Source organism: Acomys minous (assembly GCF_964271855.1).
Source record: "Acomys minous genome assembly, chromosome: 16".
NCBI lineage: Eukaryota > Metazoa > Chordata > Mammalia > Rodentia > Muridae > Acomys > Acomys minous.
In genome coordinates this window covers 17974339-18036327 of record NC_140498.1, presented here as the reverse complement: position 1 = coordinate 18036327, position 61989 = coordinate 17974339, and the positions used below count along the sequence as shown (strand labels likewise).

The window sequence follows — 61989 nt, the reverse complement described above, 5'->3', positions numbered from 1 at the left end:
TTATAATTATTTGCAACTTAAACTCTCCCATAACTTCCAGGTTCGATGGAGATGCCTTTAATGCCAGCACTAGGAAGTCAAAAGATCTCTGTGAGTTCAAGGGCAGCCTGGTATACACAGTAAGCCCCTGTATCAAGCCAGAACCAAAACCAAATCTCCCATAACGGGGGAAAAAAAACAAAAAACAAAAAAAAAACCAAGCCAGTTCTGTGGAGCAAATGGCTGTCTAGACAGGGCTTCTGCTTTGAGCCAGTTTCTTGCCTGGATACTGTTAGGTCTCAAACCAGGGACAAATGGCCAAGTGAGGTGCCTCCTGGACTCGCTTTGTAGACCAGGCTGACCTCAAACTCACAAAGATCCACCCGCCTCTGCTGGGATTAAAGGCGTGTGCCACCATCGGCTGGCTTTTTCTTTTCTTTTCTTTTCTTTCTTTTTTTCTTTTTCTTTTAGCCGTTACTCTCCTGGTCTGTTGGTCTCCTTGCTCTCCTTCCGACTCTCCTCACATGGGCTGGCTCAGGGGCATGTTCACTCTGGACTCTCCCAGATGCTTCTGTCTTTGCCTCTAGCTATGCTCTCCCTTTTATCTAAACCTTCTCTTCCATTATACCTAGGAACAATCATGTCCTCTCTCTCTCTCTTCCTCCTCCTTTCTTCTTCTTCTTCTTCTTCTTCTTCTTCTTCTCTCTCTCTCTCTCTCTCTCTCTCTCTCTCTCTCTCTCTCGCGCGCGCGCGCGCGCACACACACACACACACACACACTTATAAATAAACTTCTGTTTTTCAAATAGCTCAGTTTTAAACAGGAGCATGACCATTGCCCAGCATGTCTGAGGCTTGAGGTTCAATCTACAGCACTGCCCCAAAACAAAAGCCCTCACCTATCTACCGGAGCGCTCTACACTCAGTTTAATGGTTGACGAATGTACAGATGCATACGTGTCCATGTGCATAAACAAAGTTTATGTATCACAACTTTTTATTCAGAGTCTCAAACTGCTGATGCAGGCAGATAGCAGAGATAAACAGAACCCAAGCTCTGATATTCCTCATGAAAACAAGGATTCAACAACCGGGCGTAGTGGCGCACGCCTTTAATCCCAGCACTCGGGAGGCAGAGGCAGGAGGATCGCTGTGAGTTCGAGGCCAGCCTGGTCTACAAAGTGAATCCAGGACAGGCAAGGCTACACAGAGAAACCCTGTCTCAAAAAACCAACAAAACAAAACAAAACAAAAAAAGGGATTCATCGGAATCTGGTGAGCTACTGTCCACTGTTATTTTTAATAGTTGGGATATTGCCAGCGCCAGAAGCTCCTAGCAATCTGAGCCGGTCAGGTGTCCCCAGGGCCTCAACGTGAACCAGCTTCGCAGCGCTGAGGTATGGCAGCGCCCGCGCAGGCGTTGCCTCAGTCTGGCGTCCGTGGAGATGGACGCGAAAAGCCCCTGCGCACGCGTACTTCAGGAAGCCGAGATTGGGCGGGGCGAGCTCAGAGTGCGCCTGCGCATTGCTCTCCGTCGCTGAGCGAGCCGCAGTCTGTGGAGCACTGAGGTGTCTCGGTCTCCTGCGGCCAGCTTCACCCACAACCCCGGCGTTGTTGGGCTGCAACCCGAGCCGGGACGTTGGCGGAGTACGGGACTCAGCCACCATGCCGGTGAGGGCGGCCGCTCGACCTCTGGGGAGCCGCTCATCGTGGCGGCCCTGCTCGGGGGCGCGGCCGTTGCCATAGAAGCGCGCGGCGGGCGGGCGGGGCCGCGAGGCCTGGGAGGGGAAAGGGTGGCCGGGCGGCGGGGCTGGGGTCCAGCGCGTTTCAGGAACCTCCCGGGACCCGCCCTGTTCCTCCCCCCCCCCACCCCTCAGCACGTTGCACCCCACAGGGCCCCTGCCTGACGGAAAAGCGCCGCGCGGGCAGCGGGGGCTTGGTGGCTGCGCGCGGCCGCGAGGGTCGTGCGGGTGCCCGCGACCCCGGAGTCCGCGCGCTGGCCTCCCACTCCCCGGGATGTAAGCTGTCATTCCTCTCGGGCGCTTTAGCTTATGGTGCAGAATGCACTCCGTAGGTGTCTTTGTGTGAGTACGCGGTGGCGATTTGGTTACCTCTTAGGATTTCACGGATTGTTACCGTGCCATAATAAGGGGGTGGCTGTAAGTCTCATTGGAGAAGACTTGAGCCATGGAAGGTTATTTATTGGCTATGAGGCCTCTGACGAGTGTTTAAATGGTCTGGATCCTTAGTTCCCACACAATTAAACTTTTCTTATTGGGGTTTTTATCAAGGCGGAATAAAATAATGCACAGGACACTCGAAGGACAGACAGGGCTTGACATTTAGCACAAAATGCTCAGTGTTTGTTTCTATTTATTGATTTCTGGTTATTTACTCGATAGATATTGGGCACTAGACATATATATGCTAACTGTGAAGAGGTGGAAAGGTTGGTTGAATAAAGCTTGTTAGGTTTGTTTTGTTTGTTTGTTTGTTTGTTTGTTGAGACAGGGTTTCTCTGTATTCAGCCCTGGCACCCTGGGTGTCCTGGACTCACTTTTAGACCAGGCTGGCCTCGAACTCACAGAGATCTGCCTGTCTCTGCCTCCCTGAGTGCTGGGATTACAGGCTTGCTTCACCACACCTGGCCTTTAATTTAATTTTTTTTTTTCCCGAGACAGGGTCTCTGTGTGTTAGCCTTGGCTGTCCTGGACTCACTTTGTAGACCAGGCTGACCTCGAACTCACAGAGATCCACCTGCCTCTGCCTCCCCTGAGTGCTGGGATTAAAGGCTTGCGCCACCACGCCCGCCTAATTTAATTTTTATTTTATCCCTATGAGTGTTTGCATGCATGTTTGTGTACCACGTGCCAGGGGAAGGAAGAAGAGAGCATGGGATTTCTTGGAGCTGGAGTTACAAGCGGTTGTGAGCTGCCTGTCATGTGGGTGCTGGAAACCCTGCACCTCTGCAAGAGTAGTAAGTGCTCTTGACGGTTGAGGCGTCTCTCAGCCTCACTTGCTAAGTTTTTGACTTTGGAGCAAGAGAAGCTTGTCTTTTGAGGCAGAGGTGAAAACCATGCATGTTAACAGAAAAAAGACAACCTTAGTAAATAAAGCAAGTAAGTGGCATATGATAGAAGTAGGCTCTGGTAAATTGAAAAAATGACACCATAAAGGAATGCTGGCTTACAGATATCACATCTGCCTTTGTTTTCTAAAGACTTAAGTTGCTATATTTGTAAAATTTCTCAATTTTAGCAGCTGATTAAAATACTCAAAAAATGCTATGAGCCAGCTGTCCAGCACTTTGAAAGGTTGAGGGAGTGGGAGGATCAAGAGTTCTAGGCTGCACATCTGCTGCATCTGCGTAGGGGTCCAGGTTCAGCCCATGCATGCTCTTTGGTTGGTGGTTCAGTCTCTGTGAGCCCCCATGGGCTCAGGTTAGTCTAGTCTGTAGTGTCAGGGTGGCTTGGTACTCCTTGGGGGCCTCCCCATCTCTGAGAAGAGGAAGGGGGGATGGAAGGAGGGGGCATGAGGGTGGAACAGGGAGGAGAGGAGGGAGGGGGCTGGGGTCAGGTGGTAAAGCGATTAAATAAATAAATAAATGAGAGAAAAAAAGTTCCAGACTAGCTAGGCAGTGGTGGCACTTTTAATCCCAGCACTGAGGAGGCAGAGGCAAGCAGATGTCTATGAGAAACCCTGTCTTGAAAAGCGAGCTGGGGAGAGGGAGAGAGAGAAAGGAAGGGAGGGAAGGGGGAGGGAGGGAGAGGGGAGGGAGGGAAGGAGGGAGTGAGATATCTAGGTTATATTCGGCTTTGTAATGAGTTCCAGGCTGCCCTGTGCTTCGTGAGACCCAGTATCAGAAAAATACAAAAATAATTTGAACCAAATAAAAACTTATGGGCTGAAATCAGCCCTTGGGCAACTTATTTGGAATTCAGGTGAAGATAGAAGGACAGACATCAGTCCAGGAGCAAACAAGAGTAAAGTTGTATCCTTTAAAAACAGTGTGCTCACTCCGAGTCTATTAAAAAAAAAATCATTTGGCCTAGTCAGAGAAGTGTTCCCATAGGAAGTGACTGCTGAGCTGAAAACTGAAGAATAAATAGATGCTATCCAAGTGAAGAAGGACATGAGGAATATTCTAGGCAGAAAGACTCCAGGAAAGCCAGCAGTGAAGAAGTTGGTGTTAGAAAACAAAACTGTGCTGAGAGGAGCCACAGTGTTTGAAGCCTAGAGGCCTTTCTATACCACCGTAGCATTTAAAAAAAATTTTTTTTTGGCTTGTCATATGTAGGAAATTTTTACATTGGATGATAATGTGATTAGATTTGTGTTTATACCATCATGTAAGAGGATAGACTAAGTCAGGAGCATAGTTAGGAGACTAAAGCAGGGCCCAGGTGATGTGACTTAGCCTCGGGTGATGAAGGCCCCGCTGGAGAGAAGCATATTGATAGTAATAGGATTGTTTGGACCTAGTTTCTTAGCCATGTAAAAATTTGAAGATCAAAGTTTTATACAAACGTTCATTAAATATTTTTCTCTGTCATTGGCCTTCTCTGTCCTTAACTTACTGTTGTCTTATGTAGATAAGGTAAGTCATGTATGGAGATATCACGTGATAAAAATTTTACAAATGCATTCTAGAAGATGAAACTACATGTCATGGGAGAGCAAAGGACCTCATAGATTGCTGGTTTGTTCTGAGACAGGCTCTCGTTATATTATATAGACTGGCCTCTGCCGGTGTGCACGGCAGCGTCTCACTTGACCTCTTACATTCTTGATAAAGCTTGTCAACTGTTTTCACTTGTTTTGTTTTTTTTCAGGCAGGAAATTCAGAGGATGTTGGGGATTGTTGAGCAAATGCCATATATAGTAGTTCATTTTCTGCATTGAAAGCATTTACTACAGATGTAAATTAGAGTTCTCTCCCTTCTTTTGTGCTGCAAAAGAAACATTTTCTCTTTGCATCCTAATAAACCCTTCCTGAATATATAGAGATCTTTAATTGCGTTTAACAAAGACTTGTGAAGTCCTAGCACATTCAGGGTGCTGAGGTGGAAAAGAAGTCTTTTCCAATTATAAGGTTATGGCAAAATAAATATTCTTTTTATTCTTTGTAAACATTGTCTCCACCAGATCAATAAGTCTGAGAAGCCGGAAAGCTGCGATAATGTGAAGGTTGTTGTTAGGTGCCGGCCCCTCAATGAAAGAGAGAAATCAATGTGCTACAGACAGGCCGTCAGCGTGGATGAGATGAGGGGCACTATCACCGTCCATAAGACCGATTCTTCCAACGAACCTCCAAAGACATTTACTTTTGATACTGTTTTTGGACCAGAAAGTAAACAACTTGATGTATATAACTTAACTGCAAGACCTATTATTGATTCTGTTCTGGAAGGCTACAATGGTGAGTCATTATGCAGCTTTCTTTAAAAGAACAAAAACCAAAAAAATCCCTTTATCATTGTATAAGTAATGGCCAGTGAAATAGGTAGTTTACGCAGTGTAGCTGCTGCCTGATGAAGTATGGTAAACGTACACAGTGGTGAGACCACCCAAGTCCTGCTGTGGAACCTAGTGCCGTCCTCAAGCGTTCCTTTCCACTGTTTTTGCATCCTGCATCCATTGACCTGCCATCACGTCACAATAGTTTTGTCTTTTTGAAATTTCATTTAAAAGACATCATAAAATGTTATTGTTTTGTCTTTAAAGATTTATTTTTGAGCCCAGGACATCCAAGGCTACACAGAGAAACCCTGTATCAGGAAAAAAAAAAGATTTATTTTTATTTTACATGTATGAGTTTTTTGCCTTCATGTAGGTGTGTGCTTGCTCCACATGCATTCATTGCTCATGGAGGTCAGCAGAGTGCAGGCAGTCCTGGGACTGGAGTTACAGATGGTTGTGAGCCACTGTGTGGGTGCTAGGAATCCAACCTGGGTCCTCTGGAAAAGCAGCCAGTGCTCTTAGCTGCTGAGCCATCTCTCTAGCCCATAAAATGTTATCATTGTAAAAGCCATTTTCTTTTTCTTTGTGTAATGTTTTTGAACTTTACCTGTCTTTGCATATTATCAGTACTTTGTGACTTTCCAAGAAAAAAAAGAGATTTATTTATTCTTATTTTATGTACGCAAGTGTCTGCCTGTCTGTATGTGCACCATGTGCATTCCTGGTGCCCTCAGAGGCCATGGGATTTGTGAGTCACCATGTGGTTCTAGGAACCTTACCTAGGTCCTCTGGAAGAGCTGCAGGGCTTTAGCCACCAGGCCACCTCTCCCAGCCCCTGCCTATTTTATGGTTTGGGTAAGGTTTTTTTGTTTGTTTTTATTTTTTTCAAGATGGTTTCTTTCTGTATCTCTGGCTGTCCTCTATAGCCCAGGCTGGCCTTGAACTCAGAGGTCTTCCTATCTTCCTGCCTCTGCCTCCCCAGTGCTAGAATTAAAGGTTTGTGCTACCCACCATACCTGGCTTATTTTGTGATTTATTTATTTTTTTAAAGATTTATTTATTTATTATTGTGTATATAGTGCTCTGCCTGCACGTACACCTGCCGGCCAGAAGAGGGCATCAGATCACATTATAGATGGTTGTGAGCCACCATGTGGTTGCTGGGAATTGAACTCAGGACCTTTGGAGGAGCAGTCAGTGCCCTTAAGCTCTGAGCCATCTCTCCAGCCCCTGTTTGTTTATTTATTGCTTTTTCGAGACAGGGTCTCTATGTGTTAGCCTTGGCTGTCCTGGACTCGCTTTGTAGACCATGCTGGCCTTGAACTCACAGCGATCCACCTGCCTCTGCCTCCCTAGTGCTGGGATCAAAGGTGTGCACCACCATGCCTGGCCCTTATTTTGTAATTTTATTTTATTTTTTAAATTATGTTTCCTTATTGAGACAGGGTCTCGTGTAGCCCAGGTTGACCTTTAACTTGTTAGTAGTTGAGGCTAGCCTTGAATTCCTTTCTGATTCTTCAGCTTCCACCTCTCTGAATTGCATTCCATTGTAAGTATATAACACACTGTTTATTTACCTAGAAGGAAGTCTCGACGTTTTGCTAAGATAAATAATACTGCTGCATGTCTTTGTAAAGATGTAAAGTTTGTCTTGGATAGTTACCTAGAAATTAGATTGTCAGATGGTAAGCACATATTCAGATATAGATATGTGTATATAGATATCCAGTTACTCCAGCATTGTTTAATGGTAGTGGCCTATGCCTTTGATCCCAGCACTTGGTGGCAGAGGCAGGCAGATCTCTTGAGCTAGAGGCCAGCCTGGTCTACAAAGCAAGTTCCAGGACAGCCAAGTCTGCCCAGAAAAATCCTGTCTCAAAAAGAAAGAAGGAAAGAAAAAAACAAAAGAAAAAGGAATTGGCATACTTGTGTGTACTTATTTTTTGAGTGCGTGTTCTATCCACGTCCAGTCGGCCTTAATAGCTGCAGCTTTGCAGTGCTGTTGAAGTTAGGCAGCAACTATGAAATAGCAGCCATTCTCCTACTTGGCTGTTTTATTTATTTATTTATTTAGTCTCTTTGTTTCCACGGTTGTTTTTGCCCTTTGTATTTTCATATAGATTTTATGACCATCTTAGCATTTCCCATAAAATGCCTTTTAGGATATTGATCACAATTGTGTTGAATTGGTCTATTGACACTATTGAGTCTTCTGTTTCATTAACATGGTTGTTTATGTCTTGTTTAATTAAACTTTAACTTTTAGTAGTTTCCACATTATTCTTACGAACTTACAAAATTGCACTAACTTTATGTATGTGAGAAGATTCATGCAATGGCATTTGTATAGCAATCCGAATACAACCTGGGAAAGGCATTTCTTGCCTTCCGCCATAGAGATTCCAGGCATTAAACTCGGGTGTCAGGTGGCAAGTGTCTTACCTACTCAGCCATCTCTCTTGCCCACACCTCAGCATTCTGTTGTGAATAGAATTGTTTGCATACTTTTATATTGGAATTGGAATTAAGTATTGGAATTGGAATTAAGTATTGTAATATGCAGAAATGCATTTGATTTTTAAGTAGTTTTTCTTTTTTCTTTTTTCTTTTTTGGTTTTTTGAGACAGGGTTTCTCTGTGTAGCCTTGGCTGTCTTGGACCTGCTTTGTAGACCAGGCTGGCCTTGAACTCACAGTGATCCATCAGTCTCTGCCTCCCGAGTGCTGGGATTATAGGTGTGTGCCACCATGCCCGGCCCCCTAAGTAGTTTTTCTTATTAAGATAAAATTGAAGTGACATAAATCCACTCATCATTTTACAGTTTAGGATTCATGTCTTCAGTGCATCCAAGTGACAGTGTACAAACCATCACCACCACCTTTGCAAGACTGTTTCCAGCAACCCAAGAGGGAATCTGGATCTCAGTTTCAGCCACTTCAGTCCTCTTAGCACCACTGCTCTGTTGGAGTTTTCCTTTCTGACACTTCTTAGAAAGAGGCTCACATATCATACAGTCTTTTAGATAAAAGTTCTTTCATTTAGCACTGTTTTTTTCCACTTACCCCCACCACTTTGTTTTTTCTTTTGTTTTTTGAGACAGAGTTTCTCTGTGTAGTCTTGGCTGTCCTGGTCTCACTTTGTAGACCAGGCTGGCCTTGAACTCATGAACTCATAAAGATCTGCCTGCCCCTGCCTCCCGAGTGCTGGGATTACAGGAGTGCACCACCACGCCCAGCTTTCTGTGTTCATTCTTATTGTAGAATGTATCAGTATTCACGACTAAGTAATTTCCTTGAATAGATGCATTTTGTTTGTACATTCATAGGTTGAATATTTGGGCTATTTCTACTTTCTAGCTAGCTGCTAGGAATAATGTTTTGCATATTCTTGTACAAGCTTTTAGCTTTTCTGAATATACACACCTAGGAGTAGAGTTGCTGAGTCATGGGGTAACTTTCTTTGACTTTTTGAAGAACTGTCAAATGATATTTCACAGTGACGTCACCATTTTACATTCCTACCAGCAAAGTGAGCATTCCAGTTTCTCTATGTCCTTGTCAGCGTCTGTTATTGTCATTTTGGTAGCATCATCCTAATGGCACAGAGTGCTGCCTCATGGCTTGCAGTTGAATACCTGTATTCTGCAACCTTGCTGAACTTAGCAATTCTTGTTGATTGTAGTGTTTGCTCTGGGGCAGGGGATAAAAATCAAATTCATACCCTTATGCTTAAAAAAAAAGATTCTCTAGGATTTTCTACATATATAATTATATTATCTGTCTATAAAGACAGTTTTTCCTTTCCTTTCCAGTCTTTTGCCTTTAATGTACTTTTGTTGCCTGGTTCCCTGGCCAGAATCTCCAATGAGTGTGGAGCGTAATTGGAGACAGTGGGCATTGTTATCTTGCTTCTGGTCTTGGGGTAAATGTACTTATTCCTTGACTGGTTAGCCTAGTGGTAGCTGTAGATTTTCCACAAATGTTTTTTGGAAGACTGAGGAAGTGCTTTTCTAGTTCAGTTTGCTGACAGGTGTTTGTTTTGCTTTGTCTGTCCTTTCTTTCTTGCAGTGATACATATTGCTTTTTTTTTTTCAAATGTGGTTTTTTCTTTTTGTTACTAGTTTTTTTTAAAAAATGAAACCAGCTTTCTCACTTAGTCATAGATAGTTGTTCTTTTCAAATATAGCTACATTTGATTTACCAAGTTTTTGTTTAAATTTTGTGCACAGTTTTTTGGAAATGTCTCTTTCTAGTTTGTGAATCAGAATACTGCTAGTTTTATTTTTTGGTTTTTTGAGACAGGGTTTCTCTGTGTAAGCTTGCCTGTCCTGGAACTTGCTTTGTAGACCAGGATGTCCTAGAACTCACAGAGATCCGCTTGCCTCTGCTTCCTGAGTGCTGGGAGTAAAGCCATGTACCATCACTGCCTGGCATAAGACTTACCTTTTAAGCTATGCACGTGTGTGGGGATATGTGCTGGTGGAGCCCAGCAGGTATTGGAGCCCCTGGAGCTGGAGTTATCATTATGGTTGTAAGCTGCACAGTATGAATGCTGGGAATGGAACTTGGGTCCTTTGCAAATACGTACTCTCTCTCTCTTTTTTGTTTTTTTCAAGACAGGGTCTCTCTGTGTACCCTTGACTGCCTTGGACTCACTTTGTAGACCAGGCTGGCTTTGAACTCACAGCGATGCTCCTGCCTCTCCCTCCCGAGTGCTGGGACTAAAGGCGTGCGCCACCACGCCCAGCAAATACGTCCTCTTAACCATTGGGCTATCCCTCTAGCCTCTAGCTCTAGCTTTATATACTGTTACAGGCTCTTCCCTTTTTAAACTTGTAGAAGAACCTGTGTAGAGTTAGTGGTATTCTTTTAGATGCTGGAGAGCACTCACAGTGCTGCAGCTGAGTGTTGCCCTCTCTCTAGGGAGGCTGGCAAGCTCTTCAGATGCAGCTGTGCCTGAGCATCCATGGCCACTCAGGTTCTCTTATTCTTGTGAGTTAGTTTTTACTGTTGTTTTGTTTTCTGAGATGGAGTTTCTCTCTGTGTGGTCCTGGCTGTCCTGGAACTCGGTAGACCATCCTGGTCTCAAACTCAGAGATCCACCTGTCCCTGCTGCTGCTGGGATTAAATGGGGGGAGGCAGTTATTTTAATCAACAAGTTGTTTCTCTGCTCTCATGGCTCCAGGTGTTAGGATGCTGCAGGCTAACCTTTCTCTTCCCCACAGGGTGGTTTGTGTCTTCTTTTTCCTAACCAGGTTGACAAGAGGATTATACGTTGGGTGTTCTTCACTTTCCCTCCGTTGTTTGGTGTTTTCTATCCTACTGTTCTGTTCTGACCTTAAATTACTTCTTTTCTCTGACTTTGGCTTTTAATTTGCTCTTTCGCTGTTTTATTTTCTGTTTGTCTGAAACAGAGACTCTCTACATTGCCCAGGCTGTCTTAGAACTTGCTGGGTAGACCAGCCTGGCCTGGAATTCAGAGATTCTTCTTCTTCTGCCTCCCAAGTGTTGGGATTATAGGCATGTACCGCTATCCCCAGCCTCTGTTTTCTAAAGGTGGGAACTGAGTTCACTGTTAGGAAACTTTGCATCCTTCTAATATAGAAGTTTGGTGATATACCCATTCCCCACTTACTCTTTAGTGCATCTAAAAGACTCTGATATATAAACCATATTTTCACTTACACCCATTTCAGAATGCTTTCTGTTCTACTCTGGGTGTGTATATGCACATGTTTATGTGTTTGCACCTTCATGTGTGTGCTAGTGTGCATGCATGTGTATTATGCACACATGTGTGAAGGCCAGAGGTCAACCTTGAATGTTGTTCCTCAGGGGGATCTCCCTTGAGACTGAAGGCTAGCTAGTGAGTCCGGGGATCCTCCTGCAGACAACTCCCCAGGGCTTGAATCCAAGTGTATGTTACACCTTTAGCTTTTTATGCTGTGATTGGACTTGGGTCTTTGTGCCTGTGTGGCAAGCACTTTACCAATGGAACCATCCATCCCCAGCCCCTTGATTGCTTCTTTGATATTTTATTTATATGTTAGTTGAGACATTTTAAGGTTTTTCCAGAGGTTTTTCTTTTTATTATAGCCCAATTTTATTTTAGCTAGTGAACATACTTCATGTGGTTTGAATCTTACTAGGTTTATTGAGACTTGTTTTCTTTCTTGGAATGTAATTTATTATTGAATGCTCTGTATATATTTGAAAATGATGTGTATTCTGCTATTGAGGCAGGGATGTTCTTTTACATCTTCTAGTCAGTTGGTTTACTAGTATTGTTTAGCTCTTCTGTCTGTTTGGTCTATCAATTATTGAGAAATCTCTGAGTATATTTTGAGACAGGGTTTCATTGTGTAGACCTGGCCAGCCTAGAACTCACTGTGTAGACTAGTCTGGCCTCAAAATCCCAGCGACCCATCTGCTTCTCCCTCTTGAGTGTTAGGATTAAAGGTGTGCACCATGAACCCCAGCCAGTGTAAGAATTTTGCATTTAGGGTTTAGGATACTTTTATTTACTTATGTATTTATGTGTGTATGTATGTATGTATGTATGTATTTATGTATGTATGTATTACATACATACATAAAGCAACAGTGTTCTGCTTGCTTGTACCCCTGCAGGCCAGAAGAGGGCATCAGATCACATTATAGATGGTTGTGAGCCACCATATGGTTGCTGGGAATTGAACTCAGGACCTCTGGAAGAACAGTCAGTGCTCTTAACCACTGAGCCATCTCTCCAGCCCAGTTTAGGATACTTTTGTTGTGGTTGTTTTTCGAGACAGGGTTTCTCTGAGTAGTCTTAACTGTCCTGGACTCACTTTTGTAGACTAGGCTGGCCTCAAAATCAGATTTCCACCTGCCTCTGCCTCCTGAGTGCTGAGATTACAGGCTTGCGTCACCATGCCCAGTTTAGCATACTTTTAAAAGATTAATTATTAGGTGTGTTTTGTTGATCCCGGTGCTTTAACAGTACTTTGCTTATGTGGCATAACACCTATTACACATGTGATACTAAAGGTCAAACGTAAACTAGAATATGTTTTTGTTTAGTTTTTTTGAGACAGAGTCTCAACTGTGTAGCCCAGACTGCCCTGGAATTTGCCATGTAGCCAAGGCTGCCCTCAAAGTGCAGTGATCCTCCCACCTCTTCCTTTCTAGTGCTAGGATTATAGATGCCATTGTGCTCAGCTGTAGAATGGAGTTTTACTTCAGGTAATATGTTACATAACAGTGTCAATGTTAAGAGTCCTTGTCCTAGATCATCAGACTCTGGAAATAACAGACTGTGTGTACCATTCTCAGGGACCATTTTTGCATATGGACAGACTGGGACAGGCAAGACTTTCACCATGGAAGGTGTTCGAGCAGTGCCTGGGCTCAGAGGGGTCATCCCCAACTCATTTGCTCACATATTTGGTCACATCGCAAAAGCAGAGGGTGACACAAGGTGAGAGAGTGCTTCCATTTCCTAATCTGAGAGGTCCGGCCCCGGGAAAGACCTACAAGCATGGACATTGTAAACACATTGAGGACACTGAATATTCTCTTGTGCTTACAGGTTTTTGGTTCGAGTGTCGTACTTGGAGATATATAATGAAGAAGTTCGAGACCTTTTGGGCAAGGATCAGACACAGAGGCTGGAAGTAAGGATGGAATTAGAGTTAAAATAAAAATTAGAATAGAGTGCTTGCCAAATTAAGGTTCTTTTTCTACAAAAGGTGCTTTTAAAAAACCACCTGCATAAGTCACTCCTTACAAGTGCAGATCCATTTGAGCATAAGTCAGTGAAGCGTGGCTGCTGAGCCGGGAGTACATTTGATAGATATTGCCATCTTTTTGGTTTTTTTCTTTGTTTGTTTGTTTTGTTTTTGTTTTTTTCTCCAAGACGGGGTTTCTCTGTGTAGCCTTGACTGTCCTGGACTAACTTTTTAGACCAGGCTGGCCTCAAACTCAGGTTGATCCACCTGCCTCTGCCTCCCGAGTGCTGGGATTAAAGGCGTGTGCCACCATGCCTGGCGTTAAAGTTATTTTAAGATACAAAGCAAACAAGGAAAGATTAGCCTTTTAAATATTAGAATTGGTTTTTTTTTTGTTTGTTGTTTTTGTTGTTGTTTTTGTTTTTTTGTAAGTGCCCTGTTTGTTTTTTCCATTTGAAGATCCTTGCCAGTGTCTACCCCAGACCAGTCTGCCTTCTTTTTTTTTTTTTTTTTTTTTTTTTTTTTGGTTTTTTGAGACAGGGTTTCTCTGTGTATCCCTGGCTGTCCTGGACTCACTTTGTAGACCAGGCTGGCCTTGAACTCACAGTGATCCGCCTGCCTCTGCCTCCCGAGTGCTAGGATTAAAGGCGTGTGCCACCACGCCCGGCTTGCCTTCTATTTTTAAAAGTTTCTGTTCCTAAGGCCGGGCAGTGAGTTCAAGGCCAGCCTGGTCTACAAAGTCGTCCAGGACAGTCAAGGCTAACATGGAGAAACCCTGTCTCGAAAAAACAAAAAAACAAAACAACAACAACAAAAAAAAAAGAAAGAAAGAAGGAAGGAAAGAAAACATTTCTGTTCTTTTTACTAGCTTGTCCCTGAATGCATTTCTGGGTCTTCAAGATACATGGCCAAGGGCTCAGCAGGCAAAGGGCTTGCCACTGAGGACCTGATTTGATCCCTGAGACCCCCATGGTGGAAGGAGAGAACCGTGAACTACTTTCTTAAATTGTCTGTACCTTTATTCATAACATCATCACAATTAATTTAGTGTGCAGTAGTCATCTGTATTTTCTTACACATTGTTACCTCCATGAGTCAGCATTGCTCATAACTGTACCTTACTGTCTTCCCTGTATAAAGAAGATACTCAGCAAGTGCCTGGAAAACTTGTTACAAATTAAAGTCTTAGGCATACTTTTTGTTTGTTTGTTTGTTTTTTTTAGGTTAAAGAAAGGCCTGATGTGGGAGTATATATCAAAGATTTATCAGCTTATGTGGTCAATAATGCTGACGATATGGATAGAATCATGACTCTAGGCCACAAAAATCGTAAGTGTGGTACACTGTTGTGATGGATGCCTGTATGTGAGTGCTGACGTGGCTTCTGCCCCGTAGAGGGTGAATTTTTATTTTTTTCTTTTTTATTATTACTATTATTATTATTATTATTATTTGCTTTGTTTTGTTAAGACAGGGTTTCTTTGTGTAGCCTTATCACTAGCCTGGTCTAAAGCTTGCAGAGATCCATCTGTTTCTATTTCCCAAGTGCTGGGATTAAAGGTGTGTGTTACTAAGCCCTGTTCTCTAGCCTCTTAATAGTGCCAGTCTTTGAAGCTATTTTGTTAGTTAAATTTGTTTTTTGTTTTTGTTTTTTGAGACAGGGATTCTCAGAGTGTAGTCCTGGCTGTCCTGGAACTTGCTGTGTAGACCAGGCTGGCCTTGAACTCAAGAGATCTGGCTGCCTCCGCCTCCTGAGTGCTGGGATTACAGGTGTGCACTACCACTACTAGGCAAGTTAAAATCTTGATAGCATTTTGAGAGCAGTTAGTGAGTGTGAGGTACTTGTGCTGTGTGCTTTATGAGAATGATCACTTAGTCTTCACTGTAGTCTGTGAGATTTGAGAGACTCAGACATAGTTTAAGTACCATGTCTAAGGTAACATAATTGGTCAGTGGTAGGGTGAGTATTTGAACCTAGGTTATTAGTCTGAGTTAGCCAGAATCTATACTACTGCCCTTTCGTTAAAAAGAAAAGCAAAATTAAATAACATTTTCCTTTTCTAGTAATTGTTTTATATTTTTCACTTAAAATATAAAAATCTTGTGAGATATGTTGCCTTATACCTTTATTCCAGGTGTTTGTTTATTTTTTCAGGAGCACAAATCCACTTTTACTTACTTACTTTTCATTAGTTTAAGTTGGGAAAGGTACAGCATCACACAGATTCTGTGTCCAGTGGCTTTCGCAGGAAGGTTGCCTCAGAATTTGCCACAAATCATGCCACTGTTCTCATGGGCCTCAGTTACTTTTTCCCAGTTTACTCTGGTTTTGTTTGGTTTGCCTCCAGGAGTCACTGTACTGCTTTCTTTGCTTTATACACATAAGCACATCTCTTGCCTAAGTAGACTTTAGTTTCTTCTCAGGCATAAATACCTTCAGTTTTAAGAGAGCTGTGTGCTCTCTTTAGTTCTGGAGACCTCACTTACAGCCAGCAAAAATGGCCTTGCACCACACCCTGCCAGACAGACTTGCTTTTTAAAGTCCTGTTCCCAGCAGGCCTCTACAGGTGCCAAGATGGCGGAAAGACTAGTCCAGGTGTTTTAGAAGGCAGAGGCAGGTGCACCTCTGAGTTTGAAGCCAAGTCTTGTCTACGTAGGGAGTTTTAGGTCAGACAGCACTATCTTGCGCGGGCTGGCCTCAAACTTATAATCCTCCTGCTTCAGCCTCCTACATACTAGGACTACAAGAATGAACCTCCACACTGATTTTGCATGTGTTAAAATTTTTGTTTGTTTTTGTTTTTAGACAAAGTCTCACATGTAGCCCTGGCTGGTCTGGAACTGGAATGTAGATAAAGCAGGCCCGTAGAGATCCACTTGCTTCTGCCGCCTGAGCACTGGGATTAAAGGCATGCACCATTGTGCCCAGCTCTTAGTGTTTAAAAAAAGTTCCTGTGGGATTGGCATCTTTTGATGTTACTGGATATGGATCCTCCTCATGTTTTTTTGTTTTGTTTTGTTTGTTTTGTTTGAGACAGGGTTTCTCTGTGTAGCCTTGGCTGGCCTAGGCTCGCTTTGTAGACCAGGCTGGCCTCGAACTCACAGCGATCTGCCTGCCTCTGCCTCCCAAGTGCTGGGATTAAAGGTGTGTGCCACCACGCCGGACTCTTCCTCATGCTTTAATGGCTCTTCAGTAATTTAGCTATTCCATAGTAGTCCAACCTTGTATTGGGTCCTTCTGGTCCTGACTGTTTCAGATAATGTCACACCGATTCCTCCTGCAACATCTAATGTGTGTGTGCAAATCATTCTGTAGTTTGGAGTCCCAAACATAATTCTCTCTAGAGATGGTTGAGTCATCAGAAGTTTTTCCCAATTATTTAACATGTATTTCTTTTTGTGGTGTTAATTTTTTTTTTTTCCTAAAAGAGAAGGTCTCGTTATGTTGCTGAGACTAGCCCAGGTCACATCTGCCTTCCTGTCTTGGTCTCTTAAGTAGACATACCATGTCCAGCTCCATAGATAGGTATAATCTTTAGATAGTAATATTTTGGAATGAAATGAAGAATTTTTGGCTGAGATTATGTTTTAATGTGACTATACTACAGATTCTTTGGCTATAGTGTGAATTATAAAAGAAGTATACAATGTCCAAACACAAACTGTGGTTTATAGTCAGTCATTGTTGGAGACATTTAAAATACTATCATGAAACCATGTATTTTAAATGTTCTAGGAATTTAATTAATAAAGGAACTCTCTGGACTGAGGATAGCTCAGTTGGTAGAGTGCTTGCCTAGCATGCTTAAAGCTCTGGTCCAAACCCCCTAGCAATGCATAAACTGGGGGTGGTGGTACTCAAGATAGGAGATAGGAGACCAAAGTTGAAGGATAGCCTAGGCTCCAGGACACCTGTCTTAATAAAGTAAACATAAAGGCATTCTATTACAATTTTAAGGGGTTCTCTTCTTTGTTAAAGGTTCTGTTGGTGCGACTAATATGAATGAGCATAGTTCCCGCTCCCACGCCATCTTTACAATTACTATAGAATGCAGCGAGAAAGGCGTTGATGGAAACATGCATGTCAGGATGGGGAAGCTCCACCTTGTGGATCTTGCTGTAAGTAACTAGATGCTTTTAAGGGAAAGTTCTTCTCTGTGGTCCATTTATCTGTTAATAAAAATTAAAGTCAAAGGTATGGTTTACATGTCATTTTTAATTACTTATTATTATAGGCTATCTGAAAGTAGATACAGTAACATTATGATTCTCTGTACTTCTGTCACTGTGCATCGACAACTGTTAGCTCCTGGCTAGGCTTTTTTTTTTTTTTTTTTTTTTGGTCTATTACTTCTTCCCTCAATATTTTAAAGTGAATTCCAGATGTCATATGAGATGTTTTAAATTACTTTTTAAAAAAACATATTAGCCAGGCATGGTGGCTCACACCTTTAATCCCAGCACTCAGGAGGCAGAGGCAGGCGGATCACTGTGAGTTCAGGGCCAGCCTGGTCTACAAAGTGAGTCCAGGACAGCCAAGGCTATACAGAGAAACCCTGTCTCAAAAAGCCAAAGAGAAAAAAAATAGACTTTTGAAAAAACACATTCTTGAATTAAAAAATATTAGTTTAATTTTTGTCTGTTTATTATTGCTAGGGATCAGAAAGACAAGCAAAAACGGGAGCCACAGGACAGCGCCTCAAGGAAGCTACAAAAATCAACCTTTCACTGTCTACCCTGGGCAATGTCATTTCTGCCTTGGTGGATGGAAAAAGCACTCATGTGCCGTATCGGAACTCTAAACTGACACGTCTTCTGCAGGATTCCTTAGGAGGGAACTCAAAAACCATGATGGTAAGACCTCAGTCATGGCAGGGTTACTTCATTAAGGCAAATTTAGCATTCTAGTTTATGCCTGTGGTCAGTGTGAAGAGCGTTTTACAAATCAGTCTTTTTCTTTGTGTAATGCACCATGCTATTGCCCATGGTTGTATTGTTTCCACACCTGTATGATTGATACTGATTTTAAGAAGGTAAAATTGCATATATGCTTCAGGTATGTTTTGTTAATGGTGGTCTTGCAAGTGGTATCAAGGGCTAGGCGTGGTGGTGCACACCTTTAATCCCAGCACTCAGGAAACAGAGGCAGATGGATCTCTGTGATTTCGAGGCCAGCCTGGTCTACAAAGTGAGTCCAGGACTGCCAGGACTGTTACACAGAGAAACCCTGTCTCGAAAAACCAAAAAACAAAACCAAAAAAGCCCAAAACAACAGCAACAACAAAACAAGTGGTATAAAGAGCTGGAAAGATGGCTCAGAGGTTAAGAGTACTTGGCTGCTCTTCCAAAAATCCTCAGTTCAGTTCCCAGCAGCCACATGGTGGCTCATGACCATCTATAATGAAATGTGGGGCCCTTTTTGTCCTGTAAAACATACATGCAGCTAGAACACTATACATAATAAATACATCGTTAAAACAAGTAGTGGTGTGGAATGATGTCCATTTCTAATTCAACAGTGTGCAAATATCGGGCCAGCAGATTATAATTATGATGAAACCATCAGTACCTTGCGGTATGCCAACCGCGCCAAGAACATTAAAAACAAAGCCAGAATAAATGAAGATCCAAAGGATGCTTTGCTTCGCCAGTTTCAGAAAGAAATAGAAGAGCTGAGGAAAAAGCTTGAAGAAGGTAATGTTTCACAAAGATTATTGTCAACTGAGGCATGCTGGTGACCACAGTATTTGCTTTCTGCAAAGCAATAGCCTCTAACATTGATACTTAAAGTATCTGTGTGTGTTGGATATGTGTGAATGCAACCACCCACGTGCCACAGCATGTGTGAAGATCAGAGGACGCCTGTGGGAGCTGCTTCTCTCCTTGCACTCTTGTTCTATGGATCAAATTCATATCAGACTTACATAGCAAATATTCTGCCTGCTGAGCTACTTGTTGGCCCCTAACATTGGCATTTAAAAATAATATTTCTGAGAAATATGTGTCTTCTAGGAACATGTTTTCTAAGATAAAGTCCCAACTGATGGTGGTGAGGAGCTTCCTGGTCGGGTGTGGGCACTTGCACACTGTCAGCAGCAGCTCTGACTGGCATAGAGATCCCTGTGCCGCAGGTGAATGGCCTGGAGCCCAGGCTGTGGAGTCTCTGGGGAAAACCCACAAGTGCCAGCCTGCCTCTCAGAAGAGCCAGATTCTGAGAAAAGCAGGAGAGAACCACCTCACAGATAATGGAAATGGCCACTAGGTGGCATTGATAGCTAGTTTGTTTCCAAGATCTTTCATTTATTTTTTTCACATTCTTATAAAATATATATAATAAAAGTTGACATTTGACTCCGCTAGTTACCTCAAATGAGGAAAAAATTGTACATTATTTGTGCTTTTGTGTCAGCCTTATTCACAGTGTAAGTAAGGGCTTCAGTATTCTTTTGCACTGTGACTTGTTAGGATTTCTTTCTTTCTTAGATGGCTAGAATTCCATCCTGCCTGCACACTGCTTTGTATAGCCATTCCTCTGTTAAGGGTGTGAGTTGCACCTCTTGGTCCCTGTGACTGATGTGGTTGTACACATTAGATACACTCACATTCAAGTGCTTGTGTGTATTATGCTGGGCTTACATCTGGGCTAGAGTCACACGGTCATATTCTTTGTAATGTGCTTCACTTTATTGGTGTTCTTCTAATGCTATGCTCTTGTTTTTATGATCTAGTTAATACAATGATCATATAAACAATAAAAATCCAGACAAAAGTGTTAAAGGAATAATTTTAAGCTTAAAATTATTTGAGGCTTGTAGAGGTTCATATAGTATGGAGAGTCCTCATCTGCCCATGCTTGATGTTACCAACTTGCAGACTCCCCAGACTTTGCCAGTTTCCTTCCCAGGGAGATCCCGTGTGAAATGGCAGTTTTTGCCTGTTTGTTTGTTCCCTTTATTTTTGGATACAGGGTCTCACTCAGTAGCACAGGCTAGCCTCAATCCCCTGACAGTCCTTGCTTCCAACAGCTTATCACTCTTTAAAAACATAAATGTAAGAGCTGGAGAGACAGCTCAGTGGCTGAGAGCACTGGCTGCTATTCCAGAGGATCTGGTTTCTATTCTCACAACCATCTATAACCCCAGTTCCAGGAGATACAAAACCCTCTTCTGGACTCTGTGGGCACTGCACACACTTGGTGCACATACATGCATGCAAGCAAAACGCCATATACATAAAATTCAAAACAAAAAAAGGTAGACATCTTAAACAAAAAACAGGAGAAAATGATCACAGTTTTAAAAGACAAAGTGCTAGTACATAATCCTTGGGTGTGTTTAAAGCTGTATGCAACAGTGGGTCAGATTTTAACTTCTCTTTCAGGACTGTAAAAATACAATTTCTATGTAGGCATAAAGACACACCCCTTTAATCCCAGCACTCAGGAGGCAGAAGCAGGTGGTGTGCCATGCCTTCCAATTAGAGCTACATAGTGAGCTCTCAAAAATTATTTTTTCTAAAAATGTAAAATAAATGTCCATGTACAGTGTGTATGATTGTGTGTGTTTGTATGTAAATCTGCCTGTACGTAGGCTTAGAGACAAGAGGACAGTGGGCCTGTTGTTCCGCAGATACTGCCCACTCTCTGGTGGGGCTAGGAGAAGACAAGATCTCTTATTGGCCTGGGATCCTCCAGTCTCCACCTGCCCCTATAAATCTGTAAATTTAAACATATCAGATACACTATCTATGAACATTTAAATAGATTTGCAGTTTGTGTTGGGGGCAACAAAAACCTAATGAAGAGCATATATGTAGGCATTTATAAAATAGCCAGTGACTTGGCGCAGACTAAAACTTGTTAAATTTCTATCCAAGGGGAAGAAGTGTCAGGCTCTGACATCAGTGGGTCAGAGGAGGATGACAACGAGGAGGGTGAACTTGGAGAAGATGGAGAAAAGAAAAAAAAGAGAAGGGGTAAGTTCAGTTCGTGTTCTAACTACTTGGAACTGGCTAGGATTGCTCCCTGATGATGCAAGTGCCCATTTTTTAATTTGCCGTTTTTAATTATGGTGGTGGTTCCAGCAAGGAATGTATGCTCTGTGTGCTTAACTTTGTGAACATTCTCTCTTGTTTATCTTGCTGACCCAGGATGCCATCTCTTGTAAAACTCTGTGGTAGTAGAGAGACCATCATGCAGTTTTACATCTTTGTTAGTTACCTACCTGCTTTTGAAATTAGGATAATGTAAGATTTTTCTTCAAGTGATGTTAGCCTTTCAAAATCATTTGCAGGAGGTAAATTTGAATAAGGATTATAGTTTTTCATTGAGTTCCTTTCTTTGTAAACTGTGTGTCATTCTCAGCCCTCGGGGGCTGTTTCCAGTGTGAATTAAAACATTGTACCGCTGGGCGTGGTGTCGCACACCTGTAATCCCAGCAAACGGGGAGGCAGAGGCAGGCGGATCTCTGTGAGTTCCAGGCCAGTCTGGTCTACACAGTGAGTCCAGAACAACCAGGACTCTGTGCCAAGGCTGCAGATGGCATGTATAAAAGGATGTCCCTGTCACATTTCAAACTCCGAGTTCTCCTCAGCTCCTTCAGGTTGCTGCACATTCGTAGTTAACCAATCTTGTTGAAAACAGACTCGTCACTGGTTGGCCGGGAACCCAAATTAAAAACTGAAGATGCTGTACATTCAAAACACAGAAAAAGCACCACGAAGGGCAGAGGCTGGCAGTGTGCTGGCCAAGCTAAGTGGAACCTGATTCTGTAAATGAAGTGTTCTAAAGCAGCCATGCTATTTGTTTACATGAGGTCTCTGGCTCTTCCACAACAAAGCATGTGGCCTGGCTGTTGGTCTTTTTACAGAAATTGTTAACTGTGCCTGGCTTAAAAAGTGTTTTTATTCATAACTTGTTTTTAAGAGTAAACTATTGATTTCTGACCTGAAGCAGATAGTTGACTTACTAAAAATACATTTTATGTAGAACAAAATACCAGTGTTTAATATGTTAAAATATTTTAAAGTAATATGTTTTACCCTGTGCTGAGAACCTTAACATTTGTCAGTGAGCCTTGTCAATTATGCTGTCAAGTTTTAAGCATAAATAAGTAGAATCTGATAGCTTGATGTTTTGAGGGAACACGGAGAATTGGAGACAATACTGTCTGTACTGAGCTTATTTCTGTAATGGGAATTGTATGGCTTTCTGTTTTAAAGCTGTTTTCTTTTTTTCTTAGCCTAAATAGACTTGCAGGTCACCAAGTGACATTTTGTCATTTCAACCCTCTGAATAATTATGTTTTAGATGAATAATGGGGTTTACCACTACTGCAGATCTTAAAAGAAATGCAGTTTTGCCGGGCATGGTGGTGCACGTCTTTAATCCCAGCACTCGGGAGGCAGAGGTAGGCAGATCTCTGTGAGTTTCCAGGCCAGCCTGATCTACAAAGAGAGTTCCAGGACAGCTAGGGCTGTTACACAGAGAAACCCTGTCTTGAAAAGCCTCCCCCCAAAAAATGCAGTTTTTATTCACCCGCATGGCTTTGTGGTAAGAGGACAGTGGCTGTACTACCTAGTTTTAAGCTAGAGTAAGTTGCTCTTGAATGCAAAGCTTAATTGTCCTCTAAATTCTTCCTGCAGAACTCAAGTTTCCTCTGTGTATTTGTTCATTTCTTGTTCCCTCTCTCTGGTTCCCGTGGGCTTTGTCTTCCAGGCAGTAGCAGCAGCAGTAGCTCAGACTCCACATGTTCTGTCATAGAGAAGCCTCTGGATGAGTTCTTGCCTCGTGAGTGGCGGCCCTCACCTTCTCTAACAGAGCTCTGGCTTCTCCATCACTCATGGGCTTCATGTGGGAGATGCTGCTCCCTGTCATGACTGGTCCATGTTGGGCTCCCACTAGAACAAGCATGTGACCCCCACCCTGCCATAGCTTCAGTAACTGTGAAACATAGGCCAGAGCCTATGTTTGTGACAGTGGAAGAAAGAATCATGCTTTTGCTGCTAAGATAATGTAAAGAGAGCTAGTAAGCTGTGTGAAAGGATAATTCTCAGGATTCTTTTTTATGCCTCATTATACATTTTTGAATTCTGATCAGTGTAAGAGGCACAAACAACAAACCTTAAATCTCTACAAGTACAAATTAAAGTTTGTTGGTGTAGCAGCACCCACTGTAACAAGCAGTACGTGCTCCAAATAAAGAGAAGTGTAAAGCCTGAGGCGATGTAGAAGACTGAGTAGTCGTATTTCATCCTGACTGGATGCTTCCCCACTGCTGAGTTACCAGGTTGATTTTGAGACTCTTTCTGAGATGTGATTAGAAAACAGAGTTACACAGAGTTCATAAGTCTGTCTAGACTCACTTCAGACTTAGCGTTTTTTTGTAAACCATAAATTATTTAATTTTGTCTGTTTCTACTTTCAGAAGAAAATGGAAGTGGTGTTTGCTTCCACCAGCTCGCAGCTTGCTGTCTCTTAAAGCATTATCTGTATCCTTACCTTTCCCAGACTAATGACAGAAACCATTGGTTTTAGCTTTACTAGGGAGTATCTCAAGAATCTCAAGACACTGTGTCTGTTGACACTATTGAAGCAAGTTACCAGAACAGCAGCTGACCTCACTGGACAATGTATAAGTACATAGCATTGTTCAGATACCTTGTAGAAGCACAGTTTAGAATTATAAACTGTGAAATGAGAGAAAATTACCTGAGTAGGAAACGCTGTTAACTCAGTTTTCTAAAACTTACCATTCTTAGAGAGTAGTTATATGAAAGTAGGTTGTGAAATGAATTGTACCTTATTCAATTCAAGACTTTTTTTTTCCAATTCAAGAAGCCTTAATTGCTGTTTGCATACCTAACTTTAAACATCTGTTGCTGTCACTTGGACGTGTTGGGGAGATGGAGAGATGATTGTCCCAGCATGTGGTTGCTGTGTGTAACATGTGTGTATGTCCCCTCCCATTAAAAACATACGAATGGCCGCTCGGTGTCCCTTGCTTGAATCATCAGCTGTCATTTACTTCGCTAGTCATTATTTAATTACCCAGAACAATCTACCCACAGGCTGGATGTGAATTTGCTGCTGTGCAGGTGCACTTCACTTTATGTAATTATGGAGGACTGCTTACAAATCAAGTTGGAAAATAAAATACTGTGAATTTACTCCTTTTAAAATTCATTAACCCTTTTGTTAGTCACATGATTAGTATAAACTACTATAAACTAGTTTATATGTTTTGTTGCTTCAGGTCTACCTGGTAGATTTTTTTTTTAATGGGACACACCTGTAATGGGTCTTTATAGAGAAAAAACATTGAATTGGGAAATTTTGGAAACGGACAATGAGAGCTTTGCTACTTTTAATTTACTAATTTTAAAATTTGACTTCATTTCTGGTTTTGCCCTTTTTGCTATTTCCCAGGTCTTAGCAGGTTCCCAATTCCATGTCTGTCTCCATCAGCATAAGCACATGCACTGAGCTGTCCCACTTGCAGGGCCCTGTGGGCACCTGAGGTTGCGTGGGACCCACAGGGTGGACTGGATGTAGTGGTCATGATTGTCTATGGAACATGCTCTCTTTTTCTGTGTCTCTGTTTCAGTTTTGATTATTTGACTCATGTCTATGCTCATGCTAAATGAATGCTGTTACGTCTTCTCTTTTTTACAAAGGAAATAATGTTTTCCTTCCTTCCCTCCTCATCTCTGTGCACATGCTTCCTGTCTGCGACCCGCTTCCCGCTTCTTTGCAAGACCAAGCAGGTTGGTGTGATTGGCTTGCACTCCACATGGTGCAGTTACTCATTTTCTCAAGACCTTTTATTTAAGTGCTTCACATTTTTAAAACTTAATAATTTTTACAGGGTAAGTATCTGTCTTTAAAAACAATTCCATTTTAGTTATAAAAAAAACTTTCCCCCTAAATCCTTAAAGATCCACTAAGTGTATTTTGAAAACACACTTATAACTGATTTGATGTTTAGGCATTGTCTTCCTTTTTTGAAAGCCAAGAGTCAGTTCCTGTTGCCCACATCATGGGTGATTGTGATACATACATTATAATAATCCAGTTGACACTTGCTGCAGCTCCACCCTTACCCACCTTGCCAGGTCACCTTCACTTGGGTAGCACCTGGTAAGGTAAAGAGGGAACTAAAAAGCTCACTACTTCTCGTTGACTTAGCTAAATACTTTTTATAATATCAACATGCCTTTTTAGATTTGCTTACTTAACATTTTTGTGCTAAATTTTATCATTGAGAACTAGAAAATTTTCTGAGGTTCCTTTTTTCCCCTCCTGGGTTTGTTGTTTGTTTTTTATTGATTTTGTTGATAAATGAACCCAGGGCTTTGCACATGGTGGCCAACCACTGAGCTACACCCTCACCTCCTTTTAAAAGTTTCTTCAGAAGCATATGTAGTCTCTTATCCCATTGGAGGGATCGGGGTGCTCATTGGCTGCACAGAAGGCTCCTCATAGCATCGTCCAGTGGAAAGCAGCCTACTGGAGGCTAAGGCTGGTATCCAGGGATGTTCAGGGTAAAAATTCATTCCTTAGAGATCTATGTAAAGTTACTCTTGGTCACCAAATTTTTACACAGTCACAGTTAGCTTAAAGTTTTATTTGAAACAAACAAACAAAAAAAAACAAAGCAAACAAACAAACAAAAAACGTGTCTGGTCATGGCAATTCTGGCCAGAGCCATATGGATTTGAATGTGTAGACTTTGAACTGACATAGATACGTGCCAAGTGTCTTCGTGAAACCCTCTTGAGCACAGTGAGGCATTCACTTCTAAAGCATGCATTTGAAGAGACTATCACACAAGGCAAGCAATTGATCAAGAGACAGCATTTATATAAGTATATATGCAAACCCTTTTCTTATTACTGCCTCCTGGTGGGAACTGTTAATTAGCAAAACGCTACAAGTCCAAAAAACATGTTCATATGTTGAGCCGATCATTTCATCTATACTGCCAGTACCATGCCTTCTACACATGCTATTTTGGTTTTAACCTATTTGCCATCTTTCTTTAAACGTGTGTAATCCCGAGGTGGGAGTTACATGTTTTTGTGTGCATGTACTTCCTGTAATCCTGAACTTAGACTTTTCTCCTCAAATTTTTAATAAGGCTGTTACTGACAGAATATATTTTCAAGGAATTCAATGGGAATAGGAACTAAATTATTCATGAAAATTATTCTTCTATAGCATAATTGAGAAGGTTCAATAGGCCCAGGCCCACCTCCGACACGGAGTGCAGTGAATCACACCACACCAGCCGCCTGGATCACTGTTCTTAGTTCCTCTTTGGTTTTGTGCCTTAGATTTTGCTTTAGACTTTGGCTTATAGAAGGAAGGAGGATGCCGTTAAACCCTTGAGTTTCTAGTGAGATTTTTGCCTTAAGAGTTGAAAAGGCCTGTGCAAAATCCTGCCTTTCATGGTTCCTACAGGAAGGTGCTCAGATCTGTAGTGCCATCGTGATTGCTTTCAGTTTCTTTTCCTTCTAAGCAGGAGGGGCTGGATTTGGGGTGGAGATATTAACTCATACTCCTCTGTCCTTGTCCCTTGGGAAGGAAGTTAAGAGTGACAAGCTTTCAGGAGAGCCTGAGGCCTGACAGTTCTGTGAAATGCTTGTTGTTCTGAGGAACTGCATTTCTAAGAACTTGCATCAACCAGAAATGAATTCTCATTGACTCAGTTTCAGATCCATTTTAATAGCCTAGTGTTTGCTTTCTCTTTTTGATTTTTTCATATAACTTCATGTTTTGAGATTTATTGGTGAGCTTTGTGTGAGCCGCTGCATGTGTCTACACTGGCTTGGACACTGCAGGCAGGTGGAAGTCGCATTTCAGCCTTGTTAGTTGGTGGTGCTTCCGACTGCTCGTATTTGACATGCTTGATCCGAGTTAGGGACTTCAGTCATCTAGTTTGACATAGTGAGTTACTTTGGTGGCTCATTTATGATTTACCAGGGCAGCTTATCAGTGTGAAATACCTGCCTTAAATAAGTAACTTACATGGTGAGTGTGGAAATGATTAAAGCATCATTTCCATTTTTAGCTTCTGTGTGCTGTTTGGAAACTCACAGGCTTTGCTGTTTTATTTGGCTTTTCTATTAATTTTCTTTCCCTACTTTTCTGCTCATCTGTTTTGTTCCGCTTTTGTTTTCCTTTACATATTATCGCACAGTTGGTCAACAGTCTGACTTTATTAATGAATTAAAAAGTCTAGGAGCTCCTAAGTAGAAATGGGAGCTTAACATTTGCTGTTGTATGACTGCGAATAGGCAGGGCTATCCTAAGATAATAATTCTTATGTCTGAAACATAGACTGGGTTTAGTGACTGCTGCAATTAAATGACTCAAATAGGTAAAAAGAAAGTTTCCCCAGATAAGATGGTGGAAATGCAAGCGAAAATTGATGAGGAGAAAAAAGCACTGGAAACAAAACTTGACATGGAAGAAGAAGAAAGAAACAAAGCTAGAGCTGAACTCGAGAGACGGGAGAAAGACCTTCTGAAAGCCCAGTAAGTGCAGTGAGGGTGTGGGGGCCCTCACCCAGTTTCTAGTGCTCGGTACAGGATTGGGTATCAGGAAAATGGATCAACTAAAAACAACCAAAAGCTTGAGTTTTGTCTCCAGCATAGCTGTTTTTGGGGTAGAGGGTCCACTGCATATGACAAACTTCTAAAGTTGCATCTTTCTGATCATTAAATAACTGTGTAGGAGAAAATATTGGCCAATTTGAATTACACCTTAGGTGATGAGCTAATGCCATGAAGTGGTATGACTTGGATAGATATCACAGGACTGAACTTCTGTAAGTGTGCCTCTTCAGTCCCATGAAATGGGGAGTGAGATTAGAGCAGCAGGTGACTGCTGGGGATTTAGAATGCCCTCGTTTTAATTACAGGCAGGAACATCGGTCTTTGCTGGAAAAGCTGTCTGCTTTGGAGAAGAAGGTAATTATCGGTGGTGTGGACTTGCTGGCCAAAGCTGAAGAGCAAGAGAAGCTTCTTGAGGAGTCTAATATGGAGCTGGAGGAGAGGAGGAAAAGAGCTGAGCAGCTTCGGAAAGAACTCGAGGAAAAAGAGGTAACGCCGTGCTGAGTGTGCTGTATGTGCTGTGCTTATCTTTTCCAGTGGGAAGCTGAAACAGAAAGCAGATTTTGAAGACAATAGCTACTAAACATCTAGATCATTTGTTATATTGAATTTGTGATTTAAGGGAAATTATTCTGAATTTAACCTGGTTTCATCATAGCAAGAACGCTTGGACATTGAGGAAAAATATACCAGTCTGCAAGAGGAGGCACAGGGAAAGACCAAGAAATTAAAGAAAGTCTGGACCATGCTGATGGCTGCAAAATCAGAGGTCAGTGTCTTAGAAATTTCCCATAATGCAGTTTAGAACCTTCCTGTGTGCTTACAGTTTCGTTGGTTGGTTTCTTTCTTTTCTTTTTCTTTTTTCTTTTTTTTTCTTCTGAGACAGGGTTTCTCTGTGTAGCCTTGGCTGACCTGGAACTTGGTCTGTAGACCAGGCTGGCGTCAAACTCAAGATATCTGCCTGCCTCTGCCTCCCAAGTGCAGGGATTAAAGGTGTATGCTACCCCACCCTGGCTTTGTGTGCTTACAGTTTTAAAGCACTAACAACGTTCACTTCTTTCTGTATATTTTAAATTTTACTTATTAAACTCCCCTACCTCCCCACCCCCACTCCCCAGCTCTAATCTGAAAGAGCCAGTGACAGTGCCAGTCTGTTGAAGAGCTGGGTTAGTTTTTACTGGGCCAGGTGCATTGTTTGTGCTTAAAATCTTGTTTGTTTTATACTGTTATGGGTTCTCTGGTAGATGGCCGATCTCCAGCAAGAGCATCAGAGGGAAATTGAAGGCCTTCTTGAGAACATTCGGCAGCTCAGCCGAGAGCTTCGGCTTCAGATGCTCATTATTGATAACTTCATACCTCAGGATTACCAGGTGAGGAGAGTCTGGGCTAGAGATTAGGTCACTGACGAGAGCTAAAGAACAAGCCAGTGTAATTAGTTAAGATGTTAAATGTTTACATTGCAGCTGTCCTCTATAAAGTTTGATTTGAACTAATGCTGTCATATAAAAGTGTCCTAGTTAGGGTTACTGTTGCTGCGATGAAGCACCATGACCAAAAGCAAGTTGGTGAGGAAAGGTATATTGGCCTAAGTTTCCAGATTACTGTTTATCATTGAAGGGAGTCAGGACAGGAACTCAAGCAGGGCCGGAACCTGGAGTCAGGAGCTGATGCAGAGGCCGTGGAGGGGGTGCTGCTTTCTGGCTTGCTCCTTGTGCCTTGCTTTTGTAATAAACCTAGAGCCACCTGCCTTAATGTGTGCTAATGATTTGGATAGATATCACGTGACTGAATTTCTCTAAATGTGCCTCTTCAGTCCCATGAAATGGGGGAGTGAGATTAGAGCAGCAGGTGACTGCTAGGGATTTAGAATGCCCTCGTTTTAATTACAGACAGGAACATCGGCCTTTGTGGAAGAACTGAGCAGGCATGGCACTGCCCACATGGGCTGAACCCTCACCCATCAATCACTACTTCAGAAAATGCCTTGCGATGGGATCCTTTTTGTTTGTTTGGGGGTTATTTGGGCTTTTTTGTTTTTGTTTTTTTTTTAGACAGGGTTTCTCTGTGTAACCTTGGCTATCCTGGACTTACTTTGTAGACCAGGCTGGTTTCGAACTCACAGCTATCCACCTGCTTGCTATCCACCTGCCTCTGCCTCCCAGAGTGCTAGGATTACAGGTATGTGCCACCATGCCTCTCAGATAACTCTAACTTGTGTCAAGTTGACATAAAACTAGCCAGCATAAAAGATGTTGACTTTCTTTAGAATGTAATTAATTATCTTTTTGATAAGTATCTAAATAAGAATGTGTAAGCCCATTGGAAGGACCTTGGTTCTCATAAATGCATGCATAACCAAGGTGAGGTACTATTGATTCATTAACACACTTTATTAGAAAGGAGAGAGAGAGCTGGAGAGGTGGCTCAGTGGCTCAGAGCACTGGCTGCTCTTCCAAAGAATCCAGGTTCAATTCCCAGCAACCACGTGGTAACTCATAACCATCTGTAATTCCAGTCCCAGGGGATCCAGCACCCTCCTCTGTCCTCAGTAGGCATTAGGCAGACATGTAGTGCACAGACACACTCATCTACATAGAATATATGCATAAATTTTTTTAGAGACAGGGCTTCTCTATGTAGCCTTGGCTGTCCTAGGACTCACTCTGTAGACCAGGCTGGCCTTAAACTCAGAGATGTGCATGCTTCTGCCTCCTGGGTGCTGGGATTAAAGGCGTAGACCACCACAACCCAGCTGCATAAATAATTTTTAAACAAAAAATAAGCAGTATGTGCTGCTGTCCTCTCTCTTGTTGGATGTGCTTCCCCCACCCCCGTATAAATAGACAGAAGATGAAATTTCCCACTCTAGTCATCTGTATGTACACAGTTAATAACACCAAATTTATTCACTTCCTTGTACAACCAGTCATCATCAGTAGTCATTTTCAAACAGGTATAATTATTATCACCAGCATAATTTTAAAATCTTACCTTTTTCTTAGCAAAAAATTTGTTTTATTTTTACCTTTGTGTTTATGTGAGGATGTGGGTTTGTGCACAGAGTCCAGGAAAGAGCGTTGGGTCCCCTAGAACTGGATTTACAGGAGGTTGTGAGTTGCTGGGTGTGTGTGCAAGGGCAGTGGGCACCCTTAACCTTTGGAGCTGTCTGCAGCCCACCTTCAACTGTATTTTGTTGTTGTTGTTGTTTTGAGACAGGGTTTCTCTGTGTGTAGCCCTAGCTGTCCTGGACTCACTTTGTAGACCAGGCTGGCCTCTAACTCACAGGGATCCACCTGCCTCTGCCTCCTGAGCACTGGGATTAAAGGTGTGTGCCACCACACCTGGCCTATCTTAATACAATTTGGTGTCTGTGTTTAATGTGTGAATCTCAGTGTAGCTATGAGAAGTTTGTCTGAAATTTTTCTTTTGGACCCCAAGTACCCAGAGTCAGTCTTGGGTTTCTGACACTCCACGATGCCCTAGTTCCATTACCCAAAATCAGAGCTGAAATCTAATCTAGACTGTAACCTGTTTTTAGCCAAAAGATTTCCCAACTTTTTTATTCCTTTGCCTTTTCCGGCCCAACCTGGCTGCCCTCCTGATTCTCAGGATTCCAACTTAACTTTTCTTTTTACACAGTTGAATAGTATCTACATGTGCTCCTAAGAAGTATGTGTGTGCACTTAAATTTGTTTTTATGTATATAAATGTTTTGCCTGTATGTATATGTGTGTACCATGTGTATGCCTGGTGCTTACGGAGACCAGAAGTGTCAGATCCCTGGAATTACAGTTACATACTATTGTGAACCACCATGTTGTGACCTGGGAACTGAACTCAGCTCCCCTGCAGGAACAGTTGCTTTTAACCATTATGCAACTCTCCAGCCCAAGGAGTGTATGTCTTTAAATGCTTGATGCAGGCTAGGTGGTGATAGTGCATGCCTTGGGTCTCAGCACTCAGGAAGCAGAGGCGGGTGGATTTCTATATGTTCCAGGACAGCCAGCCTGTCTCAAAACAAAAATGTTTGATGCAGTACATAATATTCAGAAATAACCCTTTTCAGTTAACACTGAAAGTGTAGTTCTAATGAGCCAGTGAGATGGTTCAGCAAGTAAAGTTTATTATATAAACTTGGTGACCTGTGTTTGATGCCCAGAACCCACATAAAGGTATAAAAGAGAAAACTGATTCCACAAAGTTGTTCTCTGACCTCCACATAAATAACATGACATGCCCCTATCCCCCCATCATGCAAATATGTGTGTGTGTCTGTGTGTGTATACATATGTATGTAGAGAGAGAGATAAAAATGCAAGGCCTTTAAAAGAGCTTAGTTCAAGGCATGAGGAAGTCCAAGGAATTATTATGGGCAAGATAGAGTGATACATATAGGAAAAGATCACACATGCTTATATTGTTTTTATACATACAGTTCTATAAATAAACTAAGAATAGGCTTTGACTCTCTTTGAAGGAAATGATTGAGAACTATGTCCATTGGAATGAAGACATAGGAGAATGGCAGCTTGTGAGTATTGCTTTCATACCTGTGAAATTGGAGTGGAGACCGCTGTGCAGGATGGATCGGATCTGAACTCAGTGGGCCAGATAGGAGGTTTTTCTGAATCACAGCAATGTGGGGGCCGTTTGTGGAAATGGGTTAGGCCTGGGGCTCCTTGGTACTGGGTGGCCTGTGCATCCTTTCTGCTCCAGGGTTCATGCCATGTTGACTAGTGAGCTGTCAGGATGTCTCACAACAACTCTCCCAGCTCACGGTATTAATTCAGACATGTCTCTTCCCTCTTTTCCTTCTTTGAGAAATGTGTGGCCTACACAGGAAATAACATGAGGAAACAAACTCCAGTGCCTGACAAGAAGGAGAGAGATGTAAGAGCACTTTTCAATACTGCCTCTGTCTTTAGAGAAATGTGAGTCATGGTGTTGCTTATCTTTTGCCGACAGAGGCTCTTTGAGTGGGGCTGTCAGGACAGGTCGGCTTGCCACCGTTCACTTGGCAGCTGTCGCCTTTCTACTCCTTCCATAAGCACGGCCTGCTGTCACTCTTGTGTGCCCTTTTCACCACTCTGGCCTGTGAGGACATGGCAGGGGTCTAGGATGCCTTGCTTCCCTTCCGTGGTCCTAGGTCAGCCAGAGAAGTTTTTCTTTATATCTGAAGAACTTTGTGACATGTCATGGCCTCTAATTCTTAAGCTTTGAGTACAGTTTACATACTGAGACAGAAGACACCATTAAAGGACTATTTGATTTTGTGTTCAGTGGTTCTTTTGCCTGGTGTCAGACATGTTTTAAGTCTTACCCAAATCTGGTTTAACTTCCCTTGTGTGTTCTTACAGCCCTTTGAAGTAGACCTTTCCCACGTGTACCTCGCCTATACAGAGGAGAGTCTGCGCCAGTCTCTGATGAAGTTAGAAAGGCCGAGGACCTCCAAAGGGAAAGCAAGACCAAAGACAGGGAGAAGGTGAGGAAATCCCAAGTCCCTGAAGTGACAGTGTTGAGATGCTGTATTTAGAAACACCTAAAGGAAATCAAATGTTAGTTAACTAGGCACAGAGTTTGCAGTTATGTTCTCTATGCAGCTGCAATTTGATAAGTAAAATAGGGATAAAGAATTGCACTCTGGAGCTGGGCGTGGTGGTGCACTCCTTTAATCCCAGCACTTGGAAGGCAGAGGCAGGCAGATTGATGTGAGTTCAAGGCCAGCCTGGTCTATAAAGCGGGTCCAGGACAGCCAAGGCTCCACAGAGAAACCCTGTCTCGAAAAAACAAAAACCAAGCCAACCAACCAAACAAAAAGAATTGTGCTCTGGGACAGTTGTGGTGGTGCACACCTTTAATCCCAGCACTTGGAAGGCAGAGGCAGGTGGATCTCTGAGTTCCAGGCCAGCCTGGTCTGCATTGCAAGTTTCAAGACAATCAGGGCTACACAGTGAGACCCTGTCTCTAACAGAAAAAGAACTGCACTCTTTCAGACTAATGCCTGTGGGTGGAACAGAGCTAGCCTCAGCTCACCTTTTTTCCTGTTGTTTACGTTCTACCTACTGTCTTTTTTAGGGTCTTAATTTTTACACTGATTCTTCTACTAAGATGCTTATTAATTTGCCTAGTTTGAGTCCCACAATACGGTATTAAGCTGGTCAGGTTTCCTGACAGACATTGCCACAAGGACACTGGCTCCCTAGCTCTCAGGTTAAGGGAAGCTTGTGTGACATCTCCAGCGCCAGTTGTAGCAGTTGTGTAGTCTGCGTGCTTCCTCACACAGCCGCAGGGGGAAGCCTGGTGTGGGGCTCATGCTCTTCATGTTCCTCCGGTGATCCAATTTAACCAACCACAAGTCTTTTGCTTTACATGTAGGGTGAAGTTGATTGGCTTTATGTCTTTATGTTACATAGTCTTTTAGATGTTAACACTTAAAGAGTTGGGATCACTAAAGAGAGGTTTTTTTGGTTTTTGGTGTTTTTTTGAGACAGGGTTTCTCTGTGTAGCCCTGGCTGTCCCGGACTTGCTTTGTAGACCAGGCTGGCCTCGAACTCAGTGATCCGCCTACCTCTGTCGTCCCCTACCCCCCAAGTGCTGGAATTAAAGGCGTGCACCACCATGCCCGGCCCTAAAGTAGGGTTTGAAGGAATTAACTGCATGTTAAAATGTACACGATTTTTGCATATTTTAGCATGTAGATGAAGGATTTAAAGGTTTTCATATGCCAACACACATGGAACCTTTAGAAATGTATAAATATTGTTCTATCTATATGTGATGTTTTGCCTGCATGTTTATATGGGCACCAGATGTCAGATCCCCTGGAATGTTGATCGAGAGCCACCATATGGGTATTGAGATGTGAGCTCAGGTCCCCTGGGAGTAACAAATGCCCTTGAGCACTGCACCATCCCTGTAGCCCCACTGTTCCACTCTTAGTAGATGCTCTCCTCAGAGCTCACAGTTATTAGGAAGATGTGGTCAGCTAGGGCGAACGGTACTGAGACAGTTGGTCTCACAGGGAGACAGGCAGAGGAGGTCGGTGGAACAAGCTGGAGAGTGGTTCTGTCCCTTGTTAGTGTGGGAACAGAGGTCCCACTATTGCTGGACCATTGCCTTTTCAAAGAGAATCCGAATTACTCAGATGAGGTCTCTCAAGTTTAGGTACTTTTAAAAAACTGTATAGGCCTTAAATAATTTGCAGAGCTATTTTGATACAGTTTTTATAATGTACTACTGTAAAATACACTTTTTGTTTAGCATAAGGTAAAGAAAATACTCAACTCTGTCACAGAATCAAAACTGTAGTTTTTATAGGAAGTAAGCAGATATGTGCAATAAGTGACATGTTTGTGTTCTGTAGCGAGCGTGCCATGCGATGCTTCATGAGAGGCATGCAGCTCACTGTGCTGGACAGCAACGAGAAGGCACAGACAGTCCTCCTGTAGGCTCTGCGTCTGCACTGGAAAGTGTGACTTCAGATACTCTGTGTCCTGCTTCTCTGAGGCCACCTGTGCTATTAGCCTCCTCCGAGGAGGTAACCAAGGGGCACCCCTGATTGGCTTAGCTGCCTCCTGTCTGCCCCTGGTCTGACCAGCTCCTCACCACTCTGGAATACTGTGCTGTGGCAACATGTTCTTGTGCTTGCTTTTGGTGACCTACTCTGAAAAAAAAAATGGGTAGCAATCAAACTTAGCCGTGGCCAAGCATGGCCAGTGTCGCTCCATTCATGAACTCTGGCCACATAAAGTGTTGACAATTCAGTCTCTTAGGGAAAAAAATCACTCACCTTGCATCTCTTTCTTCTCTTAACAGAAAGCGTTCTGCAAAGCCTGAGATGGTAATTGATTCTTTACTTCAGTAAATGTTACAGAATTAAAGTTACAATAAAAAAAGAGTGATATTCTCCTGCCTGGACAAAAATCCTTAATTAAGACACTGAGGACGCCTGTATAATTCACATAATGGAAGCTGTAAGTCATGGAGTGAGACTGGAAATAGCAATTTTCCTAATACCTTTTAGACTCTTTAAGTTTCTGTAACATGCAGGTGTGCACAGCTCACTATTGTTGGGGATGCTGTGCTGTGTCACACTGCTCTGCAGGAAGTAAGGGCACAGTTCCTACAGAGCGTTGCTGTTGTCCATGAATGTGCGTCTCTTAGCTGTGTACTCAGCTGCTGTGTATCTAGATAAGCGGCCTCTCAGAAAAGAACAGAGTCTGTCCTGTTGGCACACAGAAGGTCGCCTTGTCCTGTGTGCCGTGTCAATGTCTGGGTGCTCATCTAAGCAGTAACTTGGTCCTGACACCTGCCTGGCCTGTCTAAATGCAGTCCACCATTATGATGTCCATTGCATCTAAGTGTGAGATAACTGACGTTACTGATCTGTAGAAAACTGTACAGTTTGGTAGCTTTGCAGAATTACAGTTTAAAGATGCAGTGTGACATGGGCTTCATCTGGCCATGCTCCAGTTCCTGTCACTCTGGCTCCACATTCAGCCTTTGTTTTTGCTGATTTGACTTCTCCATACCTCCTGAAGCCAGCATCGGCCATTTACCTTTGCTCACACATACGTTTTAAAAAATTCCTTTGGATGTATGGCTTACAGACACTCCTTTGTCTGAATTTTAAGTTTAATGGAAACAACTGTATACAAATTGAAACCAGTCTCATTTTTCAGAAAATGAAGCAAAGCCAGAAAAATAACTTTTAATTTTCTTCATAGCATTTTTATAAATAGTTTTCCCTAAATTTCTTGTATTGATTAATCTATTTATACCATATTCTTCTCCAAAAGAGTTATATTCATTGTATAGTATGATAAGTTATAATAAATAGGGAGGTTTTTGGTTTTGTTGCCTACTTACAAAAATTTTTGAAGGTTATATGTTTCCAAAATCTGTCACACTTTAAAAGTTTGAAATTGTACAACTCCGAGCTATTGACTGCAAAGGTTTTGCGACTTCCCAAGTTAGGATTAATTCAATTGCTATGATTTTAAAAAGTTTGAATAAATACTAGTTTATAATGGCAGAGCTATGTAGGCTTGGGTGGCTGAGCAGAGGTACAGCCCAGGGGAGATGGCAGTACATTCTCGGGCTTTCCAGGACTGGAGCGCTGAGTACCCTGTATGTGCTGATGTGAGCATGGCTGTTGGGGCGGCATCTTCAAGGTAGTGGGTGTGGCTCTGCTGTTGTGATTTGATGAGCTGAGTGTGTATCTTGCAAAGACTCATCTAAGCTGAGCATCTTGGTGATGTCAAATTTCTCCATGATGTAAATTTAACTGTTAGTAATTATAGAATCTTAATTTTACCAGTAAGGATAAGAACCTTTATGCCTTCATTTTAAAAGTTTATGTTTCTATCACTTAACTGTTCAGTTGGCCTGGAAGGAATAATTACTGTGAATTAAGCTAAAACATAAGAGAAATTGAATCTAGGTAAAGCCTATCACAGTAACAAAAATAACTCCATAAAACTGAGAATATTAGATGCTTCTCTAAGCAGCTTGACTTAATAATTTTGTTTGCTTGCTTGTCAGTTGTTTTGAGCCAGGGTCTCTCTGTGTCCGCCCAGGCTGGCCTGGGACTCATGATCCTTCTGCCTCAGCCTCCTAGGTGCTGAGACTGCAGGTGCATGTTATCATACCAAGCAATATGTTTATTAAAGCATTTATGTTAAAACTCTAATCAGGTGGACATTGTTCATTTTCTGAAAACCAAATTAGATTCTCGCCAGGTTGGGAGGTCCGTTGGAAGATGGTAGGACACCCACTTCTGTCACGGGAGTGCTGTGGCTGCGCCTCATGTACTGTGTCTTTGTCCACAAATGGAATCGTTTGTATTTTCAGTGTTAATTTCATGAATGGATAGAGATGAAGAACAAACTTGCTTAATGTTTAAAATAAATGTTCAGATTTGTGAGTGGAGCAGATCTATAAATAGGCTATTGATAAGTATCCTTTTCCCCCTTAATTTAAAAAGTAATGTTTATTTATTTGAAAGGAGCCGTAATAGGAAGTTATGGCTATCTCTGCATTCCTGCTCTATAGTCAGACTCTCTCCATGCAGTGTCACTCCTGGGATGTTGAGGCTTACTGAGGGGAAGGCTCTGCACCTAGTGCGTGCCAGAACCCTCTGGCAAGCTGTCACACATAATCCTGGAAAAGGTGATTTTCTAATTTATGTTTTTGGCAGCTGGAACACCAAGGTTATTTTGGAAGGAGAGGGGGAAGTGTCACTTCACCTGCAGTATGTTTAAGGCTGTGATTACAGTTTCAGCATTTTTATTTCCATTTTAGGTTTGTGTGTCCCATTTCCCCTTTTTTCTCTTAACTCTTAGAACAAGGAACACCCTCTTCCCTGTAGAGCTGTGAATTAAGGAATGGGCGGAGTTTACATTTACACACACACCTCTGTCTGCCCAGTTTATTCCCCTCCCTTCCTCCATTTTGAGATAGAGTCCCATACAGTCCAGGCTAGCCACAAACCCTGTATGTAGCCCAGGTTGGCCTTAAACTCCTGATCCTCCTACCTCCACCTCACAGTTGCTGGGATTACACTTACGCACCACTACACCCAGCTTCCCCTCCACCCCATTTCTCAATATATATAATTTTTTTCATTATTGTTTTTCTTAAAGTACTAGAAAACATAGTTCTTCCTAGTGCCTTTGAGCTGACCCTACAGTTTGACTAATTAGAATCAGTGAAAGCCTGAGTAGTGTTACTATAATGCTGCTACTGGCCAGGATACAAACTGTACATAAGGTTGCTGTATTAATTCAAAATCCATACTTGAGTTGTATTTTATGTATAAATTGTACTTGTTCAAGCTGTATATATTAATGTTGTGTGTACATGCAGCATGGTAAGATGAGAATAAAATGCCTCCCCAATGCCTACTGTCTTTTAAAACATCTTTATTCATTTTCTCTTGGTGTGTGTACACCACGTATGTGCTGTGTTCCTGTGTTAACCAGAGGGCGTCGGGTCCCCTGGAACTAGAGTCACAGTTGTAATACCGAGATCACCCAGACCGCGAGACCCCCAAAATGACCCCCAGGACTCGATAGCGATGCAGCATACAGAGTCCTGTATTACAGGCTCGAGCCTCAGATCTCAGTCCTTCCTGAGGCAGCAGGATGGGAGAGTGACCCTGAACTTCAAGGGCAATGGGTTTATAAGGGGAAGAGCTGTAATTAGGGGTTGGGGTCACAGGGAAGTAAGGAAAAAACCATAAGTGGGGGTTGTGGGTTACAGGGTGTCGGCCTTCAGGCAGGTTGGGTCCAGGAGGCTGAACCCCCAGGGAAGTCGTTTTAGCTCAGAGGATCGTTGGGAGTTAATTGTATCTAATCACTCATGTGGAGTTTCTGGAGAGTGCTGGCAGGTCTAGTTTACGGCAGTGCGTGGCCATTCCCAGAACGCAGGAAGGAGTAGGGTCACCTGGAGGACAAGTTCTCACAGAACGTTCACAGACCACGGCATTAGTTGCAGAACATACATTTCATGTAGAACATGGCACCAATTTTGTCCCTGCAGCAGTTATGAGCAGCCATATGTGTGCTAGGCAGGCTAAAGAAATCAGAGTGGGCCTCGAGAAGTTTTGATTGAATGACTAGGTTAATGGGCCTTTTTGAAGTTAGCGTACCGAGTGCCTGAGTTCTGTTGTGTCATTAGACTTGTTCTTATTCACCCCTTCTTGCCTTGTTGGCCTCTTCCTCTACCCAAATTGTCTTTCCTCTGCTCACATGCAAAAAACTTTTTATTTGTAGTTTTTATTTTATTTATTTATTTAAATATTTAAATATTTATTTATTTTAATATTTATTTATTTTAATATTTATTTATTTATTTATTTTGGTTTTTTGAGACAGAGTTTCTCTGTGTAGCCTTAGCTGTCCTGGACCCGCTTTGTAGACCAGGCTGGCCTCGAACTCACAGCAATCCACCTGCCTCTGCCTCCCAAGTGCTGGAATTATAGGCGTGCGCCACCACGCCCAGCTTATTTGTAGTTTTTAAACATGGGTTTTCTCCCATCCCAGCTGCCAGACTTTATAGAACCCACCTGTGAGATGCTGTCCACTCTGTGCTCTGAATGAGACTGCAGCCATCTTCAGCTGTCCAGCTGGGCTTGGCAGTCCTTTGGAGGAGGATGCAGGGGATGTCATCCCCAGCAGGGATGATGGCTTCGCCATGACTGTGTAGATGGGACCACCTCCCTTCATCCTTCCCCACCAGAGACCCTGAGGCTGAGTACAGTTAGGACAGAATTACAAGTGGTGGGGGAACAAAGGCTCACTCAGGTGAGGGTCCCACGACAGCCACAAAGCAGTCGTCCCTAAAGCCAGGTGTGCTCCGGGAAGAGGGTGTTTTTATGCTTTCCTTTCAGTTCCTAAAGACTGAATTATTTTGTGTGTCTGCATGTTCTGCCTGCATCTGTGTATGTGCACTGTGAGTGGGCCTGGTGCCTCAGTTGCCAGGAGAGGCCATTAGATCCCTCAGAACTGGAGTTATGACACTTGAGGACCACCATGTGGGTCCTGGGAACTGAACCCCAGTCTTCTGCAAGAGCAGCCAGTGCTTCTTAACTGCTGAGCTTTTCCCCAGCCTCAAGTTTTTCTTTGATTGACTGAATTGTAAAGTCTAATGGTTGCCTCCTGCCTGGCGTGCTCTGAATCATCATCTCCTGGTCCCTTTGTTCTTTGAGAGTAATAGCATTAGTTTTAGGGGTGCGCGTGTACACACTCGTGTTTGCGTGTCTCTTACTGCTCTGGGGCTTACTGCTTACACTGGGCTAGCACACCAGTCAGTGCCAGGAGGCTCCTTTCTGTGCCTCCGCAGGACTAATACCGCTGTCTCAGCTTTTTCCACAAGTGCTGGGGTCAGAACGTTTCCTACTGAGCTAACTCTCAGGCCATGCTCCTTCCTCACTTTTAAGATTTTTAGTCCCAGCACTCAGGAGAGGCAGGCGGGTCTCTGTGAGTTTAAAGCCAGCCTGGTCTACAAAGCAACTCCAGGACAGCCAAGGCTAACACAGAGAGACCCCATCTCGGAAAAACAAAACAAACAAGCAAAAAAGATTTTATGTTTGTTTTGGCTAGGGGTGGGTATCGAGGTACATAAGCATAAGTACAATTGTCCATGGAAGCCAGAAAAGGGTGTCAGGTTCCCTCAAACTGGGCTCATAGCTATGAGCCGCATAGCATGGGCGCTGGGAACTGAATTCCAATCTTGAAAAAGCAGTGTCTTAACCACTGAGCCATCTCTATAGCCCTCCCTACCCTACCCCCACCCCGCCCCAGTCCCAGCCCAGCCTGCAAGCCTTTTTTTTTTTTTTTTTTTTTTTTTTTTGGAAACAGTATCTCATTTAGCCCAAGCTAGGCTCCAACTCTGTATATAGCCGAGGCTGAGATTCAGTTTCTGATCTTTGGGACTCCACCTCCTGAGTGCCAAGATCACAGGCAGGAGCCACCAAGGCCTCTGTCCTCAGATTCATTTGTAAAACTAGTTAGTATCTCAATGAATGATGTAGCAAGAGCAGTTCATAGGGCGCTGAAGCCCAGGCCTGAGCTTTAGGCAGAGGGGGCGGAGCCTCCAGACAGATTTGTAGTGGATTAGCAGAATTGCTCCTTAAAACCGTTTGATTTGCAAAGCAAATCAGGTATTCTGTCTTCCTTCGGAAGCTGAGCCCTTCTGTGGGAAAGTGATTGTGAAAAGGCTACTTCAAAAACAACCTGTTTCCTCTCAGCATTTAATCTTGGGCTTCCTGCGACCCAACCTTCAGGTTACTTTTATCAGCGTTATCAGAACATCGGGTTGTCTTACCCAAACACGGTTATGGCTCTCTGAAGCACAGGACAGATCAGACGCTCTCCCACACCTGCCCCTCTCCCCCAGCCTCTCGGGAGGGCTGGGGAAATTTGAGTTGTAATCAAAGGCTGCATTTCTCCCATCGTAGCTAAGAATTTAACTGGGACTTTACAACTGAAATAAAATGTTCTCAGAGTGTGATACCAATCTTAACAAAGAGGATATTGCCTAACCCGACTTAAAAAGTACCAGAGACCTACAGAAATCCTACGCTGGCCTCAACTTATCTTCAGCAAGAGTTTTGCCCTTCACTAGCCAGGCTGCCTCCTTTTTGTTGTCAATTCTCTAAATTAGCATATAAAATGGCCTCCTTGTGGCATCCTCATAGACAAAAACAAAAAATAATGTGTTTAATTAGTGCCTCTCACCCACTGTCCTTCCCCAGCCTTCCTGACAGGTCACATGGTATCCCACTCACCTATGCCCGAAAGTCTCCCTCACACACACACCCCTTTGTGACAGGGTTTCTCTGTGTAGCCCTGGCTGTCCTGGAACTCACTCTGTTGACTAGGCTGGCCTCGGAACTCAGAAATCCACCTGCCTCTGCCTCCCTAGTGCTGGGATTAAAGGAGTGACAAATGCCTGTAATCCCAGCACTCTGGAGGCAGAGGCAGGCTGATCACCGTGAGTTCCAGGCCAGCCTGGTCAATAAAGCAAGTCCAGGACAGCCAAGGCTACACAGAGAAACCGTGTCTTGAAAAAACTAAAAAAAAAAAGAAAGAAAGAAAAAAAAGAGTGCTCTCCCTCTCTTAATTCCCTTTCACTTTAACTGTGTGTACACACACTCTGAATACACTCAGATTTAAATACAGAGTCTGCATAAGACAGAGAAATTTGTCTTTCTCAATCTAGCCTTATTTTGTTTAACATAATCTCCAGCCACATCTACTGTCTGTAAACACGCTTTCCTTCTTTGCTCCTAAGCACGAGCCCATTGTGCACAGGAATAGCATATTCCTTATGTATCTGCCGCTCCTTGCTTCTGTATCTTCACGACTGTGCAGTGCTACAGTGATGGCGAATATGCAAGCATCTCTGCGGTGTGCTCACTTACAATCCTTCCGGTTCACAGCCGGATCAGATGGTAGATAAGGCTTAGTTTTTGGGAACCTCTGTGCGGGTTTCCACAGTAGCTGCCCTGCTTGCTCGCCCACCAGCAGTGTACAGCTGTCCTGGTACCCTCTTCTAAATGTGTGTTGGGCCTCAGGAGATGGCTCAGTGAGTGAGGACACTTACCAAGTAAGAAGACCTGAGTGCGCATCTCCAGCTCTCACTTAACAGACTGAGCATGGCCACAGGTGCCTGTAACGCCAGCACTGTTGCAGGTCAGAGACAAAGGTTTCAGTGACAGACACAGGCAGAGTGGGAGAGCAGGACACCTGATGTCATCCTCCTGACTCAGCACTTGGGCAAGTGCATACGTATGCACCACAAACATGCATGCGTACATACACACACACACACACAAGCAAATTTAGTTGCTGAATGTGATGGTGCATGCCTTTAATCCCAGCCCTCAGGAGGCAGAGGCAGATGGATCTCTGTGAGTTTGAGGCCAGCCTGATCTACAAAGAAAGTTTCAGGATAGTCAAGGCTATTACACAGAGAAACCTGGTCTCAAAACAAACAAACAAAAACAAAATTGTGTTTCTCCTTGGGTTGCAGCAGCATCTCTACTGACCACCTCCCTCCCATCTGTGGCATGTAGTATGTCCTTGGGCACAGAAAAGCCAGTGTGGACTGTAGAGACAGCAGGCCTCCATTCTTAGACCAATGGAGCAAACTTATGAAAGTGTGCTTTAACACTGGCCAATAGAAAACAGGACGGAACAGATTCCTTCTGCAGCTTGCACAGAGACGAAACTGGCAGGAAGAGTTCATTAGAAGGGAAGAAGTCTTGTGCTGGGAGATAGCTCAGCAGGGAAAGTGCCTTCTGTGGGTGCAGATCACCAGCACCCACATCCTGCCCAGTGCTGGGTGGAGGCAGGTGGATCCAGGCACTCACTGGCCAGCCTGTCAGCTGATAAGGTGAACTCCTGTAAGGTTTAGTAAGATCCTGCCTCAAGAATCAAAATGGACCCGGGCGTGGTGACGCATGCCTGTAATCCTAGCACTCTGGAGGCAGAGGCAGGTGGATCACCATGAGTTCCAGGCCAGCCTGGTCTATAAAGCAAGTCCAGGACAGCCAAGGCTATACAGAGAAACCCTGTCTTGAAAAACTAAAAAAGAAGAAGGAGGAGGAGCCAAGGAGATGGCTCAGTGGATAAAGGGCACTTGCTGTACAAACCTAGTGACTTGAATTCAATCTCTGATAGCCATGTAGAGGAAGAAGGAGAGAAATGACTGGATGTCAGCATGTGCACCATGCCACACAAGTATACATGTATCATGCGCGCACGTGTACACACATTTATAAAAAAGAAAAAGAAAGTAAGAGCAGTTGAGTAAGACCCATGAAATTGGTCCTCACATTGCAGTGTAAAGGCACATGGACATACATGCTTGTGCACACACACACCAAGGCAGTCTAGAAAGCTAAGGTGAGAATGTCATCTCAGGGTTGGAGACCAAAAGGGCTGAGTGTATACCTCACAGTAAAGCACACAAGGCCATGGGTTTGGTGCCTGGTACCATGGGAGGGGGAATCTATTTTAAACTTGATTTTGGTTTTCCAAGACAGGGTTTCTCTGTGTAGTCCTGGCTGTCCTGGACTCGCTCTGTAGACCAAGCTGACCATGAACTCACAGAGTTCTGGGTGCTGGGATTAAAGGTGTGTGTCACCATTCCTAGCTTAACTTTGTTTTTAAAGAGAGGCCGGTTCAGGAGGTGTCAGCAAGGGCAGCTACTTAAGGGACTACAGGACTGGAGAGTGGAACCCTACCTTGCAAATTGACAAGACATCGGCCCCAAGACTAGAGAAAGCCCCTGCCTTGCCCTGGGTAGAGGTTGATAGAGTTGAGATGCTGGCCCCTGTGTTGATGGGCCATGTGGAAGCTGTGCTGCAGTATGCTATCCTGTCCTGTCCTCAGAGGATCTGGATATTATGGGATACCATCTGAGAGAACAAGTCTAGAGGATGAAGAAAATTGGAGGTCACAGTAATGGTGCAGATAGACAAGTAATAAGAAGAGAATGCTTGGGTCATTTAAAAAATTGTATTTATTCGTACACATGTGTATGTATATACACTCATGTATACATGTACACATAACAGCATATGTGGTGACCAGAGGACAGTTTGTACATGTCAGTTCTCTCTTTCCGCCATATAGATCCTGGGGGACCAAACTCAGGTCTTCAACCTTGGCAGTGAGCCCCTTTATTTGCTGAGCCATCTTGCTGGGATATCCCCCATGGCATTTTTATCAGAGTCCAACATTTCTCAATAGCCTCCCCCCTCCCCAAAATGTTGCACACAAGACACAGCACATGGTCAGGCGTCTGTTCACGAGGTACTTCTTACCCATTACAGACACTAGTTAGAGAGAACCCTAAGGTTCTCTAAGGCTGAGGACAAAGGCAGTGGCGGTGCACATCGTGGGAGAGAGCTGGCAGGGACAAGCACACGCTACCGAGCAGGCACTTGCTGTGGCTATGTGGTCTCGGTAACTGCTCCAGTCACCAGCCTTGCGACTTTCACTTAATCCTAGTTTCTCCACATCCTTTCTGTCTGTCCTTAACCCATGTTCTCTTTTTCTCTTGCTCCAACCAGAGGCAGATGGTTGGATGTTTAAATCTGGAGTCCAGGGTTCCCCGTCTGTATGCAAGCAAGAATGTTAGTGTGTCTTGTCCTGGCCATCCACGCTTACAGTGTTGAGTGACCAGGAGGCCACCTGTGTCTTGACGTCTACTCCAGGTCTTTCTTTTATCATCCCAGCCTCATATGCCAAGTGCAGACCCACAACATATATCCTGTGGCAGACACAGCTCACATTTAGCCAGCGCATGCAAATGAGTTTCAATCAGAAGAGAGCGGAAATTAGAGTTTTCACTGCGTATCTTCCCCCATTGGCCTTAGAAGCGTCTAGTGCCCTTGGCATGCTGGTAATTCATGTGGGCAGGGTGAAACTGACTGTGGTCAGGGTGAGATTTTAAGCTTTTGATTTTTTTCCCCTTTATTTTGAAGGGGTTAAAAAGTTGGTATGTATTTTTGGTGTGATTTTAGTATTGGTGCTAATTTTTGTCACATGCATGTGATTGAGGGTCAAAAGAATGCCAACTCACTAGACCCATCTTCCTGCACAGAGCATCTTCTGACTGGCAAGTTTGACAGCACGGAGCTTGGTTACTTTCTCTTCTCTCACTTCCATTCCTTTTAAATAACAGCATTATTAAGATGTAACTCTTGTTGGTTTTTTTGACACAGGGTTTCTCTGTGTAGCCTTGGCTGTCCTGAACTCGATTTGTAGGCCAGGTTGACCTCGAACTCACAGCAATCCACCTGCCTTTACCTCCCTGAGTGCTGGGATTAAAGGCATGTGCCACCACGCCTGGCTACATTTCATTTTAATTAAGAAAACTCAAATGTGTGTGAAAGCAAAGTAGTTCACCCTGTGCCCTGTCCCCAGCCACAGCCGACAGGAACTCATGACTACCTCCTCAGTTTTACTGAGATTTACACTGTCTTTTGTAGAGTGTGAGTGCCTGCTTACATGTTTGTGTTCTGCATGTAGTGCCCACAGATGCCAGAAAAGGCTGTCAGATGCCCTAGAACTGGACTTACAGGTTGCTGTGAGCCACCATGTGGGTGCTGGAACTTGAACCTGGCTCTTCTGGAAAAGCAGTCAGTGCTCTTAACCACCGAGCCACCTCTCCAGCCCCAACTTATGGCTACACTTATCCTTTTTTTTTTTTTGAGATAGGGTTCATTTGTGTAGCCTTGGCTGTCCTGGACTAACTTTGTAGACCAGCCTGGCCTCGAACTCACAGCAGTCCATCAACCTGCCTCTGCCTCCTGAGTGCTGGGATTAAAGGCATGCGCCGTCACCTCCTGGCTTAACTATTTTCTTAATTATCAACTTTAAACATTTCTTAGTTTCCTTATTTTAAAAAAAATGAAGATTTATTTCTTTTTGGGAGGGTGGGTACTGAGTTGAGGCAAAATTTCTATTTATTCAGGTTGGTCATAACTCATGTTCTTTTTAAAAATATGTATGTATGTATATATGTATGTATTTACTCATTTATTTATTTTGAGAAAGGGTCTCTCTTTGTAGCCCTGGTGGTCATCGAACTTACTCTGTAGACCAAGCTTGCCTTGAACTTGGAGATCCCCCTGCCTCTGCTTCTCAAATGCTGGCGTTAGAGGCTGTGCCACCCCAGCCCCTCTTATTTTTTCTTTAAAATTTTGTGTAGATGTGTGTGTCTGCATATGGATATATGCACATGATTTCAGTAACCTCAGAGGCCAAAAGTGTCAAATCCCTTGGAGTTACAAATAATTTGAAGCCACTGTGTCGGTGCTTGGAAACAACCTAAGCCCTCCGCAAGAACAGCAAGCACCCTTAACCACTGAACCATCTCTCTGGCCCAATGACTCATTTGTTTGTTCTTGTTGGGTTTTGTTTTCTTTGAGACAGGGTCTCACCATATAGTCTGGCTGGCCTTAGACTCACAAGAGATCCTACCTGCCTGTGCCTCTGTAGTGCTAGGATTAAAGGTGTTCACGCCCACCTCTAACCAGTTCCTCCTGCTCTTAAACCCTGAGCTTAGTTACTGCTCTCGCTGTGATAAGACACCAAGACCAAGGCAACTTTTAAAGAAAGGGTTTAATTTGGGGCTGAAGGCTTCTGGGGTTAGAGTCCATGGTGGTGGAGTAGAGGCGTGGTGGCAGGAAGAGCTGAGAGCTCACGTCTTGATCCACAAGCTGGAGGTAGAAAGAATGCACTGGAAATGGCCTGGGCTTTTTGAAACCTCAAAGCCTGCCCCCAGTGGCCACACCTCCTAGCCCTTCCCAGACAGTTCCACTAATGGGGACCAGGTACTCAAACATAGGAGCCTATGGGGACCATTTTCATTTAAACCACCGCCATCTCTTACAGGACTAAGGCAACACCCAATGGCTGGCTTCCCTGCAAGATTTTTTTTGCAGTAAAGTTTTTGTTGTTCTATTATGCTAACAGTTTTTTTTAAAAAGATTTATTTATTTAATGTATATGAGTACTCTCTGTTTTCATGCACATCAGAAGAGGCAATCAGATTCCATTTTAGATGGCTGTGAGCCACCCTGTGGGTGCTGGGAGTTGAACTCAGGACCTCTGGAAGAGCAGCCAGTGCTCTTAACCACTGAGCCATCTCTCCAGCCCATGTTAACAGGGTTTGTTGTTGTTGTTTGTTTTGTTTTTATGGTTTTTGAGACAGGGTTTCTCTGTATTATCTTGGCTGTCCTGAACTCACTTTGTAGACCAGGCCGGCATCGAACTCACAGTGATCTACCTGCCTCTGCCTCCCAAGCACTGGGATTAAAGGCGTGCACCACCACGCCTGGCTCCATGTTAACAGTTTTAAACACTTACATCTCTTGAGTTTCTTCAGCATATTACAGTTGCATGTACATACGATGCACGTGTGGAGGCCAGAGAACACCTCTTATAGAGTTGCTTGCTTCTCTCCCTCTACTTTTACCTGGGCTCTGGGGACCCATCTTGGCCTGCTTCAGACTGGGCTGTAGGCAACTCCTCGTCCTTTAAAGAATTATTAATTTCTGGTTCTTGTTTCATCAACTGCAGGCTCTCTTGTCTCTGTGACCCCTCCCCATGGAAGGTGGAGTGTGGTGCCATGTCTCGTTGCTTTCGCTGTTTTATTTATTTTATTTTACTTATTTATTTAGTGTGTGTGTGAGAGAGAGAGAAGGTGGGGGGAGAAAGAGAAAGAGAAAGAGAGAGTGGGGGGGCAGGGGGATGGAGGGAGAGAGAGAGAGAGAGAGAGAGAGAGAGAGAGAGAGAGAGAGAGAGAGAGAGAGTGTGTGTGTGTTAGGGAGTTTGAGGGGTGTCAGGATAATCCCAGAGAACTCTCTTCTAACTATGGATTCATCTCCGTGGCCCTTTTATCCTTATTTTATTTTGTTTTTATGTGTATGGGTGTTTTTCCTACATGCATGTGGTCTGTGTGCCTCCACAGGAGGCCAGAGGAGAGCATCATACCCCCTGGGACTGGAGTTATTATTTTAAGCTGCCATGTGGGTGCTGGGAATCGAACCTGGGTCCTCTGGAAGAGCAACAAGTAAGTACTCTTGACTGCTGAACCACCTCTCCAGCCCCGCTTCTATCCTTTAATGATCTTGTGTATTATATTCCTGAGAGTGGGAACTCCTTGAGAAGGAAGTCGGCTTTCTGTTGTGTAGCCACACCGCTTTTAGCCACCGTAAATTAAACTGGTTTCTCTAACAGTATAAACTGTGACCTCATTGTCAAAATGAAGTGTCATTAGCCGTCATTGCTGTTAGATTATACATATATTTTATTTTATCAGTTATAAATATATAAATATTAAAAAAATAAAACCATTAAAATCTCATAAGTTAAAACGTGGAGCTTCAACACTGACAGTATTTCTTTTGCACGATCCTTCTCAGCCTTTCCAGGAAGTCTTTCAGGGTTGTGTACGAGGACTCATTCACAGTGCAGCTTTCCTACAAAAGAAACGTTACATTGGATGAATATATATTTGCGTCTTGCTATCAGGCCTTGCTCAACCTTGGTCATGCTGACTCTGGGAGCCTCCAAAACAGTTTTCAAGCCAGGGATTTCAGACCAGCTCGACCCTGAGTTTGGCTGTCATGAGGCCAGCAAAATTTTGACCTGCTTTTTGGCATGTGCTGTGGTCACTACTGGTCTGACGTCAGGGTGCCACAGTCTCTGTGGTGGCACGTCGCAGACAGGGGCGGCTGGAGGGAATAACGGAACACGCAGGCTCAGACCTGCCTCTGTTGCCATTCAGCTTGCGGAGTGAGGTGGAAGTCTCGCAGGTCTCCTGCCCAGGGAGCAGGTGCACTTCAGAGAAGGGATGCTGCGCAAACCAGCTGCTAAACCTACTTTCTTGACTCTGCCCAGCCATGCTGGACGGAACACATGCATTTCACCCAGGCCTTTGGCTCTTAGTCACATGGCCTGCCCGCCTCCTCACTTAATCCAAACATCTGCCCAGCCACCCACCCTCTGTATCCCCGTGTCTTTCTTTTTTTTAAATTTAATTTGTTTTTTTTTTCCTAACCACCCCCACCCCCGTGTCTTTCTTTATATCACAAACACAACCAGGCATTGTATTGCTGTTTATCTCCTCTAACTACTCCCCTAGAACATTCCGTGAGATCAGGGGCTCTGTCTGCCGGTCTCTGATGCTGCTCCCACCACGCCAAGCCATTTGCAAGCTGTGCTCCTGCCCCACTTACCAGTGGATACAGACTGCTGATGCCCCTTGAGAGTTTTTTCAAGTCTTTGAGGACCTTAGGGTTGTTCTTCAAGCACAGAGTCACCTCATGTGGGAAGTAAAACTTGCGAAGCACCCTGGAAGCCCGGCAGAGGAGTTCCTTTTCCGTGGAGTTCTGCAGAGAGAAACGGTAAAGAAAGCTGTCGGCTGCTCGCTTTTGAACTTGAGTGAGAGATTTTCCTACCCCGAAGGTCAACTGTGAATCTGTCTGCAGGTTATTTCCACAGAATCTCTCGTGTTCTTTTCCATGGAGGGTTTTACTGAGGGGTAAAGTCAAGTCACTCTCCTAGGTAAATGGCAGAATAGAGAGCATCTGTCTGCATTGCCAGGCTCCATTTTCTACCCTGTGGCCTTTCCTTTCTGCTCAAGGTGCCCACGTGAGCTCTTAGTGAGATGTGGCTCTTATTCCTGCATGGCCCCGGAAACCCTGCACGTTTGTGATGGCTGACTACCTGCTGGGGACATGCTCCATGCGGCCTTACCCAAGGGAAAGAGCAGTGTCCCGAGACACTCATAGTGCAATGGAGGATTAAGGCATGTCCCCAAGAAATCGACATAGGAGTCCAGTGTGGGCAAGGTGACCAGGAGCCTGGCCTAGGGGGTGAGAAAAGGCTCCTGGGAGAGGGTGCCATTGCCTGGGCCTTGGTGAGCCTGTCACTGGTGGGGATCAGAGGCCCTGGCTCTCTGAGAACTTGGATCTCAGAAGACAGAACGCACCAGTGGGGAACCTGGGAGAGGGATTGGTCATCTCCTCAGGCCTCACGTTTCCTCTTTCCCTGAAACTGGCAGGCAGATCATGGAGAGTGTCTCTGTATCCCACGGAGAGAAGCTACCGCTAGCCTTTGTGCAGCCTGCACACCAGGAGCTCGTTAACAACTCTCACGGCTCACCCTGGGCCCACTGAGGCAGGGTGTGTGACGATGAGACCCAGGGAAGCTGACAGGTCCAAATGGCTTCTAAGCTGGGTCGCTTTTCACAATTGCCTATATATTTTTTTCTGACTAATAAGTTCTATTTAACAAGAACAAATTCACTTATTCCACCTGCCAGAGATAACTCTTATACCTCTAATAGCTGGGTAAATATCAGGACTGGGTGGGTGGGGGGGGTGGGTGAGCTCAGTGGTAGAGCACTTGCTAGCATGTATAAAGAACTGGGTTTGAACTCTAATTAACATAGCAGAGAGAGAAAGGGAGAGGGAGAGAGGGGGCGGAGAGAGAGAGAGGGAGAGGGAGGGAGGGAGAGAGAGGGAGAGAAGAGAGAAAAGAAAAATTAGCAAATGTCTTACTGGAATTTTGTTGGTTCAAGTTAAGGTCTCACTGTGCATTCCTGACTACCCTGGAACTCACAGAGATCTGCCTGCCCCTGCCTCCTGTGTTGGTATTAAAGATGTGAACCACCACACCTGGCTAATTAGTATGTAGCCTCTAAATATAATTAGCTAAAAACTGTCCTTGGGGTATATGTATGTTATGAGGTTTAGAGTGGTTTACGTTAGTTTACAAGTAGATTAGAATCAACTTAGATTCTGCCCGGCTTGTAGTGCTGACAGCCTTAAAGTACGTTTTAGTCTCCCTGTGTCAGTTATTTGCGCCATAGGCCTAACCCATACAATTTACTGTAACGTTAGTCTCAAAGGCAACTTAGACGAGGGACCTTCTGATTTTAGTTCCATTGATTTTGCCAATAAGGATGACACGCCACCCCCACTCGCTTGGTTGTGTCTGTCTACCTGAGAAAGACTCCTGTCCGACAGGTCTAGCGGTGGCTCAAGGAGTGCACAGTGAGAGCCAGTGAATCTTGCACCTCAGCCCTCACCACAAGCAAGTCTGAGGCTCACAAGAACGGCAGGAAATGGCTTCCTAGGAGATGTCTCCTGTGGCAGTGAAGTCTCCCCGGGTTCCCAGTAAGTCTCCACCAGACTCACTGGGCCCATGAAAACTTAGTCCTTTCACTATTACATTCCTTTATCTCTAATTGGGCCCAAATCTAATGGGGCCAGAGGAGCGGCTCAGTGGCTAGAGTGCTTACTTTGCAAGTATGAGGAGCTGAGTTCAATTCTCAGAACGTGTGTGTGTATATATGTTTGTGTGTGTAGGTCTGTGTGTATGTTTGTATGTCTGTGTCTCTGTGTGTATGCCTGTGTGTGTGTATGTCTGTGTGTATGTGTGTGTGTATGTCTGTGTATATCTGTGTGTGTATGCCTCTGTGTGTGTATATGTCTATGTATGTATGCCTGTGTGTGTATGTGTGTATGTCTGTGTGTGTATGTCTGTGTGTTTATGTGTGTATGTGTGTATGTCTGTGTGTTTATGTGTGTGTGTCTCTGTGTGTGTATGCCTGTGTGTGTGTGTGTCTCTATGTATGCGTGTGTGTGTGTGTGTGTGTGTGTGTGTTTGTGTTAAACAGCTGGACATGGTGGTGCACCTTAGTAACCCAGTGCTAGAGAGGCGGGGACAGGAGGATCCCCAAGATTCATTGGGCAGCCAGCCTAGCCTACTCACCAAGCTCCAGGCCAATGAGAAATCGTCTTAAAAAAAAAGAAAAAGGCAACAATAGAGTGCTACTATGTATATGAATATACACATGCACTTAGGTATGCATGCATGAGCATGCATGTGAACATGCACACAAATGCATGTGCGCACACACACGCACACACACACACACACACACTCTCTCTCTCTTAGAGCAATGCAAGGGCTTCAGTCTTAACTCTTGTTTGTAAACTAGAAATACCCCAGCTGATGGGCGGCCCAGAATCCCTCCTCAGAACAGCCAGCTTGGTGCTTGCTAGTAGTCTTTTTTCCTCAGCTGTGATCCCCGGGATTTACCTCAGCACACTCTATCTACCACCAGCAGGGTGCTGCCCAATGTGGAGATGCTAAGGTTTTTTGATCCCCAAAAGAGTTAAAGTAAACACAGTGGAGTTTGGTAAGGTAGTCTCTTGGGAACCCCAAAGAAGTACTCCCACTCATATCATTTTTGTGGGCCCTAGAGAGCCCTTTGTCAGAAATGCCACGCTGTGAAAGGAAGCAATGGCCAGTCTCTGGGGGACAGACAATGGGACAGAGAGCCGGGCGTGGTGGCGCACGCCTTTAATCCCAGCACTTGGAAGGCAGAGGCAGGCGGATCTCTGTGAGTTGGAGGCCAGCCTGGTCTACAAAGCAAGTCCAGGACAGCCAAGGCTACACAGAGAAACCCTGTCTCAAGAAAAAAAATAAAAATAAAAAGAATGGGACAGAAAGCAAAACCAATTATCCAGGAGAAGACCCCGAGGCGGTTGGGGGAATGTGAGGGAAGCCAGGGCAGGCTAGTTTTCAAGCGCATGTACGTGCTGGGGAAGAATGAGTAAGAGGAAAGGGAGCGTGGGGGGAAGGGGGGGGGTTGGGGGGAGGGGTAAGGGGGAGGGGTAAGGGGGAGGGGTAAGGGGGAGGGGTAAGGGGGGAGGGGTAAGGGGGGAGGGGTAACGGGTGGAAGTGGGGCGAACGCCCGCCGTCTTCTAGACTTGGCCCACAAGGCGTAGGCCCAGGCTTTGAGCCACATAGGTTTGGCTGCTGGTGGCCTTCCTTAGACTCGTTGCTTCTCTGCAGCTAGGCTGCCCCTTTGCCCAGAGTCCTAGAGCCATCCACAGCCACTTTTAACTCAGTTCCCACAGCTGGCCTCCAACCAGCCCTCATGTGACCTTCAGAATTAACCTCTGTACCTCCAAATGTGAGCCCTGAGGCGCCAAGATTTGTGAAGACCCTATTACCAAAGGCCATATGGCTAGTGAATGGCAGAATTGCCACCAGAACCAAAGGACCAAAGGCTTTCACACCCAGGCCACACACTTCCTCCAAGCCCAGTTCTCAGGAGCCCTCAGCTTTGCTAAGGCAGGACAGTAGACTCAGCTTCTAGGGGCGACCATCTGAGTTGGAAGGACTCAGAATCGGTAAGTGCTTAAAGTTACACACACACACACAAATAAAACATATATATATAGACATATAGACATGGTGACATATATATACACGTGAATGTATACATATATACATACATGTACATTTGACCTTCAGAAACTCATGGTACATCAGACTCCTGGAGTAATCTTAAGTAAAATGAGATCTTCCAGATAAGGCTGGGAGGATGGTTCTCCTTCAAAGCAGGATGAACCTCGTCCATGGTCTGGGTGCTAGGCTGTGGCCTCAGCTACCCCACAGGTATTTGCTCCTGACCTCAGTCCGGCACACGTGGGAAGCAGGCAGTCTGGAGCCCACTGGTAAGCCAGGGCTTTGGGGCTTTCATTCTCAGTTGTGTGTTTCCATGAAAACAGGAACTGAAGTGTATAGAGCTATTGATACGGCGGGAGCCAGTCATGTGTTTGTCAAGAGAAAATGCACTATCAGCCATCACATCTGTCTCCTCCCACTACAGATGGAGGCCGGGGGCGGGGCAGGGCAGGAGGCAGAGAGGGGAAAGAGATGGCCAGGCAGAAGCAGGGACTCTCTCTAGCCAGAGGACAGTTCTGAACCAGACTGAAGGGGCCTGTGGTGGGACAGAGTGAGCTGGGGAGCCGCACAGTGGGGCCACCATCCCAGTGGGGTGCTATGACCAGAAAGAGGAGATCTTCAGGGACCATAGGAAGTCTCTTAGACAAAGTGAAAGCCTTCTCAACCTGTAATCTCCATATCTGTTTTTGAGAGAGTATTTGGTTTTTCAGAAATGCACGAGCAGAGAGAGAGACACACACACACAGACACAGAGACAGAGACAGAGAAGTCTTTCATTGGACAGCACAAACTATGCCAAGGCCAGGTAGGACTTTAGAGATTTCTGGCCCCATCTGAGTTAGGATGAACAGATCCTGGCTTTCTATGACATGTCTTCTAAGTCTAGTGAAATCGGAAACTGCGAAACACACTGGAGAGTAACTGAGCCTCCGGAGCCTGTAAAAACCACCCCCTCGGGGCCTGCTGGTTTTCTGTCACAGAAGTTTCTCCTCCTCCAGACACTTGTAGATGGCTCTCCCTCCGCCCACATGTACCAAAGCAGACCCCGTGGGTCCACTTACCTTCGTCGCTGTAAGGACATCTGGTACAACCATTTCGGTGCACGGTGTCTAGACACAGGCGGAAGAGCAAAAGATAAGAGTTAATCCAAGCAGGCCAGAGAAACCATTGCTGCAGCTCTCACTCCTTCACCCTTAGAAACCTTCTTCCGCCTCCGAGGTGGACGCGGCAGGGTCTCATGAAGTCTGGCTATGTCCCCTCTCCTGCCCCAATCACCAGCCCCCCGACCTCTCTAGCAACTCAGTTCTCTGAGCCTAGAACCGCTGCCGGCAGTATCACCTGAGGATCTGGGCAGATGGTGCTAAGATAGGGTACTCACCCCTTTTTCTGTGACCTGGTTCAAAGTGTGGATGATCTCTTTCAAGGCTGTGTCGTTGTGTCCGTGGATATAGTCCCCAGTACATGCTAGGAAACAGAGCAGGAGAGTAGCTAGCTGGGGCCTGAGACCCATCAATAGACCTCTACCGTCAGTGATGTGTGACAATTAAGTTTATCAAGAGACGCTAACAATGCAACTCTGACAGAGATATCTCTATATATAGAGTTAAAATTGCTGAAACCAAGGGAAAATGAGTTTACATTGGAAATTTTTGTTACACCAGATTGTCAGTTATTTTGGGCCAATCAGCACCTCTCTTCCAGGAGAAAAAATGCCTCAGAGAAACAGGTAAATTTTCCTGTGAAATCAGACCAATTGGAAAATGAAACCCTTTTTTTAAAAAAAAGAAAATCTACAAAGTTTCAGCATAGGAAATTACACCATAATCGGCCCTGCAGATTAATCTTATCAGTGTGGGGTTGCCACTGGCTTTGCTTTTGCACAGAAGGAAGAGGTCACAGGTGTCCGAGTGTGCCGGTGCCCTCCTGGGGGAAAGACAGAGTAATATCAAGAAAGTCTGGTGTGTGAGGCATCTGGCCTTAGCTGCTGCCTGCTACGGCGGCACTTTGGAAAGTGTATCTAGTGTCTTGGGGATGCTGACTCTGGGTTCATCCCTGCCTGGCAGAAGGTTCTCCCTGCTGCTCTTACAAGTTTGAGGTCTTTGGCGACAGAGTGGTGACATCAAGTGGGGCCTCGTTTGGGGTGAGCAGGACCACGAGGTCTTTTCCAATAAGGAGGTCCTGGGCAAGGTTGAAGATTGTCCCTCCCAAGGCAGGAGCTGAGGAATGGCTGCTTTAAAAAAAAAAAAAAAATTTAGCCCGGCGGTGGTGGTGGTGCACACCTTTAATCCCAGCACTTGGGAGGCAGAGGCAGGCAGATCTCTGTGAGTTTGAGGCCAGCCTGGTCTACAAAGTGAGTCCAAGGCAGCCAAGGCTAACACAGAGAAACCCTGTCTCGAAAAACCAAAAATTAAAAAAAAAAAAAAAAAGGTTAAAAAATTAGTGTATTTCATGTGAGTGTGTTTCTGTGCATGGTAGAGGATCAGTGTGGTGGTGGGGGCACTGCCGACAGGAGTCAGGGCTGTCCTTTCAGTGTGCGCACCCTGGGGACAGAACTTGGAGTCGCAGCATTGGGAGCAAGTGCCTTTTCACTGGCCCAAGAATGGCCGACTGCTTTTCCAGTGAACTTAAACACATCCTCCACTCATCAGGAAACAGAGCCTCCTCCGCTCCCCAGTTGCTGTCAGCCAGCGTCCTGCCACCCACCCCACTGTCTTAATCTAATGCAGGTGAGCCCTGGTGAGGTAGGTGGCCCATTGCCTCACACCAGCAGCCAGCGCACTGGCCCCGCCGTCTGCTTGGAAGCAAAGGTCTCTTTGCAGTGACCCCTCCACTCCCATCTGCTGTAGAAGAGGTTCTTCATATGCCCCTGGGGTTCCTTACTCTGGGGTCCCTGCCTCTAATTCCGACTTCTAACTTTTAGAAGGTCACCTAGAAACTTCTGTTGCTAAGTTCTTATTATGTGTTGGCTTATTTCCCAAAATTGACTACATTTGTAGTATACATCAGCCTTCCTTCCTTTCACCTTTCATTTTTAATTAAAAAAAAATTTTTTTTGAAGGGTTTCACTCTGAAGTCCAGGCTAGTGTACATAAAACTGGCCTTAGATTCATGGTAATTCTCCTGCCTCTACCTTCCAAGTGTTGTTGAGATTGCAGGTATGAGCCACCGCACCTGGATTACAAATATGTCTTTTTTTAATTGCGAGTGTTGTAAAGTTGGGCGCAGTGGTGTTCCTGTAGTCCTATGGACACCGTCAACATTTGGGAAAGTGTTCCCTTCCAGGCAGTGGTGACAAACAACAGGCAAAGTCCAGGTCTGTCCTTCTGGCCTAGAGCCAGGATAAAGGCCAGAGCTCTCTTTGGGTGAAGGAGATTCATTAAAAAAAAAAAAAGAAAGAAAGAAAGAAAGAAAGAAAGAAAGAAAGAAAGAAAAAATTGGGGCTGGAGAGACCAGAAGTCCTGAGTTCAATTCCCAGCACCCACATGGTGGCTCCCAACCATCTGTAATGAGATCTGGTGCCCTCTTCTGGAGCACAGGCACACATGCAGACAGAACATTGTATACATAATAAAGAAATACATCTTAACAAATAAATAAATGAAAATAAAAAATTAAGCCGGGTAGTGGTGGTGACCCACACCTTTAATCCCAGCAGTGGGAGGCATAGGCAGGCAGATCTCTGAGGTTGAGGCTAACTTAGTCTACAAAGTGAGTTCCGGGACAGCCATGGCTACACAGAGAAACTCTGTCTCAAAAACTTAAAATAAAATTAAAAAATTTAATTTAAATCAATTTGTTACATTTAATTTCTCATGTGGAGTTGGTTCTCTCCTCCTGCTCTTATGTGGGTCCTCAGGGTCACACTCAGGCCTCATGGGGAGCCTTGCCCAGCTGAACATCTCGTTGGCTCTGAAGGGGATCCTTCACTGTGCGGGTGGAGTACTTTGTTTTGATGTGATTTGTTTTGTTTTTTACGCATCTTACATATTTACACATTTACATAGTTTAAGCATTTTACATATTTATGTAGTTCGCATTTACGTATTTTGCTTTCATGTGTGTAACAGAAGTATACCTAGTGCCTATGGGGGCACAAGAGGGAGTTGGAACCCCTGGAACTGAAAGTATGGACGATTGTGGGCGTCCTCATGGGTGTTGGGAGCGGAATCGGGGTCCTCTGGAAAAGCACCCAGGGCTCTCAACCAAGGAGCCAGCCATCTCCAAGGGTCGCGGTTCTTGAGAAAAGCACGTGGAAGGCTGCCTCTACAACAAGCAGCTGAGCCGGGCGTGGTGGCGCACGCCTTTAATCCCAGCACTCAGGGAGGCAGAGGCAGGCGGATCGCCGTGAGTTCAAGGCCAGCCTGGTCTAACAAAGCAAGTCCAGGACAGTGAAGGCTACATAGAGAAACCCTGTTTGGCTGGGTTGAGCTTGCAGGTGAGCAGGGGTGGGGACATCAGGAGGATGAGACCCAAAAAGGAGCTTGTCCTCCATAGCTGGGAGGGACACAGTAGGGCAGTTAGGGGAAGGCTGGATGCCACAGTGTCCCAGAGGCAAAGATCAAAACCATTCAGGTGTTCCTCTGAGCACTTTAGCCGCCCGGGGCTCCGTGGGAAAGGCGATGAGTCAGAAAGGCACATAACGTGGGAACTCTCCGCTCAGAAATGAAGTTTGGTTTGTCTCGCTTGTTTCGGTGTTTGAATGAGGCCAGAGAAAAGAGGGAGAACAGTCCTGGACACCCAGTCTTCCCAAAGGGTAGAAGGAGATGGCCCACCCCGCCCCACAGTGACAGGTGGCCATCCATGGAGCTGATGAGGTGGAGGTTGAAATGCGGTGCCTTGCCTGCTCTGAGATGGAGAGAGTGGCTGCCAGCCTGCAGGAGTTGTGGGCAGTGGAGGGACAGGGCAAGCAGGTGACTGTCACGGACCCTCCTCTGTCCTTTGAGAGAGCGGAGAACCACCACCACCGAGCAGTTTTGTGCACCAGAGTGTGGCGTCCAGCAGGCAGATCCTTGAGACTGTGACCACCAGCGCATTGATTGGTAACTCTTGAGTGTCAGTTTCTACACAGTGAAAAGCAATCGGTGTGTCGCCTACCCGTGGGGCTCCTGTGAGTGGTGAGTCAGAGAGAAATCCATGGAACACATTTAGCCTGTGTCATCCCATGAAGAGGTACACTGTTGCCACATGAACTAAGAAAGACTGTGGGCCGGCGGCTTGTCAGGCCTGGCTGGTCTATGTCCTTTCATGTGACCTGAGCCACAATCCCCAAATTGATGAATGATAGCTGTACTTGTCTTGAGAAATTGTTCTGAGTACTAAGTTCAAGTACTTAGATAAGCACCCTGCACACCGTGGGTAGTGTGTCAGGGGAGTTTATTCATCACGTTTTGCTTGCCTGAATGATTGTAGTACTCAAATATGGAGATCTGAGCTTTGGCACTCAGATGTTGCCCCTCCCCTTATGCATTTCCTTTCAAGTCTTTGGGCCTCTTGTTTCCGAAGAGTTTCACTGTTGACTCTTCAACCCTCAGATTTATGGACCTAATATTGGGGGAAGCTGACTGACTTGCCATGGGCACTTTATTCACTAAAGGCAGGGGGGCTGCAGGAAGTGGGTGCACACTGGACCTCAGACTCTGAGGGGGGCCTAGAACTTGTGATGCTGAAAGTGGCCATTATGGCCTTCCAAGTCACTCCAGAATAAAATTGGCATCCTCACAGCCCACCAGATGAGGACAGTGTCACCTTCCTTCTGCCACGCATAACTCTCTAGAGAAATCAGCTTCGCGGAGACTCACTTCCAAGGATGTGCACTGTCAAGCCACATTGCCACATGCACTATTGAAGGAGAAAGGAACAGAGCCAAGCAGGACAGCTGTGTCCTTACACCTGGCTGGCCGTCCCCACAGCCTGCGTGCCCAAGCCCAGGCTTGCCTTCCCTTCTCTGTCTGCAGCCGAGGAAGGAAGGAGCGAGTTGCAGCTCCTCACAGGTTAGGAGCTGAGGCTGGCACTATGGGGCTCAGTGATGGGACCAGGCAAGAGGTAGCGTGCACTGTCTATCCAGCCCTGCAGGGAGTGAAGGCTGTCTGGAAGGGAGAATGGGAAAATAGGCCAGGGGGTGTGAGGGTGGGGTGGGGGGGTAGGGGGAGGTACTTGTCCTTGGAGTGGCCGCAGTGTGAGAGTGGGAAGGAGCCTGTGGTTTTGAGATGCTCGGGGGGTGGGGGAGGAAGGCAGTGAGATGACTCAGAGGATCAAAGCCTGATGACCTGAGTTTAATCCCCAGGGCTCACCCAAAGGAAGGAGTAAACTGACCCCCTGCATGCCGTCCTCTCACATCTGCACACACACATCTGCACACTATCTGTACACTTACACATGTGCACATGGATCTATACACCCATAGGCACATACATTTATGCACACATGAATATGCACATACATCTCTCCACACATATGCACACTATCTATACACACACATTGGCACACACATGTGTATGCACACACGGAGAAAGACTTGGAGTTAGCAGTCTTTTGCTAGAGTTTTTTGGTTTTTTGAGACAGAATTTCTCTGTGTAGCCTTAGCTGTTCTGGACTCGCTTTGTAGACCAGGCTGGCCTTGAACTCACAGCGATCCACCTGCCTCTGCCTCTCGAGTGCTGGGATTAAAGGCGTGCACCACCACACCCGCCTCTGAAACCAGCTTCTACACACCCTTCTGAGCAACTTTGGGAAAGTTATTCTGTCTGGGAAAATTGTATGTGGTAATAACTGTTAAGTGTTGGTGTAGTATCTGGCAATTAGGAAAAAATAAGCATAAACAAAATTTAAAAAATGAGACCCACACCAACCGGATCACCAGCCGCAGTGATGGTGGCCACAGCATCATCTCTGGCATTGAATGCACATTGAAGGTGAGTGAGGAATCATCTGCTGGTGACCCAGGTTTTCTGGCCCAAGGAGCTGCCTTCTAGGAGATGGCAGTTTAGAAGGTCTGAGATGGCATTGGAGGTCAACAATTCTGAGCTAAGGGGCCACCATGGTTCTGAGTATAGACAGAGTTATACCTAGTTGAGAGAAGTGAGGGGATCAGCAGTGACCCACTAGCCACCTTTGATACTGGAACAGAAGTAGGTAGCCTGAGGACGGGCCCTGCACATACAGGGTCAGAACCCCAGAGAGTGAGCAACTCAAGAAGCAGAAGTGACAGGTCATGGCCATTGTAGCCAGTGGGAGGTGACAGAAGATAAGAGTGATGAACTGATAACATGGTGACATCAGCAAAGTGGCTTCCCTGTGCAGTGGGAACCGAGGTAGGATGGAAGGACCTCGATGACATAGACCTTGCCGGTGTGGCCTTAGACTAGGGAGGGCAGGGCAGGCCACACTTCAGGGAGGTGCATGGTGTCCCTAATACGGCTTTGATGGAGCATGCGGAGCTCAGGTTGCTCACACACAGGGCGTGCAGACCTCACCTGTTACATCCAGCCCACCCCAGCCTCTGTTCTCACCTGGGTTCTGGATATAACCATGGTCGGCAGGGGAGTGAGGAAAGCAGAGATAAAAACTGGCCACCACACACCAAACCACTGAGGTTGGGTGATGGAAACCTGAGGGGTACTTGTGTTAAGATTTAAATTTTTCTATATTAAGTTTCTTAGAGGGTATAGAGGTGGCTCAGCTACTGTAGCTGGTTGTGGTGGTGCACGCCTTTAATCCCAGCACTCAGGAGGCAGAGGCAGGTGGATTGCTGTGAGTTCGAGGCCAGCCTGGTACAAAGTGAGTCCAGGACAGCCAAGGTTACACAGAGAAACACTGTCTCAAAAAACCAAAAGAAAAAAAAAAAAGGATTGTGTACTGTGCTTGCAGAGGACCCAATTAGGTTCCCAGCACCCACATCAGATAACTTACAACTGTTAACGCCCGCTCTGATGCTCTCTTC

At 44.6% G+C, this 61989-nt stretch overlaps 2 protein-coding genes across 6 annotated transcripts; one reads left to right on the top strand and one right to left on the bottom strand.

The window, feature by feature from the left end:
• Positions 1–1452: 1452 nt before the first annotated feature.
• On the top strand, positions 1453–38663 carry KIF3A (kinesin family member 3A). 4 transcript variants are annotated; one of them, XM_084763943.1, is made up of 19 exons: positions 1453–1650; positions 5125–5398; positions 12752–12896; positions 13008–13092; positions 14370–14475; positions 17126–17265; positions 17803–18000; positions 18666–18840; positions 21022–21120; positions 22862–22933; positions 24901–24909; positions 27525–27681; positions 28068–28248; positions 28418–28528; positions 29004–29129; positions 32237–32290; positions 32581–32649; positions 33117–33241; positions 35575–38663. In XM_084763943.1, the coding sequence occupies exons 1-19, from the start codon at positions 1645–1647 to the stop codon at positions 35621–35623; spliced, it is 2181 nt and encodes a 726-aa protein (XP_084620069.1). In that variant the 5' UTR covers positions 1453–1644; the 3' UTR covers positions 35624–38663. The 4 variants fall into 4 exon arrangements, with proteins under 4 accessions (XP_084620069.1, XP_084620070.1, XP_084620072.1 ...); XM_084763944.1 differs by lacking the exon at positions 24901–24909; XM_084763946.1 differs by lacking the exons at positions 22862–22933; positions 24901–24909.
• Positions 38664–49065: 10402 nt separating this feature from the next.
• Positions 49066–56315, bottom strand: IL4 (interleukin 4). Of its 2 annotated transcripts, XM_084763947.1 has the most exons (4): positions 55429–56315; positions 55112–55159; positions 50021–50173; positions 49066–49261 (listed from the first exon to the last, which is right to left on the bottom strand). In XM_084763947.1, exons 1-4 carry the CDS (start codon positions 55558–55560, stop codon positions 49166–49168), a joined length of 429 nt encoding a protein of 142 aa, XP_084620073.1. In that variant the 5' UTR covers positions 55561–56315; the 3' UTR covers positions 49066–49165. The 2 variants fall into 2 exon arrangements, 1 of the variants encoding a protein (XP_084620073.1); XR_014775819.1 differs by lacking the exons at positions 55112–55159; positions 55429–56315 and adding an exon at positions 54098–54143.
• Between the last annotated feature and the right edge of the window lie 5674 nt (positions 56316–61989).

What these genes read in the sequence shown, in the direction of transcription:
- KIF3A (XM_084763943.1), top strand. An exon ending in ACATAGGAGAATGGCAGCTT is followed by an intron (nt 32,291 to 32,580) that starts GTGAGTATTGCT and finishes TCCTTCTTTGAG; the next exon opens with AAATGTGTGGCCTACACAGG. An exon ending in AGACCAAAGACAGGGAGAAG is followed by an intron (nt 33,242 to 35,574) that starts GTGAGGAAATCC and finishes TTCTCTTAACAG; the next exon opens with AAAGCGTTCTGCAAAGCCTG.
- IL4 (XM_084763947.1), bottom strand. Translation starts at nt 55,560, where the DNA reads ATGGGTCTCAGGCCCCAGCTAGCTACTCTCCTGCTCTGTTTCCTAGCA. An exon ending in ACCAGGTCACAGAAAAAGGG is followed by an intron (nt 55,160 to 55,428) that starts GTGAGTACCCTA and finishes GCCTGTGTCTAG; the next exon opens with ACACCGTGCACCGAAATGGT. An exon ending in TCAGCAGTCTGTATCCACTG is followed by an intron (nt 49,262 to 50,020) that starts GTAAGTGGGGCA and finishes TTTCTTTTGTAG; the next exon opens with GAAAGCTGCACTGTGAATGA.